This window comes from Copadichromis virginalis, linkage group LG6, assembly GCF_057382275.1.
Source record: "Copadichromis virginalis isolate Kocher_CV1m ecotype Utaka linkage group LG6, C_Virginalis_male_GT1.1, whole genome shotgun sequence".
Classification (NCBI taxonomy): domain Eukaryota; kingdom Metazoa; phylum Chordata; class Actinopteri; order Cichliformes; family Cichlidae; genus Copadichromis; species Copadichromis virginalis.
In genome coordinates, this window is record NC_140623.1 from 35,565,916 (window position 1) to 35,626,459 (window position 60,544).

Genomic DNA, 60,544 nt, shown 5'->3' on the forward strand with positions numbered 1-60,544 from the left:
CGGAGTCAAGGAGCCCATTTACGTGAAAAGGAAAAGACCATCTCTGAATCGAGGAGGGGCCTAAGGGTACGTCTATCGCCATCTTACAATGCTGTGATTGCAGCCATTCCCCAACTCTCTGTGAATGGTACTCATGGCCATTGATCAGTCGTTGTTGATCAATGGTCATGAGAATTTGCATAATTAAGATTAAGGAACTGACCTCCCAGCCCATTGTTCCTTCAGTGGGCTGGTTTCACTCATTATGCAAATGTACTGTTTATGCGATTTGGGGAAACCTGCAGTCAGCTGAGACTGAAGAAGTCACTTGGATGAGTGACGAAACGTTTCTCCCACTAAAAACGCTACGTCCAGATGAACAGAATCAACTTTTGGAGATTTACTTACCTGGATGATTGAGCATGCATCAGGAAGATCTTAAATGTTTTCTGTGGATTTTCTCTCCCTGAATAGTTCTGAGTAATGGAAGTGGGGTGTGAATGAGACACGGCGGGTCCAGAGATCATAGTTTTGAGCCATCTTTATTGACTGCGGCTGCCAGCCGCACATGCATCACACCACAATGCAACTTGCAGCTCCAGTTACCTCCGTGCAGGTGCGTCCACACGGAACCGCAGTCCACGCCCCACCACAGGAAGTTAATCAGTTCAGCTCAGCTGTGACTGAGTATGTTCTCTATGACAAACATTTAGATATTCTTTTTTAGAGTGTACTATAATCCTGTCCTATTCACTATCTCATTCTCCACAACCCAGGTGCACTGTCAGGTGTCTCCTGAACTCAAACTTTATTATATTGTACAGCTGTGTAAAACACTGTTGCTGTTTTTTGTAGAACAGGGAAACCGCATAGTCTTTCCTTGCACTTGTATATTAGGTGTAAAATCATGTTTTGTCATCAGCTCTGGATTTTCTCTTGGCAAACATGCTCAGTGCAGACACCAAGGTTCTTGAACAGAATAAAGAATACTCTTTACTGTCTAGCACTGCAAATATGAAAGGTTGCGTGCAAGTGTGAGCACTGGAATGGCATGAACCGTGCTGCTGCTACAGTCTACATCCTCTGTGCAGATTGGACGCAACACCCAAACAATTGTCTTTTTTTTTTTCATTCACTGCTACTGTATGAAAAGCCCACATAGAACACAATCCCAATCATAAAACCACTCACACACCATCTACTATCACTGTAAGCTGATTTCAGAGCACCCAGACCGTATGATTTCGAGGATCAGTGAACGGCAGATTATGAAGACTAATCCTTAGGGGCTATCTGTTTAGAGGCACATTGTACTCTTAGCAGCTTTAAGTGGAAGTTGCTGTGGAAATACAAATGAATGCTGTGTCTGTCAAGAGCTTAGCCCTTACTATGTGCGCTATGAGACTGCATATGCTTTAAAGGTATTCATGACCAAATCAAAACATAAGTGCAATGACTTTTAATCTCTTTTGACATGGGTAGCTGTGCATACTATCAAAATATCCTTGTAAATCTATGCATTTTGCAGTTAAAAATTGCTATGCTGCATGTATTTTGTGGTCATATAGAACACAGATATGAAATAATCTCCTGAAGGAAAATTTGTGTCTGTTAATCTGTGTGTCTATATACTTGGTCATCTTGATTCGTGCAAAAGCTGTCACCCAAAGATGTTCCAAGGGACAAAAGAACATTACAATTGCTTTTAATGCTTTAGTTTTTTTCCTTTTTTTTCTCTTCTTCCATCAATGATAATTCATGACGCTTGTGCCCTAGGCTTAGGAAAAGCTGTAAGGAAATGTGCCAACTTCTTTTCTCCTATCGAATCCTAACATTTCAGTTGTATTTTTATATTCCAGCAACTAGAGAAATCCATTCTGGCTTCTGTGCCTGAAAGCTAAGATGTCTATGCACTACCAGTCGAAAGTTTGGACACACCTTCTCATGGTTTCTCTCGTGGTTTTCTTTATTTTTACTGCTTTCTACATTGTATATACAAACTGAAGACATCAAATATATGAAGCAAGATATATGGATTTACGTAGCAAGTAATTATATTTTAGATTATATTTTTGAAATAGCCACCCTACACTTTGTTGACGGCCCTGCAAACCCTTGGCCGCCTCTCGATGAGATTCATGATGTAGTCATCTGAAATGGTTTTCACTTCACGGTGTGCCTTTTCAGGGTTCATTTGTGGAATTTTTTGCCTTCTTAATGGGGTTGGGACCAGCAGGTGTGTTGTGCAGAAGTCAGGTTGGTGCACAGTAGACAGTCCTATTTGACAACTATTAGAATTCATATTATGGCAAGAACCAATCAGCTAAGTAAAGAGAAATGACAGTCCATCATTACTTTAAGAACTGAAGGTCTAAAAGGGTAAAAAAAATAATAATAATTCATCCGAGTCACCAGCCTCAGAAATCGCAAGTTAACAGATTAGAGCCCCACACAGAGTTGTCTGCCACACAGAGTTCCAGCAGCAGACGCATTTCTACATCAACTGTTCAGAGGAGACTTCACGAATCAAGCCTTAATGGTCAAATAGCTGCAAAGAAACCATTACTAAGGAAAAGCAACAAGCAGAAGAGATTTGTTTGGGCCAAGAAACACACGGAGTGGACATGATACCAGTGGAAATTTGTACTTTGGTCTGATGAGTCCAAATTTGAGATCTTTGGTTCCACCCGCCGTGTCTTTGTGCAACTCTGACAAGTTGAATGCATGGTCTCTACTTTCCTGTTTCCCACTGTGAAGCATGGAGGAGGTGTGATGGTGTGGGGGAGCTTTGCTTCTAACACTGTTGGGGATTTATTGAAAATTGAAGGAACACTGAACCAACATGGCTACCACAGCATCCTGCAGCAACATGCCACGCCATCCAGTGAACAGCAGTGACAATGTGTGAACTACCTCAGCTGCAAGATGATTTTTTGCATTTAGTATCTCTTACAGCATCCTGACTATGACTGTGAAGAGTATGGCGACAACTGCGGACACAAGGTCAAAGCCAAGAACCCATGGACATGAGCAAATGCTGTATTTCCTTCCCTTAAGATACTCTGCCAGGCCTTTACTGCCTTCAGGTGTTGATTGTTTGTGACTCTTCCTCAACTCAGTTTTGTCTTCAGTGATTGAAAGTATGCCATATGGCAGCGGTCCCCAACCTTTTTTGCGCCACGGAACAGTTTATGTCCGACAATATTTTCACGGACCGGCCTTTAAATACAACAAAATAAAACCAGTACCGGTACCTAAGAAGAATTATTCATAACACACAGGAAAAGACCCAGGGAAACCGAGTTAACGATAAAAACGCTTAAAAAAAATGATAAAACTCCTGAAAAGCATAAATTTCACACCCGAGCCTCAACTCTCGCGGCCTGGTACCAAACGACTCACGACCGTGGCTCGGGGACCGCTGCTGTATGGCCATGCCTCAAGAAACTCCTGGTTTGCTTTAACAGTATTCTTTAAGTCATTAGGACTGTAATCCCTTCTGAGCAGATAGTATGGACACTGCAGAATTAATCCTGCTACTTCTATCAGCAATCACATTATCAGTAAACACTAATGACCCGGTTCCATTGGCCCTTCCATAACATTGCCACCATGTTTGATAGATAATTTGGTATTCTTTGGATTATAAACTGTTTCTCTCCTTTTATACACTTTCCTCTTCTCATCATTCTAGTTCAAGTTAATCTTGGTTTCATCTGTCCAGAGATTTTTTTCTTTGCAGTACTGCACATGCTCTTTTAGATGTTTTCTGGCTAAATATAATCTTCCTGATCTTCAGTGTAATCACTGGTCTGCAACTTATTATGAAATCATTGCATCTGATTTCCCACATTACAGGAAAAGACTGGTTAACTTAAAAGCGTGGATTAACTTCTTGTCACGAGCTTAAGAGACGGCCTATGACCATCACAGAGATGTCATAAGCAGTTTACCATACTGTAGACAAGTGCAGGGCCTTAAAAATTATTTGACTCCTGAGCTCTTAGTTTGTTGCACATTTTTCACATATGCAACAATATGTTTCAGATTGAAGAACTGTAGTGCAGAAAAAAAACAACCCAAATGAATACAAAATGCCATTTTTAAATGATGATTTCATCTATTAAGAGAGAAAAGTTATCCAAACCTATGTGGAAAAAAGTAATTGCCCCAAAAACCTAATAATTGGTTGTGTTACCCTTGGCAACAAGAACTGCAATCAAGTATTTGTGAGTCTTTCACATCATGGTAGGGGGGATTTGGTATTCTGTTCTTTGCAGAATTATTTTAATTCAGCCACTTTGGAAGGTTTTTTTAAGCATTAACTGTCTGTTTATTAAGATTATGCCAAAGTGTCCGTGTAGGTTCTTAGTTATCCAGGTCATTCTAGCCTAAGTAGCTTTGAAAGAAAATAACTAGACTTCTTAAGTTTTCTTGAAGACTTTTACTTCTCATCCGAGAAGAACTGAGGGAGCTTCTTGAGTGAAACGTCTTCGAGATACTACAAGAAGACAGTCGCTGCCTTTCCAAGTTCAGATTATGCCAAAGCATCTCAATAGAATTTAAGTGTAGAGCTTGACTAGGCTACTCCAAAGCATTCATTTAGGTGGACTTGCTATGGACTCGCCATTCTAGTCCTGCTATAAAACCCAAGTGTGCTATGCTTTATAGGGAACAAACTAATGGCTGGACATTCTTCTTCAGGATTTTATGGTAGCACATTCATGGTTCATGGTTATGCCTATTTAACGGGACTCCGACTTTCCAATAAACATTAAGCTTTTGTTTCATCAGTCCACAGAATATTTTCCCCAAAGTCCTGGGGATTGTTTTGGGCAAATGTGAGACGAACCTTTGTGTTCTTCTTGGTCAGCAGTCCTGTCATAGAACCCTCCAACGCATAGTGAGAGCTGCAGAGAGGATCATTGGTGTCTCTCTCCCCTCCCTCCAGGACATTTACAGCACCCGTCTCACTAAAAAAGCCCTTTGCATAGCGGCTGATCCCACGCACCCAATGCAAAGCTTCTTCAAGCTGCTGCCGTCGGGGAGGAGACTGCGGAGTCTCCAGGCCAGGACCAGCAGGCTGAAGGACAGCTTCATCCATCAGGCTGTCAGGAAGCTTAACTCCCTCCCGATTCTGCCCCCTCTCCCCTCTCTCCTCCACGGTCTCACTGAACTCTGTCACACACACACACACACACACACACACACACACACACACACACACACACACACACACACACACACACACACACTCTCTCTGACTCACTCACTGGCCTGCACCAGTTACCAGTCACTTTGTGGAGCATTGGACTGCCATTACCTCATAAGACTTTGTGTTACACTATCTCATACCGTACATTACCAAATCTCCATTTGCACTATTTGCCTGGTTTGCACTCAATGTCATTTACCCTTATATTGTATATTGTATAGCTTTCTTGTTATATGTAAAATTGTATTATATTATTTAATTTTTTTTTACTTTAAAATATTTTACTTGCATTTTTAATCACTCTTATATTTAAATGTTCATTTTCTATTTTATCAAGGGATTGAGAGTAACGAAGTTTCTATTCTCTGTATGTCCTGTACATGTGGCAGAATTGACAATAAAGTTGACTTTGACTTTGACTTTTCTCTTTGGAATTCTCCCAATTCGCCATTTTTGCCCAGTCTCTTCCTTATTTTTGAATCATGAACACTGACATTAACTGTGGAAAGTCAGGCCTGCAGTTTTTTAGGTGTTTTTCTGGCTTTGTGTGTGTGTGTGTGTGTGTGTGTGTGTGTGTGTGTGTGTGTGTGTGTGTGTGTGTGTGTGTGTGTGTGTGTGTGTGTGTGTGGCTTCCTGGATTAATTATCAACACATTCTGAATCTTTGGTAGTCCAGCCTCTCCTGGGAAGGCTCAGTACTGTTCCAAGTTTTCTCCAATGGCTCCCACTGTGGTTCACTGGAGTCCCAGAGCCTGTAACCCTTTGAGGACTGGTAGATGTCAGTTAAAGATTAAACCAACAACAACAAATGTTTTCCTCACGTCTTAATCATCTTTGATCTTATAAGGTGTTTACTGCCCTGCTACTCTAGTATGACTAGCAGTTTGTTCATGAGTATTTGGGACACTCTGGTAAACATGCTCTGGCCTATTTTATCAGTTTTCATAGTCATGTTGAAGTGCGGATTAGCTTCCCAGGCTGAAAATGACAGCATGTTGCTGAGCTAACAGAGATGGCAGGCCTATTTGCCCTCTTTTTCCCCTGGGGTTGTAAATATTTACTGTACAGTAAATATATACTGTACCAGTTTTTTTTTTTTTTGTTTTTTTTTGATAAGCACGTTTCCGGCAAAATTCAGATTAGAAGTCATTCTCTGAGGACTCGGCACCTCGCCTCTAGAGTCTGCAGTTTTCTCTGCTTATATCAGTGAGCAGAGCTCAAGTCTGTTGAGCTCTGCTCACTTTTGATTTTGTCCGGAGCAGCTGCAGGCTCATCATCCTCCCCACATGACCTCCCTCTAAATGCAAGCGCGCAGGTCAGCTTCTCTGAAAACAAAACCAACTCTCAGAAATGAAGGCAAGAAGTAGAAAGTGTTGCAATGAATTTCAAATGAACTCTTATGCAACTGAATTCTATTAGATTTCATTCATTTTAAGAACTGAATGAACTGGTGAGGACATCATAGATATTCTTTATTCATCTGTAATGTTTTAAGTCTGATACTCTTTTTTCAAACAAAAATAAATTAAAAATAATTCTTTCACTGAGTCTTCTTCAATTAAGATCGACAGATACACATCTGAAAACATTTCCTGCATTACATTTTTAATAAGTTTTAACAGCTTTTGCTAAGTTAATTGACTGATTATTTACAGTTATTGTCACTGGTCACAACATAAAATTAACCGAAACTTCATGAGGTTCATTTATTGTTGAGTTTTATTTTTTTCACGTCCTCACGTCAGTAATTTTCATTGTGTTAAATAGGCTATTGTCCTCTAGGTGTAGCATTATTATCATTCATCTTAAGGCAAAATAGCCACTATTATTATATTAAAGAATACAGTTACAAAGTGGTTTCCAAATAGAGGACTATTGAGATGTCAGAAGAAAGTCTCTTTTTGCCGTATTGCTTTAAAATAGCTTGTTGAAGCTGAACTCTCCATGTGAACTGTTTTATAGGTCTGAGATTTTTTTATTTTAATTTTCCGCTTCGTGAAAATACACTCACATATCCCTGAATAGCCTCTTACAGCTTTCACTTTTCAACTCTTGCTGCATCTTATTTCAACGTTTCCGTGGTAACTTCCTACGCATCAGTCTGATAATCGTCTTGCAGCTGATAAATTTTAGGCATGGAGGGAGGGGAGGCGTAAATGACCGCGAGAGGGAGTCCGGGAGAGAGAGCGTCATAAGAAAATCCTTGGTCAAACTTGGACAAATCCTCACGCAACGTGACATCCTATAGGGTGGACACTCGTGGGGCAGCGCGTGTGAAAATGACGGAAATGTGACATTTTGGCGCACAGCTCAGCTCTCTCGGAGATGATGTTTGCACTTTGTGCACCAGTGGAAGTTGTTGAAAACTGCCGAGTGCCGAATGTGATCATCGCCTCACCTGTTGTGCTTGGAAATTAGCTGCGGCTCGCGCGTCCCTCCTACTTCGCACCCATGAACTTTTCGGAACGCCGCGCGCTGCCTCATCCTTTACGCAGACAATGAGGATGAGCCGCCGATCCAGGACCCTTCTGTCGCTTAGCTTGAACTTCTTCGCGCTGTTTTTCTCCATAACCGCGTTTATAACTACTTACTGGTGCGTCGGGACGCAGAGAGTGCCCAAGCCAAAGTGCAGCAAGCTGCGGACGCACCAGTGTATAGACTACGGGGTGAACGAAACGGACCCCAACAAAGTGGTGTACAGCTGGGAGACAGGCGACGACAGGTTCCTGTTCCGTCAGTTCCACACTGGAATCTGGATCTCATGCGAGGAAAATATTCACGATGAAAGTAAGGTGTGTGTGTGTGTGTGTGTGTAGTGCGTGAATGTTTTTTATTAGTTAACACAGCAGCTGGAATGATTACATACTACTTTGGTTCTTTTTCCTAACTTAAGAGAAACACATAACTATTCATGTAACACAACGATAATCTCGGCAATAAAAGCTTCTGTAAGTGAAGAAAAATGGCACATGCGCCAATTCATGATTACGAAGGAATGGCTTTGAAATCAGTGTAAAGACTTTAACCATTTGGAGCTATTTTTTCTTATTATTTATAATCTTTTTTTAATCTTTAGTTTTAATTGTTTATAATTGTCATCAAACTTGACAACACCTGAGCTGATGTAAGCATTAACGAACAACCATTCAACATTTAAAATAGCCAAAGAAATAAAAACAAAAACAAAAAAAACAGCAAATAGTAATTTTTATAAACTTGTCATTTTAATCTCCTCCTTTGTCAAAATACAACACTTAGTTAAAATGGAGATTGGCTGCTCCTTCAGAGATTTTCTTTCCTTATTTTTTTAATGGCTTTCCATTTGTGTCATTATGCCTTAGAAAAGTAAGCAGCAGCACTTGAGTCTGAAATCATTTAATTCACTTTTTCATCATTATTTATTTTTTAAGGGAGACAAAATAGCACTTAGATCCCCAGCTGGCCGGCTGCCTGGGACTTGAATGGTGTGTTGCTTGAGTTACTCACTAAGTCTGACCATTATGGAGTATTGTAAATTAATAACAGAGGGCTCAAGAGGGTGGATTATACGTGTGTCAGAGGAGTGATCATGACCATGAAAAGTTCAGGGACAAAAGGTGTGATCAGCCCAGATGAGTCCTCTCTCTGTTTAGTTTATTACAGCTGGATAAGGAATTACTGAAGCATCTGTCTGTCAGCTCTGTAATACGCCATGACAACCTGTGCTGATAATCTGTGTTTTTGTGATGTACTAGAAACAAACCACAAATTCAAAATATCCAAGAAGCAATTGCAATAACACATTTTTATCTCATCAAGTGACTGTGGGATGGTGAGGAGGAAGGGGGTGCTGAGACAGCTTGAGTTAATAAGGATTACGTAACAGAGGCCTTGATGAGTTTTTCCTCAAAACAGCTGTTGCCACCCTCCTTCTACCTGATTAAAGCGTTCCACTTGCAACAAATCCAGTGGCATGCTCTGGTCAACAGATGGAAAACATCATGTCTGCAGGAATCCTTAGTGTCAATGGTTATTTTGTATCCTGTTTGTCACAGACTGTCATTATGCCACAGTTTTTGAGCCTACCTGTGTTTTTAAAGTCCATATATATATATATATATATATATATATGATCAGTAATAAATAATAAATCATGACAGCATGTCATCTTCTGCTGTGTTTCTAGGTGAGAGATGTCGAAGTTTTATTGATTTAGCCCCTGCATCAGAAAAAGGTGAGTGCTATCTGCGTTACCTTGGTTATCACAACTCTTTAAGCCCTCTAATTCTTACCCTATTTTCATTCACTGAGCTGTACTTCCCCATGTTTGTGAATATTTCTGCATCACTGTAACATCTTGGTCCGTTCTGATCTAATCAGCAACTGTCAGTTCAAGAATGTTTTAATGTGAAATCATGAAGGAGGGCTCACACATTCAGTTTAAAGTTTCACAGATGTTTAGCTGCGATGACACTTTCACTTGAGAAATGCTTAGTTCCTGTCAATCTGTCAAGAAAAGCAAAAAATCGAGAAGCGGAGTGAAGAGGAGTTGAAATGTCTGATCATCATGTGCAGCCAGATTATATTCCACTAGATTAATTGGAAGGCTGACTAAAGCTTTCTGTAAACCGGAAAGCTTTGACATCAGTTCAAGTAGCACTTCATATGAGATCGTCATGTTACTTTCACCCCACATTAAGTCTGACTAACCAGTGAGATTGAGATGTTAGGTGACAATAAATCAAAATCTTCCCTTTGATAAAGAATCTCCATCTTAATTTATGTTATTGTGCATTTCTTGTTTGCTTTTTGGGCATTTTTCAGGGATGCTGTGGTTGTCACTTGTTTCTGAGATGTTGTACATTATTCTGCTGGTGGTTGGCTTCAGTCTCATGTGTTTGGAGCTAGTGCACTCCAGCAATGTCATTGATGGACTCAAACTCAATGCCTTTGCTGCCATCTTTACAGTACTTTCAGGTATGTGCTTGATTCTATTTTTCACTAACTTTAATGCTTTTGTGACATTTCCTGCAGTGTACTGTATTCAAGTATTTGCTTCTGGTTTCTAAGATTGTCATTTATCTTTGTAAGCCAGCTTTTGAAATACAACATAACAAACATATCCTGGTTAATCTGTTAATAAGGAGGGAGCTGTTGTTCTTGAACCAGAGAAACATCCCTCTGGTTTCCTTGTAATGATCAGAAGTAAATCTGAACTCAATTCAAAATCTAAAAAAGAAACAGAAGCCTTGAGAAGAAAGCAGAGGGTCAGCTGAATATGTTTTTCACTTCTTTTCCCAAAATAACAGTTTGTAAATGAACCTTAGTAAATTACATGGATGGGGATTTAAGGTTATCTATACCTGGATAACATCACTGTTTTTACTTAGGATATTCATATTTCCATACCCATGGAAAGGGTTGATTCTGCACTCGAAAGAAATCATCGAAGTATTTTTTTAATACTGTTCTTCTTTTCTGTTTGTACACTGAATCAATCAGAAAAGCTTACTAACAATATACTGTACATATGATTTCAGGTCTTCTTGGCATGGTGGCTCATGTCATGTACACACAGGTTTTCCAGGTCACCGTCAGCCTTGGCCCACCAGATTGGAGGCCCTACAACTGGGACTATGGCTGGTCGTTCTGGTAAGACTCTGCAAACATCCACCTCAATACAGATAATTTTATACGCTGTGTTATTTATAGTGTTACATAGATAGAGTTAAGTCAAATCGTTCTTTAAGAAACAAGATGAAGAAGTCCACTCTGCATGTCTGTGCTGCCTCACACTGTCAGCAGAAGCGCTGATCTCACCTCTCTTCAGCATCACTGTCTGTAATGAAAAAAGCCCAAAGCTCTCGTGTTATGGTAGGATTAGGCTTTGGTGTCCAAAGCCCCAGTGCGGGTGTGATTAGAATTGCATAAGGGAATAATATTTTACTCCTTTACAATGTGCACAGTATGCTGAAAATTCATTTTGGAGGCTAAACAATTCTTGACCTTCTATGGGAATTATCCAGTCTGCATGAAAACAACATGGGATGATGATTTGATTGTCTGACCTCACATGCGAACCAGCCTGTTTGAGGAGACCAGGGGGACTTAAAGTGATTGGCACTAATCTTACCAAATACAGTGTCACGGTATTGAGGGTAAAACGTCAGAATGCCTCACCACACTGAAGCGCACCATTAGGTTTTCACTTTTTTTGTTAGTTTTTTTTTTCAGCTACCACATCTGTTTATTAAAATATGAATTCTCTTGCTGTTTTATATCAGCATGGCCTGGGCTTCCTTCACCTGCTGTATGGGTGCATCTGTCACCACCCTCAACTCCTATACAAAGACCGTCATTGAGTTCAGACACAAACGCAAGACCTTCGAGCAAAGCATCAGGGAGGAGGACGCACGGGAGGCATTCGGATATTTCCGGGAGCACTCTGTGCACTCCATCTCCAAATCTGTGGATTATTACTCTAGTCAGACCATAAAAAGTGGCAGGAAAACTCCTATACCAGGTGACTCGCTGGACTTCAGTGACATTGCAAATTCTTTGGGGGAAGAGCAGTGCTGAGTGAGAAAGGACAGTAGGTGGCAGCATTTCTCTTAATGTGGCATCTCATTGGACTGACGCATAGTTGTCTTTGGTAAGTTTTCACTGTGGGACAAACACCTACAAAGATAACAGGCCGCGGTGTTAGCCCTGTCTGACACATTTAAGTACTGCCTTAATGAAAACCCATCATGAAAGTTTAAGTCATAGAAGTTTAAAGTTGGAAAATTGCAGCTAAAAGTGGACATGAAGCTGTTTTTTCTTTTGTGCAGTTTACCACGATGTAGATTTAAAATGTAATGTTAAGTGTATCTATACTGTTTCAAAAGAATGAGTGTCTCTTTAATGCTTCTAGCCTTATTAGACATGTTCAGTCAGAAAATCTAACTGGGTTTTCATTCTTGTGAATCAAAGCCATAAATGTATACTGCAAATGATGTGCCTGTTTACAGTATTTATGGTACTATTTATTGTAAAATAGATGTAAAGTTTGTACACAGCATGATTGTTGGTAATAATGTATCATTTTTCTTTTGAATGTTCACCTTGGCTAAGTTTGATGGCGTCATAAAGGTCAAACGATCATTTGCAAAACACTTTTGATGGACTAGAATTTTTTTTTTTTTTTAAACTGGAAAGAAATTTACCGCAGAGAACAAAATTCCCATAAACACTATGGTAAATGGCCTGTATTTGTATAGCGCTTTTCTAGTCCCTAAGGACCCCAAAGCGCTTTACACAACCTGTCATCCACCCATTCACACACTGGTGATGGCAAGCTACATTGTAGCCACAGCCACCCTGGGGTGCACTGACAGAGGCGAGGCTGCTGGGCACTGGCGCCACCGGGCCCTCTGACCACCACCAGTAGGCAACGGGTGAAGTGTCTTGCCCAAGGACACAACGACCGAGACTGTCCAAGCCGGGGCTCGAACCAGCAACCTTTGGACTACAAGGCGAACTCCCAACTCGCCAACACTCCAATAGTGCTAAACACTAGCACTATTGGAGTAATCACAGTCAGTACACCACATTTCTAACAGTGTAAGTCATTTTCATTTGATGATTCTGCTTTAACTGGAGAAAAGTAGAAACTTCATGACGGTAAAAAGGCTCTGCGGAGTGTTTCAAGCAAGTATGATGACTATTAAAGTTCCCCATTTCAAAATTGTGTTTTGATTGACTGTTACTTTCTCACCACAAAACACATCTGGTGTTTTTAGTATGATACAAATATAGAACACACAGTTTATTAAACCTTTTCAGTTACATTTTTGAACTGTAAAAATAGTACAAAGTTGATTTCAGTATTTTTTAGTGAAGCTTTTTTTTTTTTTTTTTGCACAAATAAAAGAAATAATATTCAACCTAGTATTTTTTTTCCTGTTTCTGGAGAGTGTTCTAAAAATGTCCAGAACAAGAGCTGTCGTTTGGGGGGGGGGGGGGGGGGGAATCAAATGTAGCAATGTATGCATAGTTCCTGAAGAGGGCAGTGTTGTCTTTATCAGCCACTTGGGAAAATTACATTTCACTCCAGTAACAACTGTAACAAATTTTGCAGGGGCATTTTTTTTTTTAACATTTGCCTTTATTTTGCCTTTTCTAGCTCACATTTCATTATGTGCAACAATTAACAACTTATACAACATTTACATTACAAATGGCACAAATTTATGTTTAGGATTACTCATCACACAAGGCTGACATACCATCATAGAAAGATTTCAAAATTTACTTGTATAAAAGTTGAATTAAGAGGTGGACCTGCACACTCATCTCTTTCATATATTCTTCGCAAAGTGCAAATTCAGTCTTAAAAAGCCACGTGGATGTTTTTCATACATCTGTTTTTTTCATCACTGTAAGATAAAACTCAGCATTTTGTTCAGTAACCATCATCGTATTCATTCTGGGCCGCCTGCCGGGCTAGCATGGCCTGGATAAGAGCACTAGAGCCTGAAGGCCCAGGGTTTTGTGGTGGAGCAGTCATCCACTGAATTCTGTCATCTTCCTGTGCTTGCTGCCTGGCCTGCATGACCTGCATCATGACACTTGACACTGGATGCGGCAGGTCACCCATGTCATCTTCTGTGTCCTCTGCTCTTCTTCTGGCTTGCATGGCCTGTGTGACGGCACTGGATCTGTTGAAAATGTCATATTGATTATTGTCTTCATCCTCCACCCTGTTTCTGGCTGCCATGGCCTGAGCAAGTGCACTGGAAGATGATGGGTTTTCATCATGCATCGGATACTGATCTTCATTCTCCTGGTCAGCTAGTTGACGGGCCAACATGGCTTGCATCAGAGAACTAGAGTTAGACATTTCAGAAGGAACAGGTACTCCACCAATGCTGTATCTTTTCTCCTCCTCTTCAAGTTGCTGACGTGCAAGTAAAGCTTGAACCATGGCATTTGAGTTGGACTGATCACCAGATGAGTGATCATATGAATGCTGTTTCATGCTCTAAACAGTAAATAAAATATTCAGTAAGGCTGATAACAAGCTTCTACATGCAAAGTGATGTCAGCATGAAATAATTTTAACAACAAACCCCTTTTTGTTTCTTCTGTTTGGTGTTTTTGTTTGGGATAGATTTTTGAAGGTCCTGTAACCTTTTTAACAAGAAGGACTTGTCTTTCCCTTCCTGGTGGGAGGGAAACAGAAGCAGTCAGGCAAACAAAAACAAAAACATAAAATGTAAATGTATTCAAGACTAGATAAGTTCCACTTGTTCCTGATGTCTGGTGAAACATATATTAAGGGAAACAGTTTCTAGAACAAACTCACATTGACAATCTGTTGTCTCAGACGACGAATAAGCTCCTTTCGACCATTAGTGACTTGCCACAATATGTATATGATGACACTGAGCAGTAAAATTGCACACAGGAAAACCATTTGCTTAATGACACAAATTTTGCATCAGTACATATGTGCATTTATATGCAAAGCTCAGTTATATGCAAAACATGGCTTGGACTTTTTCGGTCAACGTTACAAAGTACATGCTGTGTACATAAGACAGCACTTGCACTATGCACTTACAGGATGATGAGTGTGATTAGAAAATAGAAGATTTCACTCCGGATGACATTATTGTAAATCTCGACGACCCACTGAGAGCCAGTGATGTTTTTTAGATCATCTATCCAGACATCAACCGCACTGAAGGAATTGTTGAGTCCACGAAAAGGGCCACAGGACTTTGAGGGAGTCAGGCTATGGAGCAAGACAGAGTGAACAAAACAAGACTGAGACTGGAACCTTTCTGTATTTTCAGTACAAAATGCATTATTAATCAAAGACAAATATATATAAATATATTATTTTATTTTAGCTTAGAAAAGAATAAAATAGAATTGATGGATATATTTTTCTCTTTTTTAACAGTTGAAGTTATGTCCTCTTACCTCCAGGCAGTGTATGCAACAATTGACAGGGCTCCCACGAAGAACGGGAAGAAGAGAAGGAAGATGAAGATGGTTTGCATCTGAGCTGCTCTGCCAGATCGCCGTGGGGGCTGACAGTTATGTGTGAGACTGACCTGAGAAGTGCAAAAACCAAACTTGTACTACCCCATAAATACACATCCATAAACAAATATATTGATTTATTTTTGTAGTAACTTTGCTAATAAACTTGTGAGCCATAACAGAAAACAGAGCTTGGAATTGACTTTTTAAAAGATCATTCAGCAGGTTCATGAAACACACAGCATCAGCAGATCCGGCCTAGATCAAATTACAAATCCTACAAAGTTCATTAAATTTCAGTGATTGATTGATCTTGTCTGGTACCATTAAACCATAATGGTTACTCCTTAAATCCGAAACCCAGGCTGTCTTTTCCATTACCCAAAATAAAGCATCCATTCAATGTGATGAAAGGATTTTAATTAATTATTGACTGAGGTGTGCAAATAGAGTAACATGACCCTTATGGAGCATGGAGCAGTCCTGGTAGCAGCATTTACCTTCTTTAGATAAAACAGGATGAAGAATTTGAAAATCTGCATGGCAGGTAGCAGAGGAGAGAAGTAGATTCCAATCCTGTGGAGAGAAAATAGACGATTGCATTTAAATAATTTAAAAAGGTCCAAGATCAAGATAGATAACATAAGATTTGACTAAAATCCACTGACACACTGCTAGAACTTATGAAATGTCGAATGTATTGTTCATATGGTTCATACCAGGCCAGCGTCTGTGAATAGATGAGTTCAAGCACATTTCTGGCTACGTCAAACTCAGGAACCCCCATGCGTGGTATTAATTTTGTCCCGATCACACTATTAGACAGAAATTGAGTATGTGATTTTAAACATAGGTTCATCTAACAATATAAAATATGAATTGAAATTCTATAACTCACTTGCTAAGAAACTCTCCAAAGAAAGATCCCAACATCAGGAAAAGGAAGTCAAAAAGGACCAGACGGTACAAAGACTGCCCTACCATGGACTCCCAACCCTGATGAATGAAACAAATTCACGAATGAATGTCTATGCCTAATGAATAAAGTAGGGACAGATAAAATAAACGTATGTTGTGTTTAAAAAACACAAATAAATAGATAAATGGATATTTATTACTTACTTCTGAACCTTTATCAGGCACCTTCTTCATCCAATAATAACACAAAACAGACAGAATGGACATCTTGAGAAAGACATTTCTGTATGTGAAAAAAGAAAGTATTTCAATTTTTATTATTGGTTAAATAAATAATTATATTTGCTTTGTGCTAGATGTCCAAATCCAAATCCAAATCCAATTTATTTATATAGCACATTTAAAAACAGAAAGTTTTCCCAAAGTGCTGTACAGAAACAAAGGAGTAAAACACAAGATGAAGCCACTGACACTCACATAAAAACACAATACTACACATAATAAACATATCAACTCACACCAGTCTGAACGCAATCGAAAAAAGGTGTGTTTTCAAAAGCGACTTAAAAACAGGAAACAAAGATGCCTGTTTAATATTTAAAGGCAGCGTAGTCCAAAGTTTTGGAGCCATAATTGAAAAGGCTCGTTCTCCTCTTTGTTTTAGCCTAGATTTTGGGACAACCAAAAGCAGCTGATCTAAGGGTCCGCGAAGGAATATAAGGCTGAAGTAACTCGGAAAGGTATGGGGGAGCAAGACCATTAAGGCATTTATGGTCTATAAATTTATAGATGTGTCGATAGCTGCACCACTTTACATATATACAGTCATGGCTTTACATAGATACCACTATACTTTATATATACTTTTGTTTAAGCCTGGTCCTAGAACTGTTCCTAGATCCTAGCACTCCCAGTCTTCTCACTATACTTCAGGAAGTCCTACATTGTTTTATAACACAGCCCACAAATTACACTGCAATTAACTCTAACAAGATTGGGAGCCTGCTACCATGCTGGTGACTCTGTGATGATGTCATAGGCACACCAAAACAAGGTTAGTTGCCTCCTTATTTCCGGTCTAATGGTAAACTAAGATATCTGTATTTTGTTATCTATCTAGACATAGACATAGACATATTTATATACATATATTGTTTTATTTCACCTGATCAACAGAGCATATATCTGTTTGCGGTGGGTGGAGTAATGCTCAAATTTGTTGAAGAGGGAGTAGAAGAGTGGAATAACCAGGTTTATTAAAGACACCACAAAGGGAACCAGGAGTGTCTTTGCCTCCTCAAGCAGAGACCAATTGTCATTTTCTGTTGGCTGCTGTAAAACATAAAACAGGTAAAGATAGTGGATAATGACAAATACTGTATGCAATACAGTATTTGTAAAAACCCTGCACTGTTGGTAAATGACAAGACTTTCAGTAAATTTATGACACCTGGTTTAGATTTTCACGCTCTGAGAGTACAGGTGAGGTATATATTTTTACATGTTTTTTAGTTTCTACTAGTTTTACTAACAAGAAAAGTGATTTCTCTAGAGAAAAAATATGCATTCACATTGCCTGTAGTCTACATTTAACAGACACAAGTAATTCCAAAGTCTAATTATTCCATTTTAACTTATGTACCTCAATCTCATACTCGCAGAGATAGTAAATACCGGCTGCACAACCAAAAGCCAAGCTTGTGGAGAGAAGCCAGCAACTAAAATGAATCCCATAGTGCTTCAGTTTTTCAGAGACTGTAAGGCGCTCCTGCTGGGCCGTTTCTGATAAAGACTCCTGAGTGAGCAGCAAGAGGACAAACAATGAAATACTGATGTGTATGTAGGTGTAAAATACAGAATTTCAATCTGTCACAGTTAATTCAGCATTTGATATTTTTTAGAAAAAGAAAAAAGCTATAAGTCACCTTGAGCTGGACACAAAGGTTGTTCCTGCGCTGTTTCACTGCTTTCTCATTGGTTACACTAAAATCCCAGGTGCAAAGAAGTTGCCATGCACTGTTTGATGTCGAGTCTGCTAGTACATAGTTGTTCTTGAAATTGACTGCCATGCTGCACGTGGACAAATCAAGATTCAGAATCATTGTTAGAATCAGAGCTATTGGAGCAGCTATGAGAGTTTTTATATCTACAACTATTAATCAATGTTATGATTGCTTGTTTTGGCATACTTATATTAGAATTTTCACATTTCCTAATAATTTATTATTATATTTATCAATTTTTTCTTTTAACTTATCTCCTCTTCTCCCACATGCATGTTGAGGAGTCATAACAAAGCAAATTCCCTGTGGACTTGAGTAAAATCTTTAGCATGATGAGGACTTAACTAACCTGAAAATAAGTGAAATTCCACATAGCACCATATAGACTGCAATGGTGAAGAAATAGGCCAGCTGCATGTTGTAACCCACCAGAGATTCATTGCTGTAGCTACCGTAGTACATGACCGTATACTTGAAGTAACCCTAGGAAATCCAAAATATATGCAACTCTTGTTCACTCAGTACAGAGAGAATTAGAAAACATCTAACATGATATTACATAATACATATCAACAGTGTTTGCTAGTTCTAATTGATTATGATCTGCCATCTAGAGCAGATTCATGTTTTAGATTTTCTTTTGTGAAAACAAATGCTGTTGCACTGTCACTCCACTTGACGAAACCCCACTTGTGGTTGGGGTTTGCATGTGCTCTTTGTGCATGAATGTTAGGTTAACTGGTGACTAAACTGGCTATAGGTGTGGATGTGAGACTGGTGATCTGTCCAGACTGTATCCATCATTGGAAAACAAATAACTGCATCCAAAATAATGCAGATTTGAGCCATGAGCATGAGCCATGACTGAGAACCTTCACAGACATGAGCATAAACCAAATAATTAGCTCTTTAAATATTACATAGTCATTTAATTAAATGGTAATTATTACATTAGCTTTAAATTTTAAAATAAGGATGGTTGTGACTTCAACAGAAGATAAATGCATGTACTACTTACAGCTCCAGTTAGTATCTCCAGTCCTCTGAAGGTCACATTTTGGGGTACGTTGTTCACAATTTGAGAAATGTTTGGGGTTTGCTTGTAAACAAGCAGAGGGATGGTGACAAAGCCAAAGTTGACCAGGAATGAGAAAATGTTAAACATGAGAAGCCACTTCAGGAACACAAAATAGGTGAGAACACTGGTCCCAAACTTCCCACCAATGCTTTTCATAGCGCCTTGCCACAGTTTCAGGGTCTGCTTGGCTGACTTTACATGGTACCCGCATTTTCGTGAAAACTGAAAAAAGATCATAACATTCTGTATGTAGCATATGAGCACAAATTATGAATGAGCTAGGCTCATAAAGAGATGCAGCTGTTGCTTTTATGACAGATAAAACACTCACCAGAGACAGCTTTTCAGAGCAATCTGCCAAACATGTGAATTGGCGAGACTTCTTGGAAGACTGTAATTCCAATTCTTTCCTGTAAGAGTAAAACCATTGGGATCCTTGTCAAGCAAATTACCTGCATCACAAGTTTCTGCAGGCTGTAGAAGCCCCTTTGGACTTTCTTGTGTAATTTGTGTTGGACAAATACTTCCTTCAGAGATCTTTATTGCAACACCTGTGGCCTCCAAGCATTTGCATACAGCCTAGTTTATGGTTCCCAGCAGGATGCAATGTTTAACTAAATGTTTCGAATGACACTGAGAAGGATTTTGTTATCATCTTTATTTGTTTGTGGCTCACCCACCTGATATGTTTCTTGTCTTTAAAGCTCATTGGAAGATCCCGAATGGCCTGGATTCTGTCTCGTGTTGACAGAGCAGCAAGTTCCTCGAGCAAGTTTTGTTGCTCTGCCAGACACAAGATGACAAGACAAGTGCTGGCTGTTAAATCTTTGCGAGTACTGCCTTTCAGAATACATATCAGGTGTCATAATTCACTATCCAAAAATCCACAGGATAATCTGACACCCCTCAGGTGTGCTTACCATTTTGCATCTCATTCCAGATGGCATCCTCTGTGAAAGCTGTTTGGGTATGATCTGCATTAGGAAACATGCTCATCCTTCTCATCGCTATTCCTCTCCACCGCATTGTCATTTTTCCTGGATTTGCACACAAGCAAAAGACAGCCAGCCTTCTGTTGTGATTATTGTGGATTTTCAAACTCAAAAGCATGAGATTGATACAAGAACAGAGTGACAGTCAGCAAATGAACTGGGTAGCATTTTTAAATGTAACACCTGCAGCCGTTTATGCAGCCTTTATCACTTACTCTTTTCTATAATAACAATAAGCTGCTACTTATTTATAAATCTAAAGATAAATATCGACTGCAAAAACACTGACAGAAAGCACTGCTGATAGTACAGGACACAGCACCATATACAAACTAATGTGGGTCCTAATATGCAACTGTTTGTTCAAAATCTTTATTTCTGATGAATTTATGATTTCATATTTATTTTCATTTCATATAATGCTATGATACTGAAGGTGTTGGTGCCATTGCCCACCAAACTGTATTACTTTGCAGTTATTGTCAGAGTATCAGTCTGTGTGTATTATTTGCATGCATTAGTTTTAGTCTTGGTATGACTCTGGAATTTCTTTTTAGTCTTTCAGAAGCATAAAGATTAAATAAAATGGGAGGAAATGGAAGACATAGTTATAATTCATCCTGAATTTCTATCTATATGGATTCCATGACAGTCCATCCAACAGTTGCTAATACAGTTTACTTGTGTATTTAATGTAATAGGTGATAAAATAGATATTAGACAAGTGAAAACAGATGTAAATCAAAGTTGTATATCTGTGTCATGTTCTATGGTAATCAAACTATACACTGAAAAAAAGGCCATGTTGGATTTACTTGATTCAATAGTGGACATTGGTTGCACACAAATGTTTTGCTTTGGCAGAAACTTAGACAAATGAGTTAAATCAACACAACTTATTCCTATTCAATAAACCTGTGCATTTTGTGTTCAGAAAACACAACTGAAACATGTTTAGATGAAGTAAGTTGAGCTCTTGGAATATTTTAATCCTTCACAATTTTGTCATTTTATTTCAACACTATTCAATAACTTTTACCCCAGTACTACTTGGTCACTTAAATACTACATGTTGTCTTCATATTACATAATGTTCAACAAAGTCTAGAGTCTGGTTACTATAAAAAGTGAACGGGTCTACAACAACTACAATCCTCCTATCTTTCAGGGGCATAAGCCTGAAGTGATAGGTCACTCGGCAGCGAACACCCTGGACAGCTCACCAGTCTACCACAGAGACAAACAACCATTCACATTAAATTGTGGATTTGAACCCAGGACCTTCGTGAGGCAACAGCACTAATGCCACCATTACATGTGGTTAAACCATGATAAAAAGCGATAGCATACATGTGGTGTGTTTGTAGTTGTCTGTGTAATTTCATGAGTCCAGCAACTAGCCACTCTTACTAGATTGTATCAGATCATCTCAACAAGAACAAATTAAGTTGTTGAATTTCATACAGATCCTACATGATTTAATTACGTTCAAGATAGAAACATGAAATTTTTGTGTTCAAATTAAAAGGTAGGCTTTTTTAATGTAACAACCACCCAATTTACTTCTTTCGGTTTACCAAAAAAGTAGAGGCGGCTGCTCGACTTGACTGAGATGGATGCCTTCGTCAAACCACGATCCAAAGCGTGCGAGACTGAAATCCTGTGTGATGTAAACATTGCTATATTATTGACTTACTTCACTCGCTGTTGGTCACATGAACAATAACCGTATGACTGTTCCCACCACTAGCTCATGACCCTACGCTGTGTTCACTGCATGATTCCATGTTTTGGCACTGATCACCACCTGCACTCATGTATATATCTTTCTACGTAGCACTTTTAATTCTTATTCTCATGTATATATCTCATGTATATCTCATGCATATATCTTTCTACGTAGCACTTTTAATTCTTATTCTTACTTTTATTTTTTCATGTCTATTTAAGCGCAATTTATGACAGCATGTTTGCACTGAAGCACCGCAGCAATTTCCTAATGTTGGAAACCTGCTCAACATTTGGCAATAAAACCCTTTCTGATTCTGATTCTGATTCAAACATGAACAATTTAATCTACCCTCTCTGCATATTATGTAGTTTCTACACTATAGAGTTACTATAGAGTTACACTTAACTTTAAAGCATGAGGCACTTGTGTTAAATACACACAAGATACTTACATAAATCCAAGAGCTGGCCAATCCCTTTTTTTCAGTGTAGTTGAAAAACCGACCAACAAACACTTCTACTGTATGCTGTAACTTTTTATTTGAACTTCATGCAAAAAACATTTACTAAATAATCCCCTTTGCTCTGTTTTATTTTCTATGCCAATTTCCTTGTAGCTTTTATTGTTGACATCCATTATATCCACAATTAAGGATACAGTCTAGTGAAGACATGAGTATGAGGATGAATGGCAATGTTATTTGAACACTCAAAAAAAAAATGAAATTGGGTGGTTGTTACATGTACAAGATTCAAACTTGTAATTTGAACTAAATAATTTCATGTTTCAATGGTGAATGTAATTAAATCATGTAGCATCTGCATGAAATTCAGCAACTTAATTTGTTCTTGTTGAGATGACATGATACAATCTAGTAAGAGTGGTTAGTTGCCTGGACTCACAAAATTCACAAGATCACATTAGATGTCAAACTGCAGGAAAATCGCTGGAGTTTTAAGAGGCAGACAACTACACCACGTGTATGCTATCGCTATTTATTGTGGTTTAACCTGTCAAGGACAAAAACATACAGAAAATTCTGCATCAAGCCTTCTAATCATAGCTTTCCTAGTTTTGGTAAGCCTGGATTGACAGCTTGGTGGCGTGATGGTTAGTGCTGTTGCCTCACAGCAAGAATTCTAAATTACCCATGAATATAAGTGCAAATGGTTGTTTGTCTCCATGAAATCATCAACCCCCATATTGGTTCATTGAGCACGACTAGCAGTAATTGCCTTGATTAACAAAGTAGTTGTTCAAACAACAAGATTTCATTGCGTTTTCCTAAAGTTTTTAACTTGTGTCGAATCAATTAAAACAAATTTCACTCTACATACTTAAATAAATCACTTCAAGTCAATGTAAGTATACTACGCTGATCCAACATAATCTGATTACATTAAGCCACCAAATGCCAAATGTGTTGGTTTGACATGGTCAAAAATCGGTTATTGTACTTGGTTAAATCACGTGGAAAAAGGCGCCATGATTAAATTGTGTTCATCCAACAACAGATTTTTTTGAGTGAAATGATTATCCTGTGATGGAAACTTTACAGATTAATGTGTGTTTAGTTATACCATAAAGGAACTGTGTAATCTTAAGTGTCATGAAGCGTATTACCTGAAGACGATGGAAGTGGAATAGATCTTGACTGATTATATTCAGGGTCCATCCCAAATATACTGTGATCTAAAATGTAGAGGAGATAGAGAGGAAGTATCAACAAAAGGTTACTTAGCAACATCCACTGGCATATACAAAAAACGAAGCTGCTGAACAAGTAACACAACTTTTTCAATCAAACAAACACAAATGTGTACAAAAACTTTATGTTGCTTTATAGTTAAATAATTTAACATGGCCACAAAGAGGTGATACACATACTGGGTCCATGGTGCCTTGGAGGACTCCTTGGGCGTATGGAAATGGCATCCATTGGGATGTTTTCTCTACCCCTCCAGCTTTGTTCCTGCCAGCCACCTTGAGGCACTCTCCCTATAGCAGCATCATTGCTAGCCCTGTCACCCCACCAGGTTGGGTCTTTGTTGTCATAGGGGTTAGTATGATGGGTTTTGCTGGAAGCCCTAGAGCCCAAACAGAATAAATTAAATTATTAATAAATTATATAAACGTATGACACCTAAGAGCACTGACGTTATCACATCAGGAAGAGAACAGAAATTTCAAGTCACCGATATAGTTATTTGAATTTAAACTGTGGAGGTTTTATTTAATTTAAAGTACATTCAGTCTTATAGAGTATTGGACTCATTTTAACAGTAAACTGCAGAGACTAGTATGCTAAAGTTTACTCTAGGGCTCTCATATAATCATCCACAATCCTCAGACCTTAAATCTTGTACCAAAAAGATTAACACTAAAATGAACCAGCCGAGGATAAAGCAAAGATATATAACAAATTCGCGCTGTTGCCTTTTTCTTGAGGCGATCCTGTTGAAGCTAGTTTTTCATTTGCTTGCTTGACATTCTGACCTTTTCTTCACAGTACTTCCTCTTACTACAAGCACACACAACACACCACTCAAACTCCTTCACAAACACATTCTTTGACAAATTGTAATTCTATACTTTTCAGGAAAAAAGATTTCTCTGATGCACATTTGAGGACAAAAACAAATTTTATGTTATAATATAAACACAAACCTTCTATCAATTTCCAGAGTCTCGGTGTCATGGTATGCATGGTTGAAAAATCCCCCGTTCCTGTAACTTGTCATGAGATCCTTCAAATCGATCCGTTTGCTTTTCTTTGGAGACAGCAGTGATTCCTCAGCTCAGTATGCCCCAGTCGCTCCCAATATGAGGATTTCGGTGTCAAGTGGCAAAATGTAAACGACTTATTCCATATAAAAGACAAATATTAAAATAAAGCAATAGAATTGTGCTTGAAGTCAAGTTATCAAGCTAAAGACTAAACCTAAACAAGTAGTATAACATGTTAATACCACATAGTTTTCTGTATAGAGGCAGCTTCATAGAAAGCATGTGCAATTTGATCTCTAGAGCGCTCGGTCCGATCATTATAAATTCATGTAGGAGGTTTGGTTTCAGCCTGTGGAAAGAGGTTTGGTTGCAGTGGTATAGCTCTGTGGTTCTCACAAAAACCATTATATTATGGCAAGAGAACACCTCGGTCTTATATAACAATGAACAGAAAACAACAGACTGATGGCTGAACTATGGAAACAGGAAACCTATAAGAAATGTGTAGTTAGAGTTAGGTTCTCATATAATAACAAACCTGTAAAGATTAAAAGAACTTGTCAAATGACATTCTGCTCTGTTATTAGCCTCTGCTTACCTGGTTACTGTCCTGTAATGGAGAGAATATATCTAAAAGGGCGTCCTGACAATACAGAGTTGCAGCTTAAAAGTCTGAGGAGTATCTCTGAATTACCGTCAGTGACATAAAAAGAAGGACTGTCCTCCTACCAGGAAGTTTAGCCTGAGCTCACAAAGGTAAAAGTCCGCTGCTTTTGGACTGGCACTTGGATATTGAAAGGTTACGCTAGATTGTGACATGAATAATTAAACCGCCAGTGCTAATAATTATTTAGCATCCTTATTAAAACTTAAGGTGATAAGGCTCAAAAGGCTGACCTATAGGGTTGAATCCTGTTACAGACAGATAAATGAAACCTAACCAATAAACAAATAGTCGGAAACCGGAAAAAATGAGCGTGCGAATTGGGTTTACTATGCTCCACACAGGGAAGGAAGAGTTGTGAGCAAGCATTTTAATGAAGTGAAAGGACAAACATAGACAAACTGGGAATATATTGTGTGACTGTGAAACTAACTAATATAATATGTAATCTGTATGTTCATAATTTTGTTTTTTTCTTTTGAGACTGTGAGTTAACTAAAACCTATTTTAAACTTAAACCTGTCATATTAGTACAATTAGCACATTCGCTTAAAAAATCCTACAAAAATGACTACATAGCATAGAATATAATATTAAACATGTAACTAGCAACACAGACTATTATAAAATGAAACCAAACACGACACCCAGATATAACATAAATAAATAATAGCTAGTGTCGCTCCCGGAGCTGTATCCACATCCAGGAAGTAGATGTTGGGAAAGACTGCTATTATCTTCCTGACAGCTGGGAGAGTTAACTCCTTGTTTTTGACGAAGTCTGATGGTTAATTGTTAGCTAATACATAAATAGCTGTATTTATTCTGTCGGAAAGGAAACAATGGAAGTCGACTCAGGTATTTTTGAAGTTCGTGCATTACTTCAGAACATTAATTAACCCAATTTATTTCTACATTAGCTAACTAGCTAATAATGCTAGCCGCTAAAAAGTAGCTAAAAGTTTGTTGTGCTGGTGAATGATTTGACAGAGGGTCATATAACGATTACAGGAAGACCTTCAAATGAGAGCAGGAAGAGATTTTGTTTGTCTGGTTTGGCTCGAGTGTGTTTACGGTGTCGAAACTCAATTGTCGGCTCATAAAACAGTCTGCTCCCTTGGTTAGCCATTGTCTTTTCTCCTGGGAGGCAAACGTAAAAAGGAGTGTCGAATTTTAACAATGTTTTTGTTAGCTGTAGATACATATACTTGAGTTGTGACGTGATGTTATTGTTTGTATGTGTAAACTTATTATAAGGCGCAGGGTGTTAGGGACATTAGGGTAGCCAGTAGTGACCTGTTCGTATACAGTACTTATTAAAAATCTATTAAAAGCTCATAAGTGTGCACAGTTTGAAATATCAGTATCCTGTGATCTACAATTTATCATTAATTACTTTTGTGGAATGTCGAGTTTAAGGGTGCATCATTTTCTTCATTTGTATTGATTTTTATTATTATTCCCATAATATAAAACAGCTTCTTCTCAGTTTTCTGTCACTTAGAAAAGTGTTAGAAAACTCTGTCCTCCTCTCGTTCTTCTCACCACTCTCAGTCAGTGCAACCTCAATTCCCCCTTTCTCTTCCTTTCCACCATCCTCTATCACATGTTCTTGCTCACCCTGCTACACAAACTCTTACTTGAAGTATAATTTTTCAGTTTTCATCCTTTTGGGGCTCATGTCAGAGGTCAACTCTGATCATTGAGGCACAGTTTAACTCTTGCGAATAATGTAGCTATCTTTATATTTGTGAAATTTTAAATGAATCCCAACACTATAACAACAGTACCTTGAGAAGACCTGATATCAGTATGTTAAAGTATGTTAAAAATACATTAGATTAAATTAGATTTATGATATGTTCAATGTTTTGAACTTGTGACAGCCATTTTCTGTTTGTTTTACTTTGATGTTATCAAACAGAAGTCATATGGCAGTTTAAAGGTCTTGCAGATATAAACCAGGTGATTCAGTAATACGTAAAAATGGTTTCCACAGACATGCTACCAGAGGGTTTTCTAGATGTAGAAAAAGCTACATCTAACGAAACTATTGGCATGTGAATTTTTTTTCCTTTTCATTCTTTTTTATTTAGATTAAGAAGAAGTGTCAGTTCGGTATTTTAAGCCTTAAGATATACCAGCTTCCTCAAAATGCCTTGCTTGCCTAACAGCTGGCTCCACATACAGAAGCAGAATTCTACTTGATGTTAGTCTTAGTAAAGTTTCAGTTCAAGCTGCTATCGAAACAAATGATTACTTGAAATAACTTTTTGTTCTCAAGATACGAGCTCATCATGTGTCAAATAATTTGGAGGAGACCTGCTTCTGGTTATCTGGCTGTTTCTGAAATTCATGGCCACATGTTATAATGGTGTTAAGTTTAGCTTGGTAAATTTGAGAGACATCCTATATTGATTTAACGTTTTCAACAGCCTCTTAACCATTCTTAACCTGTTAGCTGTTATCTTTGCTGACCTTCCTTTTGAAAGAAATGTGTTAATGGCTGACAAGTGAACTCAGTTTACCTCCTTTGCCTCTCAATTCTTTTGTTTTAATGCCATTTCTCAATTTTGCTTTCTTGGAGAAAGACATGAGTAATGAGACTCATTAGCAGTCACCTGGAGAGAATAAAGTAACTGTGCTATAAGGTTGAGCCTCAATGTGTGTTGGACTAAACCATTTCTAAATTTGTAAGTCTGGCAGAGAGCTTCTATTATTTTTGTAATCATCCAACAGATTTATTCAGGCAGTTTAATTATGACATAATTTACATAGGGATTAAAAAATGTAAACAAAAGCATTTTTTTCATTCCTGGCTTGGAAGGGCCCCTCCTGCTGGAGCTCTAGGTAGTACTTTTCTCTCCACTGCTACAACCTATTTTTTAAATGGTGTTGATGAGCATTTTTTTTAGCCTTTCTGGAGTTTTTTTTTTTTTTTTCATGGTTTAAATTTTATCTTTAGTCACTATGTTAATATCAGTTTGTTCTCATTTCTTTTGTCATGGTGTGTGGTGGTCCTTTGATAAAACTGAATATATGGAGAGAAAAAAATAAAAAGCAAACTTGTCTAAGAGAATTCAGACTGTGCTGAAGAATAAAGGTGGTCAAATGAAATGTTGACTTTCAAGCTGCATTGTATTTGTACAGTACAGCTGTACAAATATAGCATTTTTACGCTATTTCTATGCATGATTGCACTTGTCAGTAGATCTCTGCACTTATTTCTCAATTTCATAGCAAAACATGAAGAAATGAGGGATGGTTTGTGTCTTTTGCATGGTGATGTAGTTATTATCTCAACTTGAATCCAACTTGAGTCTGCAAATAAAAAAAAGTTTAATTTATGCAAATCTCAGACAACATATACATCCTTAGAAATATATCTGTGCTAGCCCAATATCAAGTGAATCGTGTAGCTGTCCATATTTTTATGTGGACGTGAATGGATTGGATGGATGGATGGATGGATGGGTTGATCCTGATTTGAAGTGACTGTTGTGAAAATGCAGGGGTAATTAGCTCAGTGTTAAACACAGTCATATTACTTTGTATTATGTATATTTCATCGAGTTTTGTTTTCTGTACAGATGCAATATTAGCATCTGTTCCAGAAGAGCAAAAATAAATGTCATGTAAGAAACATTACTTTGTTTGTCTTTTCAAGTGTTTGTCACTGATCACAGTGGGCGAATCAGCAGTAACCCTCTGCTGGACCAGCTCCCCAGTTACCAGTCCCTGCTGTACCGCAGGAAGTCGTCAACTGTTGGCTCCAAACAAAGAGGCAGCTCTAGAGCAAGGGTTGGCTCATCTGGCAGTTGGAAATGGGGTATAAACACCTTTGTAAGACAAACCGTGAAACAGAAGAGTCAGACTGAGAAGCGACACATCAGAGAACTAGCCAAGCCCATGGCTGAGAAACGCAAACAGTAGGAAACTGTAGTCTGTTATGACTTCTTTCACTAATAGCTAAATAACGTTTTTGTGTGTCAGGAGTTTATTTGACTGTTTGATGTTTTAGGAAACGGTGTGCAGAAGATGCTCAAGAGTTGAGCAGCTGGCAACAGTGGCGACAAAGCACCCGCAAGTATCTGAGGAGGATGAGAGATGAAAGCGAAGAATGGCTGAGCTCTTTGAAGCTCTGGAGGGGAGACATCCACCTAATAGAAGGTAAAAGAAAGACAAACAGATTGTCTGACAGAAATTGTTTCTTTGGTCTCAAAGACTTGTTTGGATTTCTGTTCAGATGGTGCTAATCGGTAATTATAATTTTGCTAAGACAAAGTGTACCTTTGTGTTATGTCAGACTTAAGTTCTCCCTTTTTGCCTCTTTCACTTGTCACTAGGGATGTTTGGAACAGGGATCCTGTCTTACTTCTCCTTTCTGCGCTTCCTGGTCACACTCAACTTTATCATCTTTCTGCTCATGTTCGGTTTTGTCATGTTGCCCATCATCATTGCACCCCATGTTTCAGGAAATATCACCTTCAGCCAGAATGATAGTGAGAGGATTATTTGTTTGTTTGTTTCAATTAGAAGCATATACTAAGCAAGAAAGATGAAAAAGCTTAGCTTATCTGTTATATTACAGGTTACTGCAGCGTGTATGAAAGTGGCAGTCGTCGAGGTCTTGTTAACTATCATAAGTATATTACTGATCTGCTTTCTGGTGAAGTAAGTGTTGTCACATTATTAGTCTCCTGAGAAAGAGTCCACTCTGTAGTTTCTGTACTCACCTGCTGTGCTTCATCTGCAGGGCTTTCTGGAACAGACCTATCTTTTCTACGGCTTCTACAATGTGGAAAAAATCCATTTCTCCCACATAACTTATAATTTGGCACTGGCATACCTGCTGGTCACTATAGGGTACCTCTTCCTCAGTCTTATCTGGATTGTTAAAAGGTATGAAAAAGGCAAACTCATAAGAAATAACATTTATGTGATGAGATGTGGTCTTGAGTGTTTTCTTCTTTCGAAGGTCTGCCACCGGGTTCAAACATAATCTGATTCAGGATGAGGATTGCTTTCAGAGTTTTTGCAACAAGATCTTTGCTGGCTGGGATTTCTGCATCACCAGTGAGAATGCTGCAAAGCTGAAGAAAAAGACTTTGCTCTATGAGCTGAAGGTTAGTTTATACATCAGAAGCATGATTGTAAAACTGGCTAGTCAAAACAATGGCCAGTTTACAAATTTGTTTTAAACTAATTTGAAAAAATGGGTGCTTACATGGCACCCCAGCAGCTACATACAGTTACTCTAAAGTAAAAATAAGATGTGCATTTTAATATAATCTACTTTTATGGCTTTAGGGACATTCAAGGCCCCAGTTCCCACGTGCATTACTACCGGGGTCACATGCTAATCAGCGTCATTGGTAGTCGCTTCAAATCCTCACCAGGAAGTTAAAATAAATTTATCACAGGTCCCGCCTGCTTCACAGTGCCAGCAGTTATTTAGCTTCTAACCATGTGAAGTCACTGAATGTCATTCACTCTCTATTGCCCCTGGTTGCCACATAGCTGCCAATTGTTTTCAGTGTTGATGCAGCTCTACCCTGTACCTGTGTCCTGGAGGTAGTAGTTCATATGCATGTTAGAGAGGGTGCAATACATCACTGAGAATTGCTTACACTTGTCCCTTGATGTTCCTTAAAGTAAAGTAAAAGCAAAATTTTATTTATATTGCACCTTTCAAGATAAAAATCACAAAGTGCTTCACAGAAGCTAAAACATAAAAATAAAAATCAACCAAAAGCGAGTTTAAAAAAACAACAACAAAAAAAAAAACTTCATTAGTCTTACTGATGAGTCTAAAGTAAAGAAAATTAATAATCAAACACCATCATTTTGTTGTCTTGCCTTATTTTAAAATTCATATTTTTATATCTTTAGACTGATTTGGAGGATGAGAAGATCAAGCAGAAAATAGCAGAGCGCACCCACAAAGAAAAATGTCGGCTTTACTTCATCCGTCTCATCCTGAATCTTTTCGTCATTGGTGTACTGGCTGCTTGCTTCTACTGCATTTATTTAGCCACTATCTTCTCCCAGAAAGCCCAAATGAATGACCAAAAGGTAAGACAATTTTTTTTAATATTCTTTCTCTCCACCCACTTTGATTCAACCTTTATGTAGAAATTTCTGGTAAATGTTGGCAACACAGGATAAAAGGTATTTGTTGTTTCTCCTCTTTTGCAGGTGAATTTCATAGTAGATCTCATTTTTGAGTATCTACCTTCAATTGTTATCACCTTTGCCAACTTCATTACCCCAGTACTTTTCTCTTTTATCATCAACTTTGAGGACTATTCTCCTGCTTTTGAGATCCGCTTCACTCTTATGAGGTAAAATGGAGTCTTGTGTTTTGACCTGCTTACTCATAGATGCAGATTTGAACTTGAAAGTATTTCTGATTTGCCTTCTTTCTTCCTATCCTCACAGGTGTGTCTTCATGCGGTTAACCAGTATTGTGGTTTTGCTCTTTTCTGTCTGGTCTCGGATCACTAAATGTAAAGATGATCCCTGTATTTGTGGCTACAACCACGATCTTTACCCTGTAAGTAATCCTCTTTTGCCATAATGTAATATACAGTGGTTTGCAGGGGTAGTGCCACAGGTACCAGTGTCAAACTCATTTGTATCTTTGCATTAGCTGTTATACATATGTGTTAGAATGTGAATATTACATATGTTAAGTGTAACTGCACGAATATGTGCCCATATTTTGGTCTCTTAGACTTTTAATTTAAAAAAGTATTTAAAAAAAATAGTATATTCCTAATCACCCTATAAAATACATTTCTTAAATCGTGACATGTATGTATGGTAAAATCCAGTCTCTATATCCTTGTTGCTGTTGACAGTGCTGGGAAACGCATGTGGGCCAAGAGATGTACAAACTCACCATCTTTGACTTCATTGTCATCGTTTCCGTCACCATCTTTGTGGAGTTTCCTCGAAAGTAAGACCTCATTTATCCACAGTAGAAAAAAAGTACAGTTCATCTAGTTTTGTGATCATCTCATGACATTTGAAGAGGTGTAAACATGTCACCTTCATAAAAGATTAAGAATCTCTAATGTAACAGTTAAAGGAGCTGACTTGGACTACCGTATTTTTCGATAGTGCGTTTGTAGAGTTACTGAAGTTGGACTAGCTGGTATATAATGATGTGCTACGTGATCGCTAATGACACAGCTATGTTAGCATAACATAAACACAGTGAAACTGGAGGATGAACGCTAACTTTTTTCCACTCGATAAAAGTTAACGTGAGGGTTCCTGATGGTTAGGGAGAAATGCAATCGCATGGCAGGATGCTGTAAATGCACCAAACTTCAGTCAGGAGAACAACTGAGACAATCCATCCACAATACAAGGTTAGTCATTAATATACTGCAACAACATGGGAATAGAGCAGCTGTGAGAGAATTCAGCATTAATGAATCAGAATCAGAATACTTTATTCATCCCGAGGGAAATTAGGGTTACAGCAGGCAGCACGCTAATGGCGCATGCGCACTTACAAAGGAACCTTCTGACCAACTTTACACATACTTCACATTGGGCAGACATGTCAGAAAGGTAGGCTGATAGGAAAAAACAACGAAAAAACACTACATGAGGTAAGAGGAGGAGGAAAAAAAAACTCCACTCAGACTGAGCTCCTAGTGGGAGAACAGTTTGATAACAGAAAAAACACCTCAGCACAAAAGCACATGACTATCAATATACCATAGAAACACAAGACAAGCAACAGGGGCGGGTAAAGGGTAAGAGAGAGAATCAATGAGAATCAATGGTACGGAAGTGGAGGAAGAAAGAGGAATGAGTTGAGTCAAGTTTGACTTGTTTTGTTTCGCTTAATGCGCCCTATAATCCGGTGCGCCTTATGTATGAAAACAGATCCATTCATCGACAGTGCGCCTTATAATCCGGTGCACTTTATGGTCTGAAAAATATGGTAGTTTTAGTGTTAGCTTAGTTAGTCTAAATAAATGTAGCTAAAATTATTCTGTCACTGAAGGCTTTGTTTTCTCTGATTATTTCTGCTTTAGTCATTTTTGTCCTTCTTGTTCTATCCTACCCAGACTGCTTCTGAGGTACAGTAATTCTGCCCTGGCTAAATGGATGAGCCAACAGGAATTTTCTATTCCTCAGAATGTACTGGAGATCGTCTATGGTCAGACCATCTGCTGGATCGGCACTTTCTACTGCCCACTGCTGCCTGCTATCTGCACCCTCAAATATTTCTTTATTTTTTACATCAAGAAGGTGACATTTTGGTTTGAATGCATGTAGTTTTTTTCCTTGCAAGAGTGAAGGAAAAAAGCATGAAATATTCTAGTAAGCCTCATTTGCAAATTTTTGTTTGCTAGGTATCATTAATCAAAAACTGTCGTCCAGCCACACGTCCTTTCCGAGCATCCAGCTCCAACTTCTTTTTCCTCGGCGTGCTGTTGATCGGCCTGACTCTTGCCTGTGTGCCTGTCATAGCTAGTATAGCACAGTGAGTAATGTTCATACTGTGTTCTAATTATATTTGTATAGTTTGTATGGAGCTTTAAAAGAACCTCTAGCAGAAATATTCATGCCAAAGGTCAAAATCTGGCCACTGCCATATAATTATTTTTTTCTTAATATGGATAAATATAGGAACTCTTACTTGTATGCACTCACTTATACTTCCTTTTTGTTCAGGATAAACTGTTCTCGGGCTTGTGGACCTTTTGTTAATTACGAAACCTCCTGGTACGTGGTGCCAGATACAGTTTCTCAGCTACCCAAAGGAGTCGAAAAGCTTCTTCGTGCTCTCTCTTCAGAGGCCTTTGCTGTCTCTTTCTTTGTTATCACATGGTTGGTCCTCTTATTATATATTTTCACCTTTTTAACATTGTTTTTCCTCTGCTGTAATTTTATACTTTGTTTCCATGTTTTTTCCAGTTTGGCCATGTTTTATGTGATTGCACTTGCTGGAGCACACAAGAGGGTCATTAATGAACTAAGACACCAGCTAGAAATGGTAGGTCTTATTCTCCCCCCCCCCCAAGGGAGGGAGTATGTAATTGGTTCCGTTTGTTAGAAGTCTAGTGCCCACACTTTTAAAGATATCGTTTTCAAATTTTGTGTGATTGTAGGTACAGATAACGGCTTAATTTATTGTTGGTGAAAATCTAGTCGAAGTTACACACCTTATTTTTTCAATATGTTCTGTACGATATCAGTAATAAAAACATCATAAAAAGTCAAAGTTTTATTATAGCTCTTGTCCTTCAGGGGGAGTTGCGTACTCTGAGTGTTCTTGTTATCAATTCAGTTATTGCCAAATAGAGTGTGAACTGAAATCTGTTTGTGTTAATTTGTCAATCAGGAGGGCCGCGACCGGCGTTTCCTGATCCAGAAGCTGTGCCAGGCCCAGAAGCGCTCAGGTGTGAGATCCCCACAATCCAAATTCCAACCCCGCCGCAGCAGCAGCAGAAGCAGTCCTAGCTACCACACTAGCTTCGCCACCAATTTCAGTGATGCGGTGTTCCTGGCCCATGCAGCTCCAAGCTCCTCCACTCAAGTTTAAGGCAAAGGCCTTATTTTACTGAACAAAGCAGAGGTGCATGCTTAGACAATTCTTCAATTGTCTAAGCAGACAATTGAACTTTTCAGACTAATATCTTAAATGTGTTTAATTAACTGTGAAAACACTGCATTGTAAACAAATATCCTGTTCACAGTGCTTCTGACCTTTTCAGTGGGTTTTTTTGCTGTTTGTTTGTTTGTCCAAAAAAACAGTCTGAATATTTGTGAATATATGAATTGACAATCTCAAAAATATTTTTTTCCTTTAATCAAAACTTTATTTTTGTTGAGCTGCAGAGTATTTACTTGCATGTAATCTTTTCCTTCTGAGAAGGATTTCGATTCTTTTAAACTACTGGACTTGTTTTTAAAACTTTTCTCAATCTCATGCACTTTAAATGTATTAACGCAGGGTTTTGGGGGTTTGTTTTGTTTTTTTACTACAGCTTCCTTGTTGACTTGTTTATTTGTGGGTGTTGTTGCATATGCAAATGAATATTTATGACTGTGCCTAATACATTTTGAATGAAATTACTTTTAACACTACTTTTTACTTAGTTTTAGTACCTTTTTAAAATATCTTCTGGACTGTGGGCATATTATTAACAATGTCTCTGTTCTGGGGTTGTTTGGTTTTTTTGTTTTTTTGTCAGATTTGGGTGAAAATACTCTTGTACTTTCATGATGCCTTAATTTGATTGTGGGTACTGTACATATGAAATAAATGTTTTCCTAAGTATATTTTCTCATTTAATTGTTTTAAATCTCACTCTGTCAGTCTCATCATGCAGATATTTTATGGAACAAACTGATATAAGTGAATGTGAAATACTGTTTTGAAAAGTCAAATGGTGGTAAAATCTCTGTCATGGTGCTATGACAAAAGGCAGTTCGATGATATATAAAAAGTGATAAAGGGTAATCAAGGAGAGAGTAATAATAAGATTACGAATTGGCCATTGAAAAAGTAAATGGAATAATTACAAGGCCAACACAATACGCTAACACTATAGATGAGTTAATTGGTATTTTTCTCCTCCTACTTTAAGTATAGTATTTTGCAGGGTATGATACTTCAGAATATGAAAAAGCAATGTCTTCTCCAACAACCGAGATGTTAGAAAATGGATCAGGGATGTTAGGGTTCGGTAAAAACGTAGACGTTTGTAACTTTAACCAGAAGAGGGCAGTGATACAACTTAAAACGTTACAAGCGGCCGTGAGCGAAGGAGAAAATGGCACCTCCTACCCGCCAGAGGTCGCTGCAGACGCCGCCTGTGACAGTTCATTGACAGCCCCTCAGCTGGTACGGAACCGGAGGCAGCGTGCGGTTGCTTGGCTCAACCACTCAAAATGCTCAGAATTACGATCCGGGCAGAAATGGGATCCCTTTGGATTTTGTTCGGTGTCATCTACTCCCAGTTCTTGGCCGTATCCTCTGATGACATAGTTGTGGCATGCGGTGGATTCGTGAAATCCGACGTTGAAATCAATTACTCTCTGATCGAGGTGAGAGTGCAAATGTCCCGACTAGCGTGCTAGCAGCTAACCAGCAGCTAGCTGGTTTGTGGTAGAAAGCTAAAGGTTGGGCGGAGTTTTTCGTTTCAATGACAGTTTGAATGAAATGAATACAAAAGCAGTGTGTTTGTGTTTAATCTGTTTCTGATTGCTCGCAAACATTTGTGAGTTTGGTCTTGTTTGACATTGATTTAGCTACTTACTTGATAGCTGATGGTAACTCCGCATTAATATCCATATATCACACAAGGCATTCACTGCTAATCCTAAAACCTGCAGGCGTTGATGAGTAAGTGCTCCCGTCCTAATCCCTTCTTTTTCACGGGCTACATGGGATTAGCAATTTGGTTAATTAAGATATTGAAATGAACTAAATCCGACAGACTAGATTGTTTCTTTGTTGCTAGTTGACATAAATCGCTCAGTTTAGTTATTATAGTATGAACACTATAATAACTTTCATTATGATTAATGATCACTGTGTGTTCTTCATTCTCAGATTAAACTATATACCAAACAAGGATCACTGAAATATCAAACGGATTGTGCTCCAATCAATGGTTACTTCATGATCCCTCTCTATGACAAGGTATGCCAGCAACTGATTTGATTAGCTCTAACTAATTCTTTCACTGATGGTGAATTTAATCAAGCTGTCACTTTAACGCAGGGAGATTTCGTTTTGAAGATCGAGCCTCCGCTTGGGTGGAGCTTTGGTAAGACTCTCACAGAAACATCCCCATAATTCACAAATTATCATATAAAAGCCATTGTGCATTGTCCCATATTCTCTGGTCTCTTTTCCTTTTGGACTTTTAACTGTCATCAGAGCCTACCAGTGTCGACCTGCATGTGGATGGAGTCAGTGACATTTGTACGAAAGAAGAAGACATCAATTTTGTTTTTACGGGATTCTCAGTGTCAGGAACGGTGAGAATGGTCTTCTTGAAAAGAAATTTAGATTGTTATAGTATGTAGACAGAAAGTTTAAGAGTTAAGACTGTCTACTTTGCAAAATGTGTGATTTTAAAAAAAAGTGCTTTGACACATTTGATGGGGTTTATCTAAATGCAAGAAAACTTTGGAGCGCTTTAAAGCTTCTTTAACCAATGCAACACAGGTTATTGATAAAATAAATAGTAGTATCAAGTGGTGATTAGTGTCTAGTTTCCTCAAATATATTGTGTTTTGCTCAGGTTCTGAGTAAGGGCCATCTCATGGGCCCGGCTGGCGTGGAAGTCAAACTCAGCCGAGCCGGAACAGGGGAGAAGCTCCAGAGTGTCACCACACAGCCTGGAGGAAAGTAAGTTACTCACACCTTATGTTTGTTTCTGCATTATACAGATGATTGAAATGAACTTGCCCCTTTCTTTCTTTTTTTTGTGGTTTTTTGCTTACACAGGTATACCTTCTTTAAAGTACTACCAGGAAAGTATGACATCACAGCTTCTCATCCTTCCTGGACTCTCGAACAGGTTTGTTCACGTTAGCAATCGATATTAAACTGCACGTTGCGTTAAAAACGTGTTGTCCATGTTCTATTATGAGTGCCTCATGTCAGTTTTTTACATCTTACATCCGCCAAACCCCATTTAGAATTGATGATCAACTTATCATGCATGTCTTTGGACTGTTGAAGAAAGCTGGACTTTGCAAGATGTAAAATAAATGACACAAAGTGTAACTTGGTTCATATCTGATGTTAAAATTAGATGAAAAAAGAGTGTGGTAAACTTTTAGTGAAAGATTTAAAATCTCTGTGTACAAAAATACACTGTCAGATTTGTAACTGATGATGCGAATAAGCTCTCCCACATTATTTCCCCCCCCCATACCCACCTGCCATCATGCTCAGTACCACAGCATCCCAGTTTCCAATTAAAGTACTGTCATTAATACTGTAGAGAATGCATGATCTCAGAGGTCTGTTTGATTCTGTATCGCTTGAGGGTAGAAAACTTCATTATTCACCTACTTGCTTAGCTGATACAGTTCCTTGTCAGGTGAGCAAGGTTATAACTAATGAGCTCCAGCAGTAATCACAGTGAACCTGACAGGGCCATTATTCCATCTCTTAATGCAACTTATGGGTGACCTCTGCCATCTTCATATAGAGTACTACCTCAGTGCACGTCTCCAATGCAAATGCCCCGGCCGCTGACCATCTGGTGGTTGGAGGCTACGATGTCTCGGGGGAGGTCCGCAGTGATGGAGAGCCCATGAAAGAGGTCACCTTCCTGCTTTACTCAGCCACAGTCAAGAGAGAGGTAAACCTCCATAATTTCCATTTTTGCACAGAAATATGTCGACTTTTCATATCCGTCTTACATTATATGTAAATGATCACACTTTAACACTTTACTTTAACTTAACACATTTTCCACGTCCTTTAATTTCTGGAATATGCTGAATTTCGCATTGCTCCATTGGTTCAATTTGAATGTTTGTCATTTCCAGGACATAAGTGGTTGTAATACTTCCCCAGTGGAGGGTGCAGATTCTGGAGACAGCACGCTGGTATACCTGTGCAGCGCTCTGTCCAGAGATGATGGTGTCTTTGTCTTTCCTTCGTTAGCCAGCGGCGAGTACACTGTGGTGAGTTATTGTCGCAAAAGCCAACAGAAGACTGCTGTCAATTTGAGCTATTGTGTCAGAAATACAACAGAAGACCAAATGATGTATAAGTACACAGTGCAGCTACTTTGATTTAATAAGGAAGTCTTTTCCTTTGTGCCATAAGATTAGCTACATCATCTTCTGATTTGTGAATTCCTATGTTGAAGCCTCTATTTGGCTGCTTCCATGTTTCCTATTTCTGGATGAGAGGGTGGAGTGTTTAATTATCAGATAGCGCCAGCAAGTTACATCCATTAACTCTAACAGGGCATTAGACAGTCATAGATACACTCTAATTAGCGCTGCATAACATACAAATAGAGTACTACAATTTGATCCGAAAACCGGACCACAAATACAGCCTTATTAATCTCTGAAAAGCACCAAGAGCACAAAAATGATTGAGTTCATGTTCAGTGACTTGGCTTGGCTGAGGTCAAGCTTAGCAGACAGCTGCCAGAATAGCCACCTGCATAGGTGTCCACCTATCAGTCAAAGCTGCTTCACTCCTAATTGAATACATTGGAGCCTGAATAGAAAGTAAACAGGAGAGTTGGAGCGAGACACGGTAAAGTCAGTTGTTATCTTGCTGAGGAGTTAGAGGTGATGAAACTCACAGCTCCTTATCCAACCACTCACAGCAGGTACTCGTTATTCCATTACTCCTCTCAGTATTTCAAAAACAGCGCAAATTTAAATCTTGCTTTTTTTAAACTTGATGACACACACACACAAATTTTACTTCAACAGTACTATTTGAACTATTTAAACAGCTCTAACGCCATTTAAAGAGGTTTGGGTGATTTACTTAAATTAACCAAACAAAGACTTTCATAGGATTGTATTACAATATATTGTAATGACAACTACAACATGTTTTATGTTTCCTGTTTTCTAATCCACCCCACATTTAGCTAGGTAATCCGAATCCAGTGCAGGAATTACATGTGTATGAACTTTTTTTTTTTTTACCGATATAACTACAAGAGACAAGGTGGTATGAATGATGGGTTTTATGAAAGCATCATTTTTATTTGCGAACAATGAAATTCTATCTTAGAGATGTAATCGTTTTTCCATCTAAATGTGCTTCTGTGAAATCCTTCACTTCAGATACCTTTCTACAGAGGAGAAAGGATCACTTTTGATGTTGCTCCTTCTAGGATGAATTTCAAGGTGGAACACAACAGCTTGAAACTAGAGGTAAAGAGAACTGTTATATCTTAATTTTTTTAAAATAGTTATTATTAATGTGTATCAGCAAGTTTCAAAAGGAAACAAGTTTTGTGCAAAATATTCAAGTTTGACATTCTGTCTCTTTATGTGTAGCCCATCTTCCGTGTGATGGGCTTCTCTGTGACTGGCCGGGTTCTCAACAGTCCTGATGGGGAAGGTGTGCCCGATGCTACAGTCTACCTAAACAACCAGATCAAGGGTAATCGCAAAAGAAGACTCATGTTTTCAGTAGAATATCTAACTATAGTTTTTGAAGTGGTTCTCTGTCACACTTTAAACTGTAGCTTGCTTTACCACTCTGTCCTCACAGTTGTCAGCAAAGAAGATGGCTCTTTCCGGTTGGAGAACATGACAGCTGGTACCTACACCATCCGTGTCAACAAAGAGCTCATGTTCTTCGAGCCAGTCACAGTGAAGATCGCTCCTAATACGCCTCAACTTCCTGATATCGTCACAGCAGGGTACGTTATAAGAATTAGTAGCTTATTACATAAATTTAGCTGCAGTGTAGTTCTTCATATTGTCATGACTTCCTCATTTTGGTCCAACACAGGTTCAGTGTTTGTGGCCAGATCTCCATCAGCCGCCTGCCTGAAGGCATGAAGCAGCAAGGTCGCTACAAGGTCACTCTGACGCACAAGAGCACAGACAAGGCTTTCATTCGGACTGTTGAATCTGACCATCAGGGGGCCTTCTGCTTTCAGGCCAAACCCGGAGACTACAGTGTCCATGTAAGACTCGAGCAGCATTTTATTTTATATGACATATCCATATCTTAATTTTTATAACCTCTTATTTAATCAGTTTGAAAGCTAATTCAAATGGTATTAAATATATACAAGAAACCGACATATGTCACGCATACTAAATTTTAATTGGTGAGCCTCCTAAAAGATGAACAGATGTCATGTTGCCTAAAGCGCAGATGGTGCTTTTTACCCATATTCTATGATATTTGCACATTTACGGCTTAACAGTTGCAACAGATCATCGTCTGAAAAACTCATTTTTCATTGGAAAGCAAAAAACCCAAATCTTTAACTTTTTTTTTATTCAGAAATACAGATTCATCTGTGTCATCAAACCAAAGCAGTTAAGCTTAGTGTTCATGTAGCTGTTTGATTAAAAAATATGGTTTTAAGCAAAAGGATATTTGTTTGTGTGTTCAGGTATCTCTGCCTGAAGCAGAGGTGAAAGCAGGCCTGGCTCTGCAGCCTCAGGCCCTGGACATCTCCCTTGTGGATCAACCACTCACAGACCTAGTTTTCACCCAGTTCATGGCTTCTGTTTCTGGAAAGGTGTACTGTCTAGGTAAAAGTCTTAGTAATTTACACTTTACAGTCTTTTTGAGAAGACAAAGTTTACCAAAGATGCAGCTTTAATCCATAAAGAAATATGTTTTCACACGAGCCAACCTTGTGTTCTCTGGTTGTCCTTTAGCTTCCTGTGACGACCTCTCTGTAACCCTGCAGCCAGCGAGTAGGCAGGGGGAGAGGAGGGCAGTGGCTCTGTCTGGGAGCAGCGACATCCTCAGCTTCTCTTTTGACAACGTTTTGCCCGGGAAATACAAAGGTTTTAAGTATACTTCTAGTTTTTTTAAATTATATGTAAATTCTGCATGCAGTCAGGTTTTCACTGGAACAACTGAGTCAAGCATTCTGTACAATATAAACCCCTCAATCTATGCACACTTCTATTTGAAAGTTATAGTAGTTATTCTTAAATAGAGAAATGAGCGGGTAATCATCAGCCTTTCAATCACTGGTTTATAGCAGCAGCTTTCAGCAGGCATGCCATTACTCAACTAGTGTTTCCCCACCTTCTGGTAATGTGGATCCATCTGTTCATTCCACACAAACTCTTTCACTGCCTGCAAATGATCTGCACACATGCATGTTTATTCAGTTTATAGTGTTGCTGGGACAGTTTTTATATATAATATGTGTGCAATCATTTTTTAAATTCTTTTTTATTCAAAGATCCTGAACGGAACTTGTGATATTTTTCCACCTATAATAGTGTGACATATTTAATTCACATATTTCTTTTTTCCCCCTGTCATTTAAAATGTATTTCTCACTTTTTATTCTCTCTAATCTTTACCACTTGTAGTAAGTATTTCTCACGAGGAGTGGTGCTGGAAACATAAGTCAGTGGAGGTGGAGGTTCTGGAATCGGACGTCTTGGGGGTGGAGTTCAGACAGATTGGCTACATCCTGCGCTGCTCCCTTTCCCATGCCATCACTTTGGTTAGTAATCAGTAGCTCACTCCACTTGCACTACATGCTGCCTGTTAGATCAGATGCTTACACTTCCATATGTATTATTGAATGTGTGGTGCTGCACAGGAGTTCTTCCAAGATGGCAGCAAACCTGAAAACGTTGGCGTGTACAACCTCTCTAAGGGAGTCAACCGCTTCTGCCTCTCCAAGCCTGGTGAGTTTCTTTATTCTGACCTCTCATTAGCTCAACATAGGAGAAATTAGCATAATCAAAAAATATCAGACTGTACCAACTGTACCATGTCCGACTTATCTAAATATACCACTGGAACGTAATAAGTAATCAGCCAAAAATGGCTTGTCCAGGTGTTTACAAAGTCACCCCTCGCTCCTGCCACCAATTTGAGCAGGACTTCTACACCTACGATACGTAAGTAATGCAACGTCGTGTGTTTTTATTTCTGGGTTAATGCAGTGCAACCATGCAGCCAAAGCATTCTAATGACTGCTGTTGACCTGTGTGTAACAGTTCAGCCCCCAGCATTCTGACCCTGACTGCAGTGCGGCATCACATGACAGGACTCATCACCACCGACAAGACTCTAGACGTCACAGTCACGATCAAGTAATTATGACTCTGCATGAGTAGTCTCGTATGCTCAAATGCTGCCGTGCATTTGCGTGTTTGGTAATGACCAGCTTTAGCGTTTTTATTTATTTTTAAAACCTCATCCCCCTGGTCAGGTCGTCCATCGAGAGCGAGCCGGCGCTCGTGCTGGGTCCGCTGCGGAGCCTGGAGGAGCAGAGGCAGGAGCAGCAACTGCAGGAGATCGAGCTGCGACGTCAGGAGCGAGAACGCCGTGCAGCTGAAGAGGAAGGAGGTGCCAGAGACGATAGTCCTCCTATCCAAGAAAAGGCTGATGAACTGACAGGCCCTTTCCACTATGAGTTCTCCTACTGGGCTAGGTCAGTTTTTGCTCTTTAAAATACCATGTAGGGCTGACGGCAAAACTTCTGTTCACTTTAGTGTTAACTTGGAAATTCCAGCTTTATATCTCTATAGAAAATTAACAGGACTTGAGAGAAATTAAGAGTGGAATTCTGACATCTGCTAATAATAACCATCAGAGGCTCACTTGAGTCTAGAACTGTTGTTCATTGCTGTTAGTGATTTTTTTCTTTCTGTGTAAATATGCAGGGCTGGTGAGAAGATCACAGTGACTCCCTCCTCGAAGGAGCTGTTGTTCTACCCTCCTGAAGTAGAGGCAACTATCACCGGAGGTAAATTCACACAAGAAGAAAGTCTATTGGAAACCTTAAAACGGACTCTGATACAACCCACGCAGGTTATTCTAAATAAACCGCATCTTTGCTGTTGACAGAGTCGTGTCCAGGTCGGCTGGTGGACATCACCGGTCGTGCAGGTCTTTTCTTAGAAGGCAAGGTGTCACCAGAGCTACAAGGTGTGGAAATATCTATCACTGAGAGAGGCGCTGCTACACCACTCATTACTGTGGCCACTAATGAGATGGGAGCATACAGGTATGAGAACACAGTGATAAAAATAGGGTGTGTGAAAATGAGAGCGAGGATATTCAAGCATTTTTCATTCGGGTAATGCTGCCTTCGGGTTCTGCTATAAATGTTATTGCCTTAGCAAGTCATTATACTAACAGGGTAGTTCATAAATGCATTTTTTTTTTAAAGAATAAGGTTTTTGGCCTGGAGTGAGGTGTGAAGTCTTTTCTATTTAGGACCAAAAAGTTAAAGTTAAAAAAGAAAAAAAGTTGAGATTCATGGCTGTGGGCGCAGCCATCATCATTTTGTTACTGACTGAAATAACCCAACAACTGTTGGATTCATTACCTCGGAGCCCCAGATGTTCATGGTGCCCAGAGGATGAATTTCAATGACTTTTGTGTTCACCTGTTTATTCCTCTTTTCTTTATTTGAAAAAAAAAAAAAAAAACCCTGGAAACTTACGAAGCATCAGCCAGGCTAGCATTTTTACAGCAGATATTTTTGGCTTGTCATAAGAGCGAAAGCACAGGTGGCATTAGAGACATTGGCGCTGAATCAGTATGCAGAAAAGCAGGGCTTGCAATACATTATCAAGCCTGTGATCTGCGATCTTGATGCTGTTGTAAGCATCTTAGTCTGTAAAATTAGGGTCACGGGGACAGCCTCACAGGGCTGCAAGTAGACTTTGTGTCCTTAGAGCAAAGAAACATGCCTCTTTTCTTTCACATGAGTAAAGCTTGTGTTGTATGTAGTGCTGTCAGCGTTAATCTCGTTAAAATGACGTTAACGCCATAACCGCATTAACGCGGCAAATCTCCATTAGCGAGTTAACGCGGATCGCCCCGTGCGTTAGGCTGCACGGCGTTAACGAGGCGCGTTGACGCCGTGCAGCTGGCGGTTATGGCGTCATTTTAATGAGATTAACGCTGACATTGTTCCATTGTTTTAGTATTGACGTTATAATAGGCTTTATAGATTGGCTTGTGTTCAAATCACGTTGCATTTAGTAATAAACAAGTATCTTGAAGAAATTCCGACCTTCACTTAACTTTTCCCCCGCTTTTCTTCAGTGTGGGTCCGCTCCACAGTGACCGGCAGTACGACATCAGTGCAAGTAAAGAAGGTTTCGTGCTGAGTCCCGTGGAGGGCACCCAGGGAGATTTTAAGGCATTTGCTTTGGCTGGCGTCACCTTCAAGGTATATGCAGCCATCCTCACGTGCATGTTTTACCTCCCAGTAATCATCAGACGTTTAGGTACTTTTTATATTTGTCCAGCTGTTTGTTCACAACTACTAACCCTCAGTGATTATGGTGGTTGGACATGAGATAAAGAAGTGACATAATGAAAAGTACTTGTTACTGTATGTTTTGGAAAAATGTTTTTTTTGTGTTTTGCCGCGTGCTGTCAGTACACTGCCTTTGTGCTGCCCTTTGTTAAAAGGATCTGCAATTACCTACTGCGACCGTGAGATCCTGACACAAATGATCAGTATTAGTTTCCTTTTCACACTGTGTGATAAATTGCTTTGAAATCTTCTGCTCAGCATTGACAGAGCTTTGTGCCCATGTTTATTTTTCACTTGTACATCTTCTCTGAAATTAAGCTCACCTGTCAGCCTGATTACACCCACAATTTGGCGCTCACTCGAGCCACGGGCTTTCATTATATTTTCTCCGTGTGATCTTTTATTGTGAAAAGATTAAAGGGGTTTAATTGATTTGGTCCCTGTCTAGCAGTAAAATCAACAAGTATTCTGTCTGTGCTGTAGATCAAATCGGAGGACGGTCAGCCTCTCGCCGGCGTGCTTCTTTCTCTGAGTGGGGGTCAGTTTCGCTCCAACCTTTTGACTCAAGACACTGGCATCCTCACTTTCAATAACTTGGTAAGAAACCTCTTTTAGTAGTATGTCAGACTGCCAAACATTGTTGGTGGTTGACGGTAATTCTAGGGATGCTTTGCCCTGTGTCTTGGTTCACTTGTCCATCCTGTATTTTCTGCTTCCCACCTTTTTTTCCTCAGAGTCCTGGTCAGTACTACTTCAAGCCCATGATGAAGGAGTTCCGCTTTGAGCCGGCATCTCAAATGATTACAGTGGAGGAGGGTGAAAACCTCAGTATTGATATAACTGGAATCAAAACTGCGTACAGGTAAATGAGTGTACATTGTCCACTGTTAGCTTGCAAGCATAGGAATATCTTTCAGTGTGCAAATTACTGAGCCTATACTCATCTGCTGGTGGGTACTGCAGCTTGCACATGTGCTCATTGCAGTCTTGTACACTTGTCCTCAGCTGCTACGGAATGGTGCAGTCTCTCAACGGGGATGCAGAGTGGGACGTGGCTGTGGAGGCCGTGGGTCAGGGAGACTGTAGCCTCTACAGCGAGGACACGGTCACTGATGAGGAGGGCCGATTCAGACTCAGGGGTCTGCTGGTGAGGACGGGATGAGCTGTTAAAATAAGACCAGACTTGAGAATTGAAACAGATCATGGCCTCTAGGTGTTGTCTTGGATTACTAGGGAAACTGGTGATTTTGCAAAGTGTGATTTGTAAGCTGTATATGATTTGCTCAGTTGTAATGGAGTGTATGTGATTATACCTCTAACTCATTTAATGTTTTTCTTGCAGCCGGGTTGCAAATATCTCATTCAACTGCGAGCTGAAGGCAACGACCACATAGAGAGGGCCTTGCCGCAACACAGAGCTATAGAGGTAGGCAGCAGCTTGCTTCAAGTTTGTCTGGTGCAGATGTTCAGCATCTTTGGCTTTTAATGGGGTGGAGAAATTACAATTATACCAAGTTTCTTAGAGCTTTAAATATGAGAGGGGTCACTTGAGTGTCATGAAGGCACACATGCTTAAGCATAACTGGTTAGTTTTACATGTTTGGCTACATATTTAGACTTTTTGTCAGTAGCTAATGGTGCAGTTATCTATGTTTAGGAAGTATGTTGTTTTGACTTAAAAGCTGTGGGTCAGAGTTGACTTGGATTACTCTTGAAGGCAAAGCTGCTACTAAATGAAGCTCACTGAGTGCTTTAAGTTCAGGAATTTTGCACACATTTTCAAGTCGTACTCGCACTGCTTTAACACTTCTGAAAACTATTAAGGGGGCTATGGAAAACTTTAGTAATTGAATTGTTAAAATAACTGTGGGAACCCTGTGATTATGACTTATCGGCACCCTCATCACATGGGTCCTTTCAATATTCAGAACAAAAGCAGCGATAATCCCATTGCCAAAGTTTAAACCTCTCACTTCATAATTTTAGCTTGTCTGAAAAGTGCAGCGCTCCTAATCTCCCTCGCAAGGCTGGAAATGCCTTAATTCCCTTTAATTCTCTGTTATTATCACACCGTGTGACTTGAACAAAAAACTTGATCCGTGGTTCACATTGGATATTTTCTTCACAAGTTTCATTGTTACATCTATATAATGAGCTCTATATTCCCTTTCAGGTTGGCAGTAGTGACATTGAAGGGGTCAACATTATCGCCTTCAGGCAGATCAATCAATTTGACCTCAGTGGAAACATCATCACGTCTCCTGAACACCTTCCAACACTATCAGTAGGACGTTTAAAACCCGGCATTTTTGTCTTTCTTTTGAAACTTTTAAGTCTCTACAAGGCTTTTGCATTAGCTGTAGATAAGTTAGACCTGTAATCATTTTGCTTTACCTTTACACTTTCCCCCCCCAGGTGAAATTGTACAAGAGTGACAATCTGGACAATCCAATCAACAGCGTCTCTCTGGGACAGTCCCTTTTCTTTCACTTCCCTCCTTTGGACAGAGATGGCGAGGTAATTCAGTCTTAAAGAGCTCCTGTTATGCTTTTACTGGTTTGAGTAATGAGGTCAGTGTACGTTTAGTAATCCCAGTAAGCCAAAAGGTTCGTGTTTCAGACCACTAAGACAATTCTTTCCTACTATTAGACATGTATAATGTCAGTGTGAGAGGACATCCCTAACATGGTTATGTCAGGGACAGCGCTCTTCATATGTGCAAATTTACCACCCACATGCTGTTCAAACCTTCTGTTTAGCAGTAGTAGCCAATCAGAAGAAACCTGGCTTAAAGGGAGAGCGGTTTTAAAGAGAGAGGAGGTAAAACACCTTTCTGAAGGTGGTGCAGGCCCTCAGTTCAGTGAGGCCGAGTATAAGATAAAAGTAGGATTATTTTTCGACTGTGAAACATGCAAAGCAACTTGATGGTTTTTGGTTTTTAAGCCAGTATTATTAAAATATAGTGCTGTCAGTGTTAACGCAACATTAACGTGCTTAAGCTGCATTAACGCCGAGTGACCCCTCACACTAATCTGCGTTAACTCGTTAACAGGGATTTGCCAATTTTGACGCGTTAACGTGGGTCAGTTCACATTAATGCTGACAGCACTACTGAAATATCATTTACTTAGTCCTTAATTGCGTATTTTACGTAATTCATAGTAAAACGTGACCCAGAATACACTGCTGTTTATCCATAGTCACCTTTCTCTTCTCTTTTCTAGAGCTACGTACTGATGCTGTACTCCACACTGTCCCGTTCCCAATATGATTTCACACTGCCTCAAGTCTCCTTCACTTCCACTGGCTACTACAAACATGTCACTCTTACCTTCCACCCTACTGTAAGATACAGATGTTTTTAAGTATATATTTTTCCTACAAAGAATATTTGTTTTGTCTTATTTGTTACAGAACAGTATGTTTCTATATAAATGTGTGTGCACTTTCCCACAGCGTAAAGTGCCCGACCAGGATGTTGCTCAGGGGTCTTACGTAGCTTTGCCGCTCACTCTACTTCTCCTCTTAGCGGCCTACAATTATGAGAAGGTACAGAACAAGTTGCATCTAATCAAGGCAGACTATTCAACCAAGCTTTTGTTTGATTTGTCAATTTCTAAATGTGAGGAATAAATGTCAATAGGCTTGGCCTTGTCCAGGCCAAGCCTATAATGTATTAATACCCTGTAATTCTAATAGTTGTCGCATGGTTGGTTTTTATAGTTAAAGTTTTTGATCCAGTAAGCTTCATTTAATGCCTTTTCCTGACCTGTTTGCAGGTGATTCCCCTTTTGTTACAGTTGGGGAGCCGCATCCAGGGTGTGAGGAGCATGGCTCAAGCCAGCAGCGAAAGTGCTGCTATGGATGAAGCCAAACGTCAGGCCAAGAGACAGAAAGCCAGGCGAACATGAGGTGCACATTAAGCCACATCTTCGTACACTAAACTGCCCGCTAGCATCCGTGACCCCAGCATCGGAAAGCAATGGGTTACCAGGGTTACACTTCTTCATTGTTACCAACCAAGTGCTGTGTGTGCTAGTGAACTTTTTAGCTTGCTAAGGTGTGTTTGAAACAGGGCCCAGGTGAAGCCCAACATGAACCACTCAACACCCTTTACCACCACCACCACCTCCACCTCATCTGCCACTTTGATTCACTGGACCGATAGCTGACATTTTACAGACTGTTTTTTGTCCACAATTAACCTTAGTCTAAGAAAATTGTTGATATTTGTAATAGAATATGAGCCATTTTTTATATTTGTAATTTATCCAGGTCAACAACAGCGTTTTGTGGGTTTTTTTGTTGTTGTTTTTTTTTTAATGAGTACACTGCTTATTTTAATAGTCCTAACAATGTTTGGGTCCGTGAGACATTGTATGCCTATCAACACTGGGGCCAAGTCATTGAAACGTGGCTTTAATTTGATAAAGTGTTAGCTTAAAGCAGCAGTTCTCAAACTTTTTTCCCTGGCATGCCTCCATTTAGATGCCACACACACACACACACTTTCTCAGCATCAGCAAAGTTGATTATTTTACATACCGTACATAAATTATAGCCATAAAGCTTAATTTAACTTTGTATTTTTCCCTGGGTCGTCCGCAACCCTCCTGCAGTGGATTTATGTCCCACCAGGGGGCCCCGCCCCATAGTTTGAGAACCGCTGGCTTAAGGATATTTAAGGTTTCCAAACTATGTGCTGGTTTTTTCACAAGCTTAAAATGTTTTTAACTTGATGTGTCCCCATGGACTTGATCTAAGACTGAACTGAGCCTTATAATCCCATCACAAACAAGGGACTCTGTAACTTCCAGTTACAAATGAAAGACAACCAAAGATGTTAACGAGCTAATATGGTTAGTCAAATGACATCACACAATGTCAATCACCAATGAAATACTGTAATGCATTCACTCCTGATGGCATTTTATTAGGCGTTAAGTGTGATGTTAGACTTTTTGACTCCTCCGTTTGCTCAGGTACAGGATGCGGAAAATTTTGGTTTGAATACTGTGTTTTTGTTTTCTTTGAAGGATGGGCTGCGGTGGCGGGGTAGGGAGTGATAGGGCTAACTAAGAGTTGATTAATTTATTAACATGTTTAATCGGATGTGAACGATAACCTAGTCTGAATGCTATGACGTGTTTTTTCAGAAGTGTGGTTGATTTCATTTTTTTCTCATTTATATTCCATAAGATTAAATATGTGTGACAAGCTAAATTAAATTTCAGAAGACCCATGTACTGAATCGAAAATGAATATCTACAAAGGGTCGTTCATGACCTTTAGATAAACTTGATGAGGCAGGATTGTGATTTCATAAGCTCATTGTCTTACTGCAGAGCAGTTTAATGCACTGTGAAATCTATGTACCCCAGCTCTTTTTTTCTGTATTGAATTCATCTGAACTCAGCGGTGGCTGCCTTTTACAGAAAGATGAAAAGGCCACTGACTATTTACTGAGTTGAAAGATATTCCAATTAGTCTACATTCAGAAGTTGATTACTTTGGTTGGGGTGGGAGACGGAAGATGAGGGAGGTGGGGTGTAATTGTCATTTGTTCAGAATCTGTTAATTTTTCAGATAATCAATAAAGTTTGACTGGAATAAGATTACCTTTTTTATGGCTTTACCTGTAGGGGGCAGTGTAATGCTATAGGATAATATAACAGACAAGAACTGTAACTCCTCATCCTTTAAGTGTTACAGTACAAAACTCCTATTATATCAGTTCTGGATCACAAGAAGTCGACTCAGAAAATCAATAAGTCTGAGTCTGACTTCTCTCATTACTCCCCTTCACCCGAGCAGTACGTGTTATAAAGTGCCTTAGGGCACATTAGAGAACAGCCTGCACAAGTTGATGTTTTGGGAAGCGAGGTTAAACGGCTTAAATCACAGCAGAGCTGCCTAAAAGGAATATGTTTCAACTGAAATCCTATTGTTTTAGTGTGAAAAGGAAGCTTACACATGAATAACAAATGTGCTCTGCGCTGTCTTGAGAACTTCGCCCCACCCTGTCATTGTACACAGCATCAGACAAAGCCGGAGCACTGGACAGTTTTTAAGCATTAACTGATGGAAAAACAAGCTAAATTGATCACAGTTCGTATTTTTTGACTAGCCTTTGCCAACTAATAATAAACAAACCACATTATTGATCAGGTTTATGACCTCACATCTGGCATTTTGACCTGCAGTAGAGGAAACATCAGGGGGAACAGATCGCATTAACCATGCCTCTTCAACCTCTAAGGTGCAGCACTTGCAAGGCTTGGGTTAATTGCCTGTTGGTGTGCTGGCATGGCTTACAGGAACACTAAAATTAACTGAATGCACTATTTTTATGAGTTATTCATGTAGCTTTCTACATCACCCATTTGTTTAGTATTCTGGCATGTGTTTGGTTTTTCTCAGAAAATTCTCAGACACAATTTACCATATTTGCACAAAACTCTGGACTAAGTTATCAGCTAACACCAACAAGATTGCTTAGCAAGCTGCTAACCATGAAAATTAGTGCAATTAGCAGATGACTAAAATACAAAAATGGAGCATAAACGCCTTGGACCGCACAGCGAGATATATTACGGTGCTGCGCAAAATTCTTCAGCCAACACAAAGCCAAAAAACTCCCAAAACCTTGAAAATCAGTATTTGGTATGAAAACGTTCTCAGTAAAGACCCTGCACTGCCTCAGTTATGCTGAGTTCTGCACTTTGGGAAGGCCAATCCATGACTGATAGTGTTCTCAGTGTGTTTGTCTGTCCAGGTATGCTTTTACTATATTGACAGTGATGTTACATCAGTTTTGAGATCACCACCACTGGCTGAAAACGCCGGCCCCAAACCATGGTTTTTTTTGTGTAATTGGCATTCCTCAGCCTCATGTCCCTGGTTTCCGTCCTGAAGAATAGCTGCTTGACAGACACCCTTCCACTGAGACAATTTCTGATGAGGCTTCAGCAAACACATACATCAACTGAAAGTTTTTTGTTGTTTTTTTTAGGGTTGTGACTTTTTCTCTTGTCCTTCCCCTTTTGTTGAGTTTCCTCAGATTTTTTAAGAACACATTGCACACAAAATATGCCAAGTTTTTGCTAATAGCTCTTTGAGTCAAAAATACTATTTTAGACCTGTCGAACTGTCGTCTCTGGCTATGACTAAAGACGTGGAACCAAATTATGTTGTTTGTTTGTTTTTGCTTAAAATCTCAAAATGCCTTAAGATATGATTAAAAATGAGTTCTTTACTAAGTCATCTGTTATGTGTAGGCAACATGCTGGTTCATCCCTTGAGTTAGGTGCCTTTTAAGTGTTAAATGGCTTGCCAAACACAAACACCACTGAAAATGGTCATGTACAAGGACTGGACTGAAAGATTGAGAAAACAGTCAATTTCCAAAGAAAACCTTCAAACGACCACAAGTCTAGCTCCTTGGAAGCAAAATATAAGGAAATGAGAGGTAATGGAAGACTTTTGCACAATACTGTATGTCTTCATTTAAAAAAAGCTCCTAATAGTACAAACATTGTCAAGACCAGTTCATTGACTCCAATTAGCAAAGGTAAAACCTGATGGACAGTATTCAGCTATAGCTGCCACTGCTGAGATGCCTGTCAATCAAAGCAAACATGCTATATAGATGAACTATAAAAAAAAATAAAGTTCATTATGCAGTTCACTATCCAGAGACCAAAACCTGTTTTTGTCCCAGGCTATTAACATGCTTTTTAATAACATAATTTTGGGCATTTTAACACAGGAGTCTGTAGGGATGTACTCGCCTTTGGGCCAGCCTCTAGTGGCTACTGAACACTTCTGATTGGCTTTGCTGTTTAGCCCTGGAGGATGCTAACAGAGTCAAATTAATGAGGTTTTATGAAGCTTAATTAATCACATAAATGGCAGTAACAATGGCTACAGCATGCAGTATATAACATAGTGTATATGGGTAAGCTGGAAGGCATTTATTCAAAAGTTAGCCTAAAAGAACCTTTATACAGGTAGAATGCATAGTTGATGACAAGCAAAATTACTTTTCTGCCCTTTTCCTCTTCATCAGTTTGTGCTTTAAATAGAGAGCTTTTTGACCATCATTATTATTATTATTTTTTTTTATATCTGTGACAGTTGTTAGGCTGTCTCCTCTCCCACCTACACACTGTACATGTGACAACAACGCTTATGTGAATCCTGGATGGACTACCTCCTTTTGCTCCATCCATTTCATTGAAAAGGAGTGCCGGTGTCTTGTCACTCAATGCACAACGTTCTGACAGCAGCTGAGACGCCATACTGGGGCTCCTCTGCTGGCATTTTGAATTGATGAGATTGAGATGCAGCCAGTTAGTGTGAGCCACTCAGCTCAGCGTCTGTCTGCAACAACCTGGGGAATAAAAGCTGCAACAACAACACACACCGGTGTCATCAGTTTAATCACATAACATTGTCACTCAACTTCAATACACATGGCAGTCTTCTATAGACATGAGTTACTATTACTTCTATATATTTCTTGAGAAAATTGTTTTTCCCTCAGGTACCTCTGCAAGCAGGGATCCTTATCTTACAGTCTGCTGACATTCTAGTGTGATTTTATGGGTCGTTCCATTGCATATATCACACGCTGTCATTGCTTATGCTTAGAAAACACTGCCTGTGCATCTTAAACAGTGTTATTGCAGCTCCCGGTTGTATTTCAGTGACCCATGAGGTCTTATACTAATGACAACAGCAGACTGTGGAGTAGTGTGAACTTTATAAACCAGATGATCTGTAAATTCCCACAGTTAAACAGCTCCATTCTTATTATAGAAAACCTTTTTTCCAATGAGGTTTTCGTTCTTACAGCAAGTGAATTTATACAAATTTCCTGGGCCTTCGCCTGCATATTTGCATCACGCTGTCACTTAACATAACTCTCTCCATTCATGTCGTCCCACACTGCAGTGGCTCACTGCCCAGCCTGAGTCACCTATACCAGTCATAGTGCATTGGCCAGGACACAAGTCATCGTAGAGCAGTGGAGGGAGAGCGGCGCAGCACACCGTCTGTGGCACATTAATACCAGACGTTTGATGAGAAGGCCAGAGAGAGGGGGCACGGGGGTGGGGGGAAATTAAATATTCATTAGGAATGATGACAAGACGGACAGCGGTGGGGATGATGTGTAATAGTATCTACTGGCTGCTTTTTGTGGGAGCTGAAGCCTGTATGTGTGTGTGTGTGAGCCTAGATGCAAACCAGGCCGACTCTAAGTGCCAGTCTCTATCTGTACAAAGAGGTGTGTCATGTCACCCTTTTATGAAACCTAATGCCTACTTACTGCATGCCAGATGCAATGACAGCTGAGGTGGCTGTGTCCCCACTAATGTAATCAGAGAGAGCAAGAGTGCACAGAAAGCCTTAAAAATCTCCCGTCATTCATACATATTATGATCGAAAACAGGATTTTTATCCCCAAGGCTGCCTCTCGCTACAGTTGTGTTTAAGTGCAAGTTAAATCTGCAGCCTTTATAGCATGCTCTTTTTATTAAGTTTTCTGGACCGCAACTTTAATGTTTTGAGTCACTTTGAGCACTATCATCATTGTTGTTTGGAGCCATAGCAGAAATCTTTTATTTAGCAAAACCCATCGAAAACCAGCTGTACTCTTATACTTTCTGCCCAGCTCAAAATAACAAAGTGAGAAATGAGCTGTGAAGACAGTGAAACACAAGAGCCAAACAGTTCCAGCAGAAGATGTTGGAGACTTACATTTATCACATGATTGTAAATGAACTAACTGTTCAGTTTAGTAAATGCAGACCAACAGTAGAACAACTGTGAAACCCAGAATGTGAACTGCAGGTGTGTCATCATGCATGTGGTTCCACATGCTTAAGCATTCCAGTGCTCAGGCATTTTTTAATTGAGTTAGGTTCTATTAATCAATATTAATATCAATAATTCAATATGCCTTACACTGGCTTGTCTGGAAGTATTTAGCAATTCTTCAGTGAGTTGTGATGCTCTTAGCTGTGTATCTTAAATATGGGAGGATAATGGAGGCCAGGTCCATGCAAGAAAGTCTCCTGACTTGAAATAGAGAAGCTTATGAATCGCTCATTACATTGAATGGCCACCAAAGATATGTAATTATATCTATGCAAATACATTTGAATTCCAATAATTTGGTTTTATTCCGTTATGTTAAGTTATGTAGATTAAAATGAATTAAAGCTCGCATGATCTCTGTTTGATTCTTATCTCTTTCTGCCTTCCTTTCTTTTTAGTCCAAGGGGACAATTGTTTTACTACGACACAGCATTAGTCTGTGTCTGCTGCACAGCTCTTCACAGTGTAAGGTGAGCCATGTACCAGCGGTGTCTTCTAATCTTCTGCCTGTCCACAAATCTCTCCTTGAACAAATGAGTCTCACTGACCACTGCCGCTGCCTGTCCTCTACACATTTTCCAGTGCCCTTCCCTACATCCCACACAAGTGAAGCTCAAATGCCTAACGGATCAATGGACTGTTCAGGCCCGCTCGCATTCAACAAGGTCTCAGCATAGCTGCCGGCCCATTGGCTTTAAGAGATTTTTGTTGGCGGGTACGGTGATAAAAGCATAGACATCATGGTAATAAAAAGGCTGACAGGTTCTGGGAAGGACTGACTCTTTTTCTCTCCTCCTCTCTATCCATCTCGTTTGTCACATGTCTCCTCCCCTTCCCCTCATCGCTCTGCTCAGCCTTTGGTTCCAACAGACTGGTGCTGTAGTCTATACTGTCATGTGTATGGGCTTTGGAGCTTGACGAAAGGGGAGGACGACTGACACAAAGGGTGTGGAGAGACGGAGGGATGTCTGGTGTATGCATTGGAGAAGTTGATCAGTCTGGAGTTGTAGAAGTCTTTGAGCAAAGTCACATTATAGAGAAGGACAAAAGCAGCAGGCATGGCTGCCGACACCCCTTGAGGAAGCCTTGACCAAAAAGCTTCCGTATACTAAGACCTTTCTTTTGTACATCAGCAGAATGAGCTTTGAATGTTAAATCTAAAACATTGGCTTGCAGTGCTACTAGTATTGATTAGCACCCAACTAGTCATTAAAGTTGCCCTTCCAGGACAGGGCAGCATAGTGATGAGCAAATTTATTTATTTTTAAATCAAAGATTTGCTCAATATATATGCAAAATTATTCATGATATTCAGCTGTGTTACTTGTAAGTTGTATGGATTTGCTAAAATGTCAGGAGAAATGTATCTGTGTTTTACACATCCAGCGAATACGAATGCACGACTTAATAAGGTGTTTATTAATTATGTTTACAGCTACGGCGAAACAATCAAACTTTCATTTCTGGACTTGGTCTGTCAATAATGTCTGGTCCAAACATACTGAGGAATCTGTGGCTCTAGTGTCAGCCTTTGGAAAATGTCATGTTTCACAATAACTGAGGATAATGAAACAAGGAGGGAAACCAGAATTAAAGTTTCATCGTCTTGTCTCACCCTTCACACGTTGCTGAGCTCTGGTGTCAGGATAATGATGGTGCTGGCAGATACAAAACATGGGTTTTGATTACACAGACATACCTTTTCTGATGAATTAGATTAATTAGGTACATGAACAGTCAGGCGAGGGGCAGCACGAGAGGGTTTTCTATGCAAATTTTATTTGACTGGTGTTTGGTGCATATGATTAGCAGAGCCGTGCGAATGCAAAACAAAAGAAAAAAGAGGCATGTAAGGTATGTGTGTGAGACAGTGTGAAATCCTCACTGACCTCTACTGTTGGTTAGCCTGAGGAGGAATGGGTAAGCTAGTGTGGGCGGTCTTTGGTGCAAGACGGAAGACACATGGATGGAACGCTGTCAGAATCTAAATGCGCTGTGCACAGCTTTTACCATCAAAAAAATCATTACCACATAAGTTTAAAGACATAAATGTATTTATTGTGAAAGCAAGCACACACACACATATTTTAAGTAATTCTCTACTGTGCAGGCATTAAAAGAAAATCTGTTGTTTTATAAACAGAAAGTGATTTCCTTTCTCTTAATGCCTGGACAGTAGAGAAATAAAATACTGGCAGGTTACTCCGTACCTGCTGATTTCAATAATCTGTGTCTTAACTGTTCAGTGTAATAACTGCAGACCAGTCATGGAATAAGGGTGAAGCCCAGAATGTGAATTGCAGGTGTGTCACTGTTTATTTAGATCCACATGTTACAGAAATTATTCCCTAACATAATTACTTTAGTAGTAACTTTAGGGGACTTTTAAACCAAACTGTCACATGATTCTCACTGTGTGGAGTCTGCATGTTCTCCCCACGCCTGCGTGGGTTTTCTCTCATCGCTCCAGCTTCAACGACATGAAGTAAGTGGGGCTTAGGTTAATTCGTGATTCTAAATTGCTCATAGGCATGAATATGAATGTGAATAGTTGTCTGTCTCTGTGTTAGCCCTGCCCAGGGTGTACCCTGCCTCTTGTCCCATGCAAATTGGGATAGTATGCCCTGTTGAAGAATTTCTCGCTTCTTAAAATGCACCAAGAGGAGAGCGGAGCGAGGAATCAGGAGACTTGCTGGAGCATCTATAGCTGAGGATGCATAGGTTTGTTTGTTTTTTACCCATGATGCATTAAATAGGTCCTATTTTCAGAATTGAATTCAAAGTGGTCTGAAATCTCAACGTTTACATGAACACTGTTATTCATTATGAATGAACTGACAAATGAAGGCACTTTAAACCAAGTCTCTTTCTTTTTTTTTTAGCTTACATCGCTTTAAAATTACAGCTCCAAATTTTATGATATGCCTGTTGCCACCACTTCTCCCCCCGATGTTTCTTTCTTGTCTCTCTGATCTTGAATCTGTGTTATGAGGGACTAAAACATGAGGTCAGGATGTGAGTAGAGGAATCAAGGATGTATATGCTGAGATATGGGATTTTTTTTTCTTTCATATAAGCAGTCAAAAGATGGATTGTCAGTGAAAAAATATAGATTTTTTTTTGCAGTCTAAGGCTGCTTCCGAAAAGTTCCCACAATCAAAAGAGCGTTTCCTGTCTAGCTCCTCAGGCTCCAACCCTGTGCCACTGAAATCATGTTTATGCACGATTTTGTTTAAGCCACACACAACAGCAGGTGATTTCACTGATTAGTTCCTCCCCTCTGACTGAAGGAGTGCTAATCAGTGATATCAAATGCTCAAGTGCTTGCTGCTGTAGATGCACAGCTTTTTATACTAGCAAGCAATCTTCATCTCATTTTTGATCTCCTGACTAAATTTATATCATCACTTTGCATCAGTTTATCTCTTTCTCACAAGTTCTCATCCCCCAACTGCTGCCATCATCACATCTCTGGCTGCTACTGTCCCTCCCTTCATCATTTTTCCTCTTTCTTCTTGCCAAGCCTCAAGCTGAGGTACATCCTTTGTCTTCCTCTGTGAATAATACATGGCCTCTGAGGGTAAGGATGCGACGAGAGTATAAGATCCCTGGCCTGGGCTGTTTTTCTGTCTCCTCACCTCCCAGGACCCTTTGGCTCACTTCATCTGGCCAGCTGCTGAGAGGAATACTGAGTGACCCACCATAGTACACACGCCATTATCGGTGGGTCACCACGTATAAACAGAAATCCACAGCAAACCTGAATATGTGGTCTCTGTGTGCATGAGGATGAGCTCAGAAAGCAAATATAATGTTTGATGGCACAGTTTTATCTTTCTCTAGATAATGGGACATCATCACTTGTAGCCGTGTCTGGGTAATTTATCGTGCAAATCCTCAAACCTTCCCTGCAGTGGAAAACATCTGCTCACAATAAAACATCCCATAATAGGAAACAAGCTTCTGGGTCTTTAAATGAAGTGAAAATTACAAATTCACACCTAGATTCCCTTTTCCCAGAAGCCCTTTTGACAACACGGCATCATAACAGGGACAAATGCAAGCAAGCCTCCCTCTAATTGATAACCTCATTACTTATGTGCACCAAGCTATTTACAACCCCGCCTGCTCTGCTGTGGGCAGGTCACAGGGTCACCGCTGGGACTCACATATGAGACCATGCAGCATTAAATTGGTACAAACTGGCTGAGCGTACGTGTGCCTCACTAGCTGTCTGCTGTCAAATGGCTCCACCAGATGGATACACATCTCAATGGGACACCGTCTGCCACCAGCTGCTCTTTGATGATACTAACAGAGAAAGGGACACACAGGAATGTTGGATGGAGGGATCGAGCACTGGAGGTGTCAGGTGTCTGATACTGTTATCTCCAAAGCTGACAATATCTGTGTACTTACACTTTGTGAGGTGTGGATGTGCTTCAGGAGATGTGTTTGAAGAAATACATTCAGTTAATCATACAATTCAATGTCCTGTGTCTCTAGGTAGTTAACGGTTGTCTGATATTAACGTCCGTCTTTGTGTATTCAGCTTCAGCATGGTTAAAAGGTGTTTGCATAACTACTTAAAGAGCTCTGTGTAAGGCTGACAGTCAACAAATCTCAGTATCAGATTTACTGGGCTCACAGACTTCAGGCACCAGCAGGTATACGCCATAGATTGTTTGAAGTTGGGCAACATGACAGCCACCCCTGAAGTGAAACCAAAATATTGTAAGGGAGACGTGGAATTGAGATGCCACCTCCTACTCAATCTGTAATACCAACTGAAAAGCAACTATTATATGTGTGTGTGTGTGTGTGTGTGTGTGTGTGTGTGTGTGTGTGTGTGTGTGTGTGTGCGGGGGGGGGGGGGGGGGGGCACCGTTTTTGTCCTGGAAAATGACAAGTATATAGAAGATATGTATTCTTTTACTGTCAACATGCCAGCTACTGCAGATACAAAATTGTCTATATGGCTAAATCTCACACATTTATGTGACATTTGTATATACCCAGTCCATCAGAAGGTAAAAGGCAGCTTACACCTGGACAAGCCACCTATCTATTGGAGGGCTGATAGAGTTACAGACGACCATTCCTGCTCACATTCACAGCTATTGCCAATTTAGAAATGCTAAATGGTCTAACCCATGCATGTCTTTCAAATGTGGAAGAAAGCAGGATTAGCTAAGGAAAATGCACAGAAGAGAACATGCAAACTCTGCACACAAATGCACCAACTGGCCGGCTGACCTAGGTGGACCTCTGTGCTCATGATGCAAAATCTGCAATGGTGAAAGTGGATCTCAGAAATAGTCATTAACTACATAAAAGAACAGTTTGCCGTAACTGTGATTTTTTGGCACACAGG

The 60,544-nt window shown here is 39.5% G+C and overlaps 4 protein-coding genes across 5 annotated transcripts; 3 read left to right on the forward strand and 1 right to left on the reverse strand.

Annotated features, from left to right (window-relative positions):
• Positions 1-7,560: 7,560 nt before the first annotated feature.
• LOC146708343 (germ cell-specific gene 1-like protein) lies at positions 7,561-12,701 on the forward strand. Of its 2 annotated transcripts, none has more exons than XM_085460946.1 (5): positions 7,561-7,980; positions 9,359-9,406; positions 9,997-10,149; positions 10,713-10,824; positions 11,457-12,701. In XM_085460946.1, exons 1-5 carry the CDS (start codon positions 7,692-7,694, stop codon positions 11,749-11,751), a joined length of 897 nt encoding a protein of 298 aa, XP_085317072.1. In that variant the 5' UTR covers positions 7,561-7,691; the 3' UTR covers positions 11,752-12,701. The 2 variants fall into 2 exon arrangements, with proteins under 2 accessions (XP_085317072.1, XP_085317071.1); XM_085460945.1 differs by having other exon boundaries at positions 7,646-7,987; positions 9,366-9,406.
• Positions 12,702-13,313: 612 nt separating this feature from the next.
• Positions 13,314-25,329, reverse strand: tmc5 (transmembrane channel like 5). Its single transcript, XM_085460184.1, has 21 exons — positions 25,253-25,329; positions 24,595-24,787; positions 23,815-24,014; positions 23,551-23,619; positions 20,124-20,240; positions 19,884-19,986; positions 19,535-19,613; positions 19,144-19,425; positions 18,475-18,608; positions 18,048-18,192; positions 17,765-17,917; positions 17,288-17,454; positions 16,327-16,405; positions 16,103-16,200; positions 15,924-16,019; positions 15,705-15,780; positions 15,142-15,275; positions 14,777-14,950; positions 14,519-14,597; positions 14,283-14,375; positions 13,314-14,194 (listed from the first exon to the last, which is right to left on the reverse strand). The coding sequence occupies exons 2-21, from the start codon at positions 24,666-24,668 to the stop codon at positions 13,616-13,618; spliced, it is 2,931 nt and encodes a 976-aa protein (XP_085316310.1). The 5' UTR covers positions 24,669-24,787; positions 25,253-25,329; the 3' UTR covers positions 13,314-13,615.
• Positions 25,330-26,008: 679 nt separating this feature from the next.
• Positions 26,009-35,627, forward strand: tmc7 (transmembrane channel like 7). The gene is made up of 16 exons (XM_085460187.1): positions 26,009-26,176; positions 28,986-29,247; positions 29,340-29,488; positions 29,665-29,820; positions 29,910-29,992; positions 30,075-30,220; positions 30,297-30,444; positions 31,211-31,393; positions 31,517-31,662; positions 31,760-31,874; positions 32,182-32,279; positions 33,409-33,592; positions 33,697-33,827; positions 34,019-34,174; positions 34,262-34,340; positions 34,689-35,627. Exons 1-16 carry the CDS (start codon positions 26,161-26,163, stop codon positions 34,887-34,889), a joined length of 2,253 nt encoding a protein of 750 aa, XP_085316313.1. The 5' UTR covers positions 26,009-26,160; the 3' UTR covers positions 34,890-35,627.
• Positions 35,628-36,176: 549 nt separating this feature from the next.
• nomo (nodal modulator) lies at positions 36,177-50,903 on the forward strand. Its single transcript, XM_085460186.1, has 31 exons — positions 36,177-36,397; positions 36,906-36,995; positions 37,077-37,122; positions 37,236-37,336; positions 37,603-37,709; positions 37,809-37,881; positions 38,521-38,673; positions 38,864-39,001; positions 40,136-40,225; positions 40,352-40,457; positions 40,569-40,719; positions 40,812-40,989; positions 41,428-41,569; positions 41,699-41,830; positions 42,371-42,507; positions 42,607-42,694; positions 42,847-42,910; positions 43,010-43,105; positions 43,225-43,446; positions 43,679-43,761; positions 43,863-44,022; positions 45,072-45,198; positions 45,772-45,885; positions 46,023-46,150; positions 46,294-46,435; positions 46,631-46,714; positions 47,462-47,572; positions 47,704-47,805; positions 48,513-48,632; positions 48,745-48,837; positions 49,068-50,903. The coding sequence occupies exons 1-31, from the start codon at positions 36,242-36,244 to the stop codon at positions 49,197-49,199; spliced, it is 3,666 nt and encodes a 1,221-aa protein (XP_085316312.1). The 5' UTR covers positions 36,177-36,241; the 3' UTR covers positions 49,200-50,903.
• Positions 50,904-60,544: the final 9,641 nt, after the last annotated feature.

Coding starts and splice junctions, on each gene's coding strand:
- LOC146708343 (XM_085460946.1), top strand. CDS start 7,692: ATGAGGATGAGCCGCCGATCCAGGACCCTTCTGTCGCTTAGCTTGAAC. Junction 7,981..9,358: donor GGAAAATATTCACGATGAAA/GTAAGGTGTGTG, acceptor CTGTGTTTCTAG/GTGAGAGATGTCGAAGTTTT. Junction 10,150..10,712: donor CATCTTTACAGTACTTTCAG/GTATGTGCTTGA, acceptor ATATGATTTCAG/GTCTTCTTGGCATGGTGGCT.
- tmc5 (XM_085460184.1), bottom strand. CDS start 24,668: ATGACAAGTTACAGGAACGGGGGATTTTTCAACCATGCATACCATGAC. Junction 24,015..24,594: donor ACTCTGGAAATTGATAGAAG/GTTTGTGTTTAT, acceptor TTTGGGCTCTAG/GGCTTCCAGCAAAACCCATC. Junction 23,620..23,814: donor TCCAAGGCACCATGGACCCA/GTATGTGTATCA, acceptor TCTACATTTTAG/ATCACAGTATATTTGGGATG.
- tmc7 (XM_085460187.1), top strand. Junction 29,489..29,664: donor AGACATCCACCTAATAGAAG/GTAAAAGAAAGA, acceptor ACTTGTCACTAG/GGATGTTTGGAACAGGGATC. Junction 31,663..31,759: donor ATCCGCTTCACTCTTATGAG/GTAAAATGGAGT, acceptor CTATCCTCACAG/GTGTGTCTTCATGCGGTTAA.
- nomo (XM_085460186.1), top strand. CDS start 36,242: ATGCTCAGAATTACGATCCGGGCAGAAATGGGATCCCTTTGGATTTTG. Junction 37,710..37,808: donor ACCACACAGCCTGGAGGAAA/GTAAGTTACTCA, acceptor TTGCTTACACAG/GTATACCTTCTTTAAAGTAC. Junction 46,436..46,630: donor TCAGACTCAGGGGTCTGCTG/GTGAGGACGGGA, acceptor TTTTTCTTGCAG/CCGGGTTGCAAATATCTCAT.